This window comes from Leopardus geoffroyi, chromosome C2 (assembly GCF_018350155.1).
Source record: "Leopardus geoffroyi isolate Oge1 chromosome C2, O.geoffroyi_Oge1_pat1.0, whole genome shotgun sequence".
Classification (NCBI taxonomy): Eukaryota; Metazoa; Chordata; class Mammalia; order Carnivora; family Felidae; genus Leopardus; species Leopardus geoffroyi.
Window position 1 is genome coordinate 128,669,897 of NC_059333.1, and position 70,482 is coordinate 128,740,378.

Genomic DNA, 70,482 nt, shown 5'->3' on the forward strand with positions numbered 1-70,482 from the left:
AATAAAAATTAACTCAAAATGGATCATAATCCTTAACATAAGAGCCAAAACTACACAACTCTCAGAAAACACAGGAGTAAATTTTCATGACTTTGTGTTAATCATTGTACCTAGCAGCTTTGTTTATAATAGTCAAAAGTGAGGAGCCTGGGTGACTCAGTTGGTTGAACTTCTGACTCTTGGTTTCAATTCAGGTCATAATCCCAGAGTTGTGGGATTGAGCCCCACATTGGGCTCTGCACTGAACATGGAATCTGCTTGGGATTCTCTCTCTCTCTCTCTCTCTCTCTCTCTCTCTCCCTCTCTCTCTCAAAATAAATAAATAAACTTTAAAAAACAAAAAATATAATAGCCAAAAGCTGGGGGGAAAAAATCAACTGCCCATCAAAAGATGAACAGATGAACAAATTATGGTACATCCATACAATGGAATACTACCTAGAATAAAAGCAAATGAACTATTGACACACACAACAGCATGGATGAATCTCAGAGGAACTATGTTGAGTGAAAGAAGCCAGATAAAAGGAATACCTACTGGATGATTCCATTTCTATAAAAGTTTAGAAAAGGCAAACTCATCTATAGGAACAGAAAGCCAATCAGTGGTTATCTGGGGAGGGGGAGGGGGAGGGGGAGGGGTGAAGAGAGGGGCTATAAAGGGGCACAGGAAACTCTGGAGGTGATGGGCATCTTCATTACCTTGATCCTGGTGACAGTTTTATGGGTGCATATATTAAGTCAAAATTTAACACATTGTTCAGTGTAGTTTATTATATGCCAATGATAACTCAATAAAATTTTTTTTTGATATCCACAAGCATGGTAGGGGGTCAGCAGAGAAGCCCTTGCCAGGTGGCTAGAGCTCAAGAGCAGAGCTCACTCCACCGCCACAGGCTGCCCCCAGATGGCCAAAGTCTGTTGGCAGGAGCTCTGTGTGTGAAAACTACAGCTGGAATAGCTGGAATTCTTCATATAAATTCCAGGAAATCCAGGGACTTCTGGGCACCATATGAAAACATAAGAGGGAAAAAATGGCTCATTTTCTGAGAAAAATGAAGCATATTTTATGGGGTCATGGAGCCTCTGAAACACCACCAACAACCCTTTTTCCTGGTGCCTATTGGGGCTGGGAGTGGATATGGAGGAGAGAAAAGCCCAGTCCTGCCTGCCCTTCCCAGCCAGGGTCTCACACAGAGGCAGTCTGGCACCCATGGAGGCTGGCAGAAGGGGAGGGAGAAGATGGAACTCCTATAGGCATCCAGGGGGGATAGAGGCAGGCTGGTGCAGGAGCCCTGAACTCGGAGGCAGGGGGAGTTGAGGTGTTCCGGTGAGTCAAAGCAGGGGCATCAGTGTGACCCTGAGGGAGGCTGTGTCACCTGTGGCTTTCCCTGGTGTCCAGACTGAGGTGGAGGCTGTTCCCAGCAAGGACGAGCTCTTCTCTGCAGGTAAAGGTGCACACATATACGGACGCAGGGGCCCTGACTGTGGGCAAAGCAGCAAATCTATTATCCCGGCTTCCTAACCAGATGGAGCTCTTTATAAGCACGGTTTATCACTTTGTAACAAGGCCTCTTCCATTCAATAGACACTGGGTGTTTTCCCATGCGCCCAGCACTCACCTGGAAATCCCGGCCCTCGTGGAGCTTATATTGCAGTGGGAAAAACAGGCCATATGCAAGACAAATAAGTAAATACACAAAGTGCCAGACAGCTATAAAGGCAGTGCACAGAAATTAAGCAGAGAATGGGGACAAGGAGAATGGAAGGGGATGTGGGTGGAACTAGACGAGGAAGGGGGGGAGTCACAAGAAGTTCTAGTGGGACCCTACCTTATCTCTCTGTGGTGGATTTTTTCCCTGAGAGCAGACCACAAAGAATCCAGGTGAACTTTGTTGATCCCCTGGCAGCTGTCACCAAGACCCACTTGTGTTCCTCAGCAGCTCTGACATGAGGAAGGCGTGATGACGGCCCCACCACCGATCGTTCCTGGGGGCTATTCAGCCCTGGGTCCAGTGATGAGCCAACTACCCCCCGAACTTTAGTACTTTCCTCGTTTCCCTTCCAAGACTACTCTCACTAACCCCACCTCCTAAACTCAGGAAGCTCCTGCCCCTCAGACTCTCATCATTTTCTTAGTTGTCACCATGTACATACACCTTCCATTTATTCAGCCCTATTTGTCTGCCCATGGTCATACTGCACCAATTCCCACTTCTGAGCCTTTTTCCTATGCTGCTCCTTGCCTAGAATGCCCTCCTATTCAAACACTTTTCATACTCAAAGGTGAAGCTCTAACCAACCTATTTCCAGAACCTCTCCCTGCCTGTGTCAGCCCTATGAATCCCCTCTTCTTGATCTCCAGCAGCACACCACATTGAGGCAATGTTGTCCCTTTGTCTCACTGTCATCTCCCTAAGGCTAGCTTGGTCCCTGCAGCCACCTTGGGTGTTCCTCTTGTGTCTTTACTTCTTCTCTAGGCCTGAGATGCAAGATCATGCTGAGCACACAAAAGGTATGCCACAGATATAACTCATTTCTCCCTCAAAAATAAGCCTTTGCTTTGTCCAAATTTCCTCCTCTCCATCTGAGAAATGGAAATGGTTTGGAAAATTCCAGTATGGGAGTGTTCAGTCTTATTTGAGTTGTGCAAGTGGGAAAAAATGTGCTTTTCCCCGAATTAACAAATTCCCCAGCCTTTCCTCTGAAAGCAACTTACAAACCTCTGAGCCCAATGTGTAAGCTTGCCAACATCTTCACCTCTCTGAAGACTGAATTGTCCTCCTGTCTGTATGTCTCATGCACATGTGCATTTCTGGGTGAATGAGGAGGCTGGAATCAGAGTAGAAGTTAACCAATCTTGAAAATAAAGCATGTGACAAGTAGAAAGAGGCAAGCCTTTTGATGCCCATGTCCCTTGGCTTTCCAGCATACTGAGGAAACAATTTCTTAACAGCAGTATGCCCCTACCTGTCTCTATTCTCCCTCTCTGCTTGTATCCAAATTCACCCATCCATCCATTTAACAAACACTAATTGAAAGTCAAATGTGGTTGGCAGTTTTAAAATGGTCCCATGTTCCCATTTCCTGGTGCTCATATTCTTGTGTAATCCCCTTCCCTTCAGTAGGCACTGGACCTAATAACTTGCTTCTAATGACTAGAATACAGTCAAAGTGATGGGACCTCAAAGTCAACATTAGTTTATAAAAGACGGTAACTTCCGTCTTGGTCACAGTCTCTTTGTCGTTCTTGTTTACTCACTATGATGAGGTCAGCTGCCACGTGGTGAGACGCTCTACGAGGAGCTAGAGTGCCAGGAAATGGAGGGCAGACCTTGGCCAACAGCCTGGTGAGGAACTGAGGTCAGTCAGCAGATTGCAAGACACTGAAGGCTGTCAACAATGCTGTGGGCTTGAAGCCGGTCCTTGCTACTGAGTCTTCAGAGGATAGCACAACCATAGCGGTCTTGTGATGGAGGCTGAGTGGGGGATCCAGCCACCTGCATCCATGTTCCTGACCCACGGTCACTGCAAGATAATAAATGCTGTTGTTGCAAGCTTCTGCATTTTGGACTAATTTGTTATGAGGCAATAAATAATTCATACACCAACTATGTGCCAAGCACTCTTTTTGGCCCTGGAGCATAGGAAAGGGCAAAACATCTTTGCCCTCATGTAGGTGACAGTCTAGTGAGGGGAGGCAGATGATAAATAAAGTATGGTGACAGAAAAAGCTAAAGCAGTGAAGAGGAATGGTTTTCAGGTGGCTGGTGAGGTGGGGGTGTCAGTGGTTGTAGCCTTTTACGTGGGTGTTTGGAGAGGTCTGAGAAGGTGGCATTTGAGCAGAGACCTGTGGTGAGAGCATGAGCCCTGGGCATCCAGGGGAAAAGTGTTCCAGACAGAGGAACAGTCTAGAATGAGTTTTTGTTTTGCTCGGCAAAATAAAATTTAGAGAAGGAGAAACCTTCAGCTTCTCTTTTTAGCCTGCAGAAAAATGTCTAAACATAGGCAGCCCACCCGAAATGCATTCCAACTTTCTTCCTGCTCCAGAGAGAGAGAACTCAGAGTCCAGACAGAAGTAAGCTGTGTTTCTGTTTTGTTTGTTTCCTACGTCCTTGATAGAGGCAGTTACTCAGCTTGGCAGGTGGGACTTTGTGATTTTGAGGGGAGGAAGGAGACCGTGTCATGCCTCTCTGCCCTGTCCTCCCCTCTGTGTGGCTTTCCTGCTTGGTGTGGAGTATAGGATGTGGGGGCTGGGCAGCCGAGACCCCAACCCAGAGGGATACCCTCTGGAGAAGACTTGAATTGCCCAATTCACTCTGGGCTCCCTGGGGCCATCAATTCACCTTGGGCCTGAACCTCTCAAGGTCTAAGAAATCCAGCCAGAGCCACTCTTGCTGCCGAGAGTTGGTGGGAGCCAGGGGCACTGAAGACCACTCTCTTGCATCTGCACAGGACTCAGGCTTATCTGAGGAATGTATGGGGAGAGCAGTTTACAAAATGTTTTTTGAGCTGCCCTATGAAGAAAGTAGTCCTGATAAAGTTCTTCTGTTTGCGGGAAAGTGGAGGTTTGGGTAGACTCAGCGGCTCTCCTTCCCCCACCGCCTGCTCAGAGGGAGGCTGGACACTGAAGCCTTGGCACCAAGCTGCCTGATGGACAGCGCTGATTTGTCAGAGGGGATGCCAAGAGCAGTTCTCCTTCCAAAATCTGATCAGGTCCAGATCTGATCCTCTGGCCCAAGTCAGGATTGAATGAATGACTGCCTCTGACTTCTGTCAAATTCTGGCTTTACTTGATCACTTTCACACCCACGAAATGGGGTGTGAACTTTCCACCCGGCCCATGTTATCCAAAAGGACAGCCTGGCTTTACATGGGCCTTCCCTGGGCAGCCAACAGTGCTCTGCTTCTCCAGACACAGAGGAAAGATGGCGTAAAGACATTTCTAACCAATAAAAATGGGAAGCTCTTGTTACCGGCAAACCCTCATTCAGGGAACACTTCTAGAGCAAGAGGAAAATGATCCCACGTGGATGCATGGAGATGAGGAAAGGAATGGAGAGCAATGAAAAGGGTAAAGCTATGGGCAAAACTAAATGAATATCGATGACATATAAGAAAATAATAATAATGTCTTGTGAGGTTTAAAATATACGTGGAATTAAAATTCAGGACAACAAGAGCACAAAGATGGGAGGGGAGTCATGGAGTTAACGTGTTCTAAAATCTTTGCATTGTCCTGGAAGTGGTAAAAGTAGTAATTTATATTAAACTTTAATAAGTCAGGAGGACATTTTGTAATCTCTAGGGTGACCACTGAAAACAATAATAAAAGATTATATAACTAATAAGCTAAATGGAATGGAAGAATAACAAGTACTTATAAAGTAAGAAAGGAAAAAGGGAATATAAAGCAAGTGAAACAAATAAAAGACAAACAGTGACATGATGGATTTAAACCCAAATATGTTAGTAATTTCATTAAATATACATAGGTTAAATGTTCCAATTAAAATCAAAGGATGTCAGCCTGGATTCGTTTCAAGGAAGGCTGACTGACTCAGGCGGCATGCACCCTCTTGCCTGCTCCTCTTAATCTTAACCCTCTTAATAGTTGGGAGATTGACTTGATAGCTGGAGCCGCAGTGGTCATCCTGCAACCATGAGGCTGAGCCCAGAAGCCGTGGCCAAAGGATGAAGGAGCAGAAAGATTAAAAGGAGCCTGGGACACAGAAGATGCTGGGAGCTACCATACCAGCCCTAGGTGACCCACCTCCAGATTTCATGCTTTGTGAAAGAAAAGTAAATCCCTAACTTCTCCCATTCAGTACATTGTCTTTGCATTTTGTCAATGGTTTCCTTTGCTGTGCAAACCCCCTTACTTGGGTGTAGTTCCAAAAGTTTATTTTTGCTCTTGTTTCCCTTGCCTAAGGACACATACCTAGAAAAAATACTGCTAAGGCCAATATCCAAGAAATTGCTACCTATGTTTTTTTCCAAAAGTTTTATGGTTTCAGGTCTCATATTTAGGTATTTAATCCATTTTGAGTTTATTTTTGTGTATGGCATAAGATAGTGGTCCCATTTCATTCTTTTGCATGTGGTTGTCCAGTTTTCCTAACACCATTTGTTGAATAAACTGTATTTTTTCCATTGCATATTCTTGCCTCCCTTGCATTAGATTAATTGACCATATATGCATGAGTCTATTTCTGGAGTCTCTATTCTGTTCAATTGATCAATATATCTATTTCTATGCAGGAAAGGGAACCCTCATGCACTCTTTGTTGGTGGGAATGTAAATTGGCACAGTCACTGTGGAAAACAGTAGAGAGGTTCCTCAAAAAAATGAAAAGTACCATGGGATCCAGTAATTTCGCCATTGACTATTTCCCTAAAGAAAACGAAAACACTAATTTGAAAAGATATTATGCACCCCTATGTTTATTGCAGCATTATTAACAATAGCCAAGTTGTAGAAGCATCCCAAGTATCCATCCATAGTTGAATGGATAAAGATATCACACACACACACACACACACACACACACACACACACACACACACTGGAATATTACACAGCCATAAGAAAGAATAAGATCTTGTCATTTGTGACAACATGGACAGACCTAGAGGGTATTATGCTAAGTGAAATAAGCCAGACAGAGAAAGACAAATACCATATGATTCTACTTACATGTGGGATCTAAACAAACAAACAAGCAAAAAACAGAAACAAAATCATAAAACAGACCAGTGGTTGCCAAAGGGGAACAGGTTGGAGGGACAGGTGAAATAGGTGAAGGGGATTAAGAGGTACAAACCTCCAGTTATAAAATAAATAAGCCACATGGATGAAAAGCACAGCATAGGGAATAAAATCAATAATATTGTAATAATGTTGTGTGGCGACACATGGTGACTACACTTGCCATGGTGAGCACAGAACTGTCATATCACTGAGTGCCATATACCTGAAATCAGTGTAACACTGTATTTTAACTATACTTCAATAAAAATAAAATAAAATAAACTTAACTTTAAGTCACTCTGTGTTGTGTCTAATACTCATGCTTAAGCACAATCTTTGATACACAAGTTTTAGGACATTACATCTGCCAAACTCACTCAGTGTCAGATACTAACCTTAAACCAATTAAACCCACTGGATCGTGCTCCATGTAAAACCTCTAAAGAGCACAGTGTGACTCACTCTAAGAGCAGAGCCCACTTAGACCAATTAGACCTCAGGGGGGTTTAATGGATTGGGACCAGTCACACAAATACCCCTAAGTGCCCATCTCACAACCAAAAGGATATTGCTATAATACTTTATAAACAACTTAAATGGGTTGGGAGGGGGGTTTCTTGTAGGCAGCCAACAATTATAAAACAATATGGGTCTTGCCATGGCAAGAACAAGTGTCCATGAGTTTATTCTATTCAGTCAACAATAGTTATACAGCACCCACTATGCACCGAACATTGCTCTAGCCGTTAGGGAGACAGCAAGAAACAAAACACAGAACTCCCCTGCCTAGCACAGTTTACGTGCTAGTGAGGGAGACAAAAAATAAGCAAATACATAAGTGAGACAAATTGCATGTAGAATGGTAAAAAGTTGATGGAGGAAAAAAGTGGAAAGAAGAGAACAGAGAATGGGGTAGATTGCAATTTAAATAATGATTATTCAGTATGATCAGGGGAGGTCATACTGGAAGATGATATTTGATAAAGACCTCAAAGGAGTGGGTAGGCAATAAATGACAAGGCAAAATGTTTCAATCAGCTCTTGCCAAGGTAAGAGGAAGGAGTTGGGAAGGATATAACTTGTCCTCATGAATGGCTTTGGCCAAGGGTGTCGCTTGCTGAAGAACTGCCTTTGAGTCTTAGCAAGGGGGAACCTGGCTTGTGGGAGGTCCCACTGCTGAGTGGTGTAAGGTGAGAATTTAGAGACTGCTCAGCAGAGAGGATAATTATCGTGCACGTCCTGGATGCCATTAGAAGGAAGGTTCCATTCATGCTCCCAACAGCACTCTGTATGAAGTGGGTTCTGTTATGATGCTCATTTTACACACAAGGAGAGGTAAGCTTATCTTTCTGCCCAAGGTAGTAAAGCCAGTGGGTATGGAGGGAGGCTTCTTGAGCTGCTGCCATCAGCACCTCACAGGCCCACCCTTCCATCTCCAGGAAATGCCCATCAGGGTGACATGCAGGAAGATCAGGGCTTGAAGATAGTGTGGAAGCAAAGGAAGGAGATAGTGTGGAAGACTTGCCTCCCCCTTCCACCTTGAAGGGCCTGGCTGAGCCTGTCCTTCGTCCTCTTCACTGTGGCATTGACAGGGGTTTCATGGGTCCTGGGGGTAGGGGCAGCATAGGTGCATGCAAGGGACCGTTGGCCAAGTCTCAGCATTAGGGCTTCACAGCTGCAGAGACAAAGGGCTCTGCCTTTACCTCCACCATATTGGGAAGCACCACCCCTCCACCCCATTCCCCCATCCCTACCACTACCCTGACCTTCCCCCTTTGGCCAGTTGTTCCTCATGGAGATGAAGTGGATTTCTTGGCAGCACTTTTACAGGACCCTTGACCCAAAGGGAAGGGTCTGAAATGTACAGGGTACATAGCTCTCTTAGGGAGAATTTATGGGAGGTCTCTGCCTCTCTCTCTTCCTACCCTTTCCTCCCTGCAGCCAACGTACCAATGTTTCCTCTGACCTCAGAGGAAACTCCTCTTGTGCATCTCTAGGGTCACTCCTTTGTCTCAGTGCTGGATTTCATGTCTTTTCCAGCACCAGTCACATTGGATCTGGGATGGGGTTGGGAAGAGTTTGTCAAACAGAATCTGAAAAAGCAGGCCAGGTGGTCAAGACCCACTGGGCTTCCAACAGACTTTCGGCAAGGGCTCCCCTAAATGTGGGATGCATTGTCTCAATCTCCAACTCTGGAGCTCTCAGATTCTCCATTAGGACGTTAGACTCTACACTGTGATTTGCCCATACCTGATACCTCCTGAGATCAGTCTACTTTCTTTCAGCCTGTCTTCACTTATGTGGGTGCCTTAAACAAAATATACAGTTTCTTTCCTGCAGGGAATTTTAGACTCTTCATATAGGTTGACACCGTTGTGAACCTCTAAGAAAGGAACACTGTTTATGGAGTCTCTCTAGCATATCTGACCTCAGGTTTTGAGGAACACTTCACAAGGCCAGCACACAGCATACCCTGAGAGCCTCTGCACAAAATAAGTCAGACATTATGATGTCTCCCAAGTGACTCTAGTATCCTGCCCAGTCAAACAACACAACAGTTCAATGGTGCTGAAAGGCCAAGCACTCTGCCCTTAGGAGGCAGTCAAGGTGGGCCTGGCAGCAGCAGTGTTCTCCCAGCCATCCTCTCCTATGAATGCACCTAGAGGAAATGGGCGAGAGTGGAAGCAGGTGGGGTGCCTGGGTGGCTCATTCGGTTAAGCAACTGACTTTGGCTCAGGTCATGATCTCACCCTTGGTGAGTCTGAGCCCTGCATCAGGCTCTGTGTTGACAGCTCAGACCCTGGAGCCTGCTTTGGATTCTGTGTCTCCCTCTCTCTGCCCCTCCCTTGCTCACTCTCTCTATCTCTCTGTCTCTCAAAAATAAATAAACATTAAAAAATTTTTTCTTAAAGTGGAAGCAAGGACAACTGTGGGCCAGCCTTCTCCTGGATACTGGGTTTGGTGAAGGCAAGGTGGCAACTAATTTTTTTTAAGTTTATTTATTTATTTTGAGAGAGAGTGAGAGAGAGAGAGCCAGCTGGGGAGGGGCAGAGAGAGAGGGAGACACAAAATCCCAAGCAGGCTCCATACCGTAAGAACAGAGCCCAACGTACTGCAAGAACAGAGGTCAAACTCACAAACTGTGAGATCATGACATGAGCCAAGATCAAGAGTCGGACACTTAACCAGCTGAGCCACCCAGGCACCCCCAAGCAAGATGACATCTACAGGGAGTACCACATGCCTCCTGGAACCCCAGCTCAGCCTCTGGGCCTCTAAGTCCCCTCAAGTTTAAAAAGCCTCAAGTCACCCTTTGCCAAGTCTTGGTGGCAGCCCTGTGGTACCAAGGTAGCAGAGTCCCACGTGTCATCCAAGCTGTCACAGAAGCACCCCTATCCCTGGCTTATCCTTGGTGGATGTTTGGGAACCCAGTGCACAGCAGGCCCTGGAGTCATAGAACCAGCCAAACAACACTGACCTTGCCAGCTTCCTGCCCCAAGTGCCCGCACCAGTCCTGACAAGGTCTGGAATGAGCCACCTCAGTGAGAAAAATCAAGAGGAGGCTGAGTCCAACCAAATGGGGAGGGGAGAGCAGTACCATTATCCTGCTTCTGCCCCAAATCTGCCTACTGGGTGGGAAAGAGATGAAAGGAAAAAACCTAACCCCTCAGCAAAAGAAATCAGGAGAGGAGAGCGCAAGCAGGAGAGGGATCTCAACAAAATTCTGGAAAATGGAATGCAGACAGATGAGGTTATAGCTTTCTCCCCACAGCCGAGTGTCTGGGAGGGGGAAGAAGCAACCTCAACAGAGCCTCAAACAATCTTAGCAAATGAAGCCACTGGACACACAAGACAGGGGCAAGGGTGAGGCTGAAACCAGGTGAGCTGTCTGACAGCTTTATGAAGAAGAGATCCCCTCCTTTGCCACATGAGAAGATCAGCACCTCATTCTGTACCACTCTCCTCCCTCCACCCCTGCTGCCAGAGTGGAGAGACTGAGAGGGGAGGGGTCTGGCATAGCCCACTTTTCCCAACCCCCTTTGCTTCCTGTCCCGCTGTCCAAACACTGGCTGCCAGGCTTTCAGCCTCCAGGCAGGAGATTTGGAGGGTCCTTCACTGGGAAGCTGACTGGCCCAAGGGAAATGATCTACATATTCTACTATTTGGGGGTCCCCATCATCACAGCCAGAACCTTATCCCATCGTTTCTCTGTGAGACCCTCCAAAAGCCCAGCTCTGCATCCACATGGGGCTTCCATCAGCTGTTAAATGCCTCCTTCTTAAATAGGACCAGACAGCCAAGAATCAAAGTCATTTGGGGAAGCCTTAACTACGAAAAACAGAGACCAAAACAAACAAACAGAAAAAATGAACTCCAAGGAAACAGAGATAATGTGGAGATTGGAATAAGAAAACAATTTTCATTGTAATTACTACTCCCAGGGGGGATACAAGAAGATAATTCATGAAACAAGAAGATGATGTTATAAAAGGGAACACTGGATTAAAACCAGCTCTTGAAAATTAAAACTGATAACAAAAATATAGAAGGGTTGAAATTTCCCAGAAAAATAAAAGGTAACGGCAGTGGTGGGGGGAGGGGGGTTGTTTAAAATTTAGAGAATCATTTTGGGAGCTCTAACATCCAAATAACTGGAGTTTCGGAAAAGAGAACAGTTAAATTGGAGAAGAGTTAACAACAGAAGCGTATGGGAAACTTCTCAGCACTTAGGGACATGAAGTGCCAGACCAATGGGTCCATAAAGCACGCAAAACAAAGGACAAAATCATATCAAGGCACAACACTGGGAGATTTCAGAACATCAGACGTGTCGAAAAAATCCTCAAAGCTTTAATCCTCAAAGAAAGAAACAGAAAACATTTTAAATCCAGGGATCGGCAATCAGAATCACATCATTGTTTTCCACGGCAACAATGGAAGTAAGAAGGCAATGAGGCAACCTTTTCAAATACAGAAGAAAATTATTAAATTATTTGTAACCTAGGGTTTTATACCCAGCCAAGTATCAGTCCTGCAGAAGAGTACAATGAAGAGATATTAAGACATGAAAGATTTTTTGCCTCCCACAGATCCATTCCTAGGAAGCTACCAGAAGACAAAGACAAGGAATCTGGGAAACAGGGAAGCAAAGTGGGGGAAGGACCATCAATGGAGCCAAAGGGAGGTCTCAAGATGAAAGCTGTTTGGTGCGACCAGACAACAACCCATCCCAACTCCCCCGAAGGGATGCCACAGATCAAACTGGACCTGAGAGCACACCAGTGGGCCTATGACACGCACGGAATGCAATTTTAGGATTCTGTCTGTCTGTTTGGGTACAAGTTAATGCTAAATATACAGCACACCTAGAAGATGAAAAATGAGGTAGACATTTAACTGCAATAAAAACAAAAGTTAAATAAGAAACATGGTAGTATATGATTCAGCTATTAATACCATATACATAGTCATAATAATATAAACACTGAATAGTAATTTAACCAAAACGTGGCAGGTAGACACATCAAGAGAATGAGGGAAGAGAAGTGTGTGTGTGTGTGTGTGTGTGTGTGTGTGTGGTGTATAAGAGAGCTATATCCTAACCTTGAGTGGTACATAAGAGAGCTATATCCTAACCTTTTGTAGTAGGAAATAGGTAGATAATACCTAAAACAGAAACACCAGGAAATAAAGAAATCCATTTTTTTTTAATTTAAGTTTAAATGATAGAACATGTAAGACTTAAAAGTGGTTGCAGGGTCCTTGTAGAAGGACCCTCTTGTCTCTTGGGAATGGAACTTGAGGAAAAAGTGGAACAGGGCACTATTTTTACATTATAGTGCTATCTGACTTTTTAATTTTTTTTCTTTCTTATTGAGGTATAGTTACAATAACAAACTACTCTTATTTAAAGTACACAATCTAGGGACACCTGGGTGGCTCAGTTGGTTAAGTGTCTGACTCTTGGTTTCCACTCCAGTCATGATCTCACAGTTTGTGAGTTTGAGTCCACATCGGGCTCTGCACCGACAGTGCACCATCTGCTTGGGATTCTCTCTCACTGCCCCTCCCCACCTCTCCCTCTCAAAATAAATAAATAAACTTAAAAAAATAAAGTACATAATTTGATGTTTTCGCATGTACATATATCATATATATATAATACATATCATATATATATATATATATATATATATATATATATATATACACACACACACACCACAAAGTGTCCCTTTATAATCCCTCCCTCTCAGGATTACTCCTGGAGAAGGACATATGGGTGGCTGGAGGTCAGTGGCTTAACGTTTTCTGCTTCTGTTTTAGTGAACCAAGGAGTCTGTGCTTCTAGTGCAGGTTCCTCATATGCCAGCATGGGGAAGACACCTCACAGTCCATCTTGGCCTTCAGCTTGAGAAGCACCTCCTCCAGGATGCCTACCATGACACCCTCCCTGTGTGCATACTCCCTTCTTTAAAGATGGAACTCTCCACTCTCTAGTGTACTACCCTCTTTCTCCCCTGCACTCAGTGACCTGTGAGTCTGCAAGGTTGGACACCTTCCATTCGAGGGCCTGGCTCAGAGCAGGTGCTCAGAAAATATTTGTTCAGATACAAAAAGAAATGCATGGATCGTGAATAGGTGAGTAAATGCCAAGTCTTTTCCCATTGTCAATTATTTTAAGGTTGTTTGTGTTAAAGATGATATCTCTTTAAAGTCTGTGTGAAAGCCCAGTAGAGGCTGAAATAGGAGGAAAGCTCAGAAACACAACTGAGCCATTAATCCATTCGAGGAGCCTGAGAGACATCTGTCCCTTGTATGAAACCCTGTCCCAAACACGCCCCCCTCAACCCTCCTCAGGGATCCAAGACTCCTCTCTGGAGCCCTGGGAGTAGCTAACTCAAGCAGTTGGGGATGAGGATCACTAGGGGGCACTCTTTCATCATATTGGCCCTGCCCCAATGGCCACAGAAGCCTACCTTGGGGTCTTCTACAAGGACCCTGCAAACCGAGGGGCCGGCCTCTTCACATGCTCTGCAGCCTCTTGCCAATAACAGAGAGGGTCTTTCCAAGGAGCAGTGGCACATCCACTAAAACAGTATCCACTCAGTACAAGGTAGCTTTGCAGAAAAGGCAGGTATTTGGGGGCACATTGATATTTCAGAATGACCTTCCTTTCTTTACTGCCTTGAGTGTGTCAGTTCTTAGATCCCCAGTCCCAGCCTGACAGCTGCCCAGGTAAGAATAAACTGAAGGGTACACTCCTGCAATTTACCTATTTACTCACCTATATCCACTAGACACATTTTCCTTGAAGGACTGGGGACTGGGAGGTTCTGGGCCATTATAGTCCCCAACGTAGGGGGAAGAAATGGGAGCTTACGGCCTGCACAAATCATCCCAGCCTTGGGCCCGCACGAACCTCAGAAGTGGCACAGAGGAAGGCTAGGGGCCCAAGTGGTATGTGTAGTCTGGAAAGTCAGGGCTCCTTCATTTTTTAGGACAGCACTCTCTTAACCTCAACCATTGTGGGACTTAATTTCAAAGATACTCCCTCTCTGGAGGAATTAACCACCCAAACACAAAGACTCTGTAAGGCACCCCTGCCTGATGGAGATTCTGGACCTGGAGTGGAAGGGAAGTGAGTGGTAGGAGAGGATTGGGGGGAAAACCTGGATGGAGGAGGACACGGAGAAGGGGGAATGCAGAACAAAGAGAAGAAGGCCCTTAGCTTGGCTCTTGGAACTGGAGCATTGGAACTTCCATTCCAACATCTAGGTTCTTCCTGTGAATTTACTATCTGCTCCAGATTCTGGTGGGCTTCCTGTTTCCCATAACCTGTCAAAGGAAGTGTTCAGGGGAGTGTTCAGGGGAGGCTGGAAGGGAGAATTTCACAACTAACAGAGCCTTCCTTTGATGTTGCCACCAGGGCCCTGGAGCCCCGCCTCTACCAATCAACCATTTGGGCAATGAGGAGACCATTCTCTTCCCCTCATGTTCCCATTTGGTACAGTGGGACACAATGCCAGATTGAGGACATATCACAGGCACAGACCCAGCCCCAAGTCCAGGTCTAGGCTAAGGAGGATCCCTTGCTAAGCTCTGTCCACACCTATGATGCAGCCACACCCCTAGGAGCTGAACTTTCCAGAGCAAAGGCATCAAAACTGACTTACTATGAGAATTGGGTCACCTCTGCATCTTTCCTGGGCAGGATTCCAGACCCAGCCAGCCATGCTGTCACCTGAGAAGAATCATTACCTGCAGGGGGAGAGGGTAAGAGAGAAGGGGAAAAGATGGGTGGAGACGGACAAAGATGGGAGGAAGAAAGCACTGGCTCGCTCACTAGAAGAGCCTCTCCTCCCCTCCCATATGGGAAGATTTATGTACCAGCAACCTAGCCAACCCAGTGCCCACCTATGCACACCTGCCCCTGGTACATCTTTCACCCAACTACCCTGCACAGCCAGTGTGGCGACCAGCTCAGGCAGGCTTCACTGAGGCCTCTGGCTCTGCCTTGCCTGAGAGGCCCTGCCCTCCAACCTTCTTACAGAGAGGAGGAGAGAGGAGAAGAAGAGGAAGAGGAAAAGAAAGAAGAAATGTGTGTACATTTCAGCCCCCTTCAGGTTTTGGGATCCCTCCCCCTTCCTGTTGCTCTGGGACACAGAGGTGAGGAGTCACAGGGGCCCATTTAGGTCTACAGCAGGTTTATCCACTCCAAGATGTACTTGCTTGACTCTAGCGGCCTTGAGCGGGCCCCTTTCTGTAACCATCTCAAGAATGTTTGTCAAGCATTTTGTCAGGTACCCCTCCCCAAAACGTCCCTGAAAGATAGGACTCTACCATATGACCTTTCCCCTGATTTTGCAATCCCAGAGGGCACATGCCTACTCTCATACCTCCACCAAGTGTCTCCAAGAAGAATTCCATCCATGGGGTAAGACCACCTGGGACCTCTTCTTCTCCCTTCCTTTTTAGTTCTAAAATTTTTACCAAGTGTATCTAGTTGGGACAGTGACATATTGGCCTTAGCTTCTCTTTGTGAGATGGTCTTTGGATGGCCAAATATCCCTTAGCTTGGCACAAAAGACTTATGTTCTCATTTGTCTCAGAGCCGATCATTATTTGTAACGCAATATTTGGCTTCTGAGTAAATCACACACACAGACACACATCTTTGGGGAGGACTTCATTAAAAATTAACAATGTCCCTGGCTAGTAAATAGCTCTTTGAACTTAAAACATTTTCTCGTCCCTGGTCTCTCCAGCAGATCTGGGGCTTGCAAACTCCATGGTGAGGGGAGGAAAGGACCTTACTGGGGGTAGGACTCAGCCTTCACTCTCCCAGGGGATAGGGTCCTGAGTCCCCCACAGATGTTGGGAGGCCCAGTGTGGTCAGGGCTCAGGAGTGGCACACAGAACTGTGGGAGTAGAGGAGAAAGGCAGCTGGGGAGAGGGTAAGGACAGGTGGGTAGGGTGTGTCTGAAGAAGAGGTGTAGGCCAGCACAGATGGACCAGCCTAGAGGAAAAGTGGGGGAGGGAGCGTCCTAGGGGCAGAGGAAAGAACTTCATCCAGGTCAAGAATAGCAGGACCAAGATGGGTGGACACCAGGGAAGGCCCTGACTGACAGGGGTATAGGAGGGAATGAAGCTGAGACTGAAACAGAGCAGATGGAGAGAGGAGGGCTCCCAGAGTCTGTCTTGGACCTCTAGGGAGTCCGGGTTCCGGTGGCAACGGAAGGGTTTTGAGAAAGAAAAACTGAGCAGCCCAGAGGTTGCCTGGCTTCATCACTCACGCTCTCTGTGACCCTGGGGCAAGCTAATTAACCTCCCTGAGCCTTGGTTTCCTCACTTATGACACAGGGATGATAACAGAACTCCCCGGGAGGATGATTGGGAGGGCTGACCGGGATGACGAGGCGAAAAGCGGGTGGTGGCACACCGCGCGCACTGCGTAAATTTAGGGGTGCTGATTACTACCTTTTTTCCGGAAGAGTTGGACAGAGCGCCTGGCGGCGGGTGATTCAGTTGGTTAGGTGGATCAAATTAACCAGAAGATTTTCAACTCAGATTCACACTTCCTGTGGAGACAGGCCCTAAAAGAGCTGGCGAAGGTGTTTGTAAACAATAACAGGGCAATTCAAAGGTTGCCGCTGGCGGTGAAAGCAGTGGGGGGTTAGGGAAGAGGCTCCAGGGGAAGCAGTCTTCTCTTCGCCGGGGGAGGAGGGGCTGGCAGGATCCGAGACAGGCAGGTGTGGACACCTATGCGGTCTTCCTTCCCTTGAATACACACATACAGACACACGCACGCGCGCGCGCGCATCACCCCCCAGCTCTCTCCTGCAGCAACACCCAGAACCCCTCAGCGACACACGATTGTCCATCTCCCGGCGTTGTCCCGCCGACAGGGAAGAAGGAGTGAGTGGAAGGCCGGAGTGAGTGGAAGGCCGGACGCATTTGGGGGGCGGTAATGGCCGAGGGGATTAATTTTTCTCCCGCAGCCCTGAAGGCAAAGCGTGGCTGTGGCGTGGTGAGAGGCGCAGTGCGTCCTGGAGGGCCCTGGGCCGCGCGGGAACGGAGCTCTGGGGCCGGGCGCCTGGCCCGCAGCGCCGCCTCCCGGGAGGAAGGCGGGGGCCGGGAGGAGGGAGCCGGAGGAGGCGGAGGGCGGAGGAGGGCGGCGCGCTGAGAGGTTATTTGTGGTTCGCTTTGATCCCGAGGGGGAACCTGAAACTCTCACATTCCTGGCATAGCAGCCGCCTCCGGCGCGGGCCGACCCTGGGGCTGCGCGCTGGGGCCCGAGCGGCCAGAGCGTCGGCGCCACCGCCTAGTGCACACCTCCGCCGCCGAGCTGAGCTGAGCGGAGCTGGGCCGGGTCGTCGGGTCTGACTGCGCCAAGCACCCGGGGGCCGCAGCGGTAAGGAAGGCCGCTCGGCGCTTCGGGGAGCGCTCGGGTCGGGAGAGACGCGTCCAGCCGAAGCCAGAGCCCCGGCGCAGCCCGCTCTTTTCTGGGAGCGGGAGCCCGGCGCTCTAAGCGTCCTCGGGATGCAGTGCGCCCTTTCCAGGAAGCCGCGGGGGCGACCCGGGACCACTCCTCGCTGAGGGCGCTCCGCAGTGCGCCTGGGTGGGGGGCTGTAGCTGGCGCGGTGTCCCCTGGGGCTGGGGGAGGGGGCAGCTTCTGGGGAGAGCGGTGTCATGTGTTTTGGGCCGTGGGTTGGAGAGAGCGGCGCAGAAAAGGGCAGGAGACGCCGCTTAGAGTTCAAGTTGCAGGGCCCTGGGGCTGATCTGGTTGGTTAGGTGGGGATTACAGGTGGCTTTGCCCCCAACTAGTCCAAGAATTCCTCTTTGTCTTCCTTGGAAAATCCTCTCTGGAGCCACTGACTGGCTCTCACTTAGAAAGAATGCAGCCGGCCGTCCAGCCCGGTGACGTCAGCGTTGGAGCATTTGGAAAACAAAGAGGGCTCGGGAGGCTGGGAGGGAGGCGGACCCGCGACGCTTAAAGAACTCCGTGGGCCTCCGGCTACCCGCCCCTGCCCGCTCTAGGTGCACCGGCGGCCTCCAGGTGTTCGTGGTCGGCTTGGAGTCTGGGTAGGGCGGGATCCCTGGCTGGGGTACAATCTGACTTAGGGACCGTCGCTTGGGTTCCTTAGGCGAGCGTGAGCCCCGGCGAGAGCCGGAGTTACGTGCTTACTTAGGAAGGGGGTGGGGGTTCAGAGAACCAGGAGCGCTGGTGCAGCAAAGGTGCACGGCCCGGGTCGTGGTCGCAGATTTTAGTAAGGCCTCAGCTGAAGGGATGTGCATCTGAGGCGTCTGACGGGGACAGATTCGGATGAGAGGCCGCGGAGGTGTTCCCTGCTCCCAGGCACACCGTTGGCGGAGAGGAGACCAGGAATCTGTCCAGAGAGCTCTGCATTCCCCGGTCTTTCTCAGCAGGTTTCAGCCCAGACTGATTACTTTAGGAAATGCCCCGCAGATGAAACCTTGGGGCGAATTGATTCCAGTTTGTTTTGCCTGTGGTAACTCTGGAGTCTTGCATCTCCAGCCTCCTGTGTGTAGGGAGAAGGGGCCGCATGGTGGGGTGCCAAGAAGGATGGGTACAGAGATGCCTTCTAGACTCCACTCCCTCTCCTCATTTCTGGGCAGCCAGGAGGAAGGAGCGGATTGGGAATGGCTGCTCTGCCAACCGACCAAGCCCAAATAGCAGCAGGGCACTGGGGCTAGTTCTGTGGCGGAGGCGGGGCCACGTTCTGCCTGCTCCCCTCCCCCCATACACGAGGACCTATGGAGATGTGGTTGTTTGGTTTTCCCTGAGTCTAGTTTGGAGGTTTGTGTTGGAGGAGGCTGTGGGAAGGAAGCCAGGTGAGGTGGGCGGTCTTCCAGGACATGAGCCACTGAGAGCCCAAGATCAGAAGAGAATACCTTCCTCAGGAGATAGGATCTCCCTGCACTTGAGGCTTCCAGGCCCCAGCCCCAGGTCCCTGCAACCAAGAGCCTCTCCCTTGCTCGCTTACGTCTCCAATTGGCTCAAATGGGTGTTACTGGTATCAAAATGCTGAGTGCCCATCCCCTATGTGGCATAGGACCGTTGAGGTCTTTTCCGATGTAGCAAGTGCGTGTGTCTGTGTGTAAGGGGGACGGTCATAAAATCAAAGACAGGGTGCTACCCTTTCTTTTTCCTGGAGCATCCATGCGGTTGCTGTCAGCACACAGACTGTGTGACTTACCCGCACACCTGGATGAGTGGCACCTTTTTGCCTCAGTTCACAAAACCATGGTCCTACTGTAGCTTCTCTTCTTTCATCCCATATTCAGCAAACCAGCATTTTTTCCTTTCTCCTGTTCACCTTGCAGAGTAACTGCCGAGGTCATCCCATGACAGGGAGGGCTCAGCATGGTAAAGGGTGGTGAGTTAACTGCTAAGACTAGGGCTTAGGCATGCAGCATTCTAGAGGGAGCTAGGGGCAGTTTGCCCAAGGCTTTTACTAGGCTGGACTCGTTCTTTACCACCTGGCAATAAACTGGGCCTCTGTCCATCCCTAGACTGGCCTGCTCAGTGGTTATGGCTGAACTACCCCTGCTCTGGAGTCTCTCATCAGCCTTTTCAATGGGAAGCAGACTGCAGGAGGCTGGGGTTCCTGGGTGATTGATTACCCACTAGGTTACTGTGTCTTTTTCTTTAGACATAGTAAAGATGCAGCTATGCCTCCATACTAAGTGTGAATATGATGGTATGGCAACCCTTTGCTAAGGATTCACAGTGCACCAGGAGCTCAGCAGCCATTGCCTCATTTAATTTTCAACTCCATGAGCAGGCATTATTCCTTACATTTTTCTGATGGAGAAACGGAGGCTCAGAGGTTAGGCAACTTGCCTTAATCAGTAGGCAGCAGCATTGGCAGTTGAACCCAGCCTTGCGTGACCCTCCATAGCCTTGCTCTTTGCCATTCTGCTTTGGACCAGAGTGTAATGGAAAGTCCTCCTGTTCCTCTCCCAGGTACTCCCACTGATTGCTCTTCTTTCTCTTCTCTTGGGTGCCCTAGGGCCAGGTGCCACCGGCCACTGTTCGGGCAGGGGTGTGCAAGCCAAGGAAGCATGAGGACTCTGGAAGACTCCTCGGGGACAGTCCTGCACCGCCTCATCCAGGAGCAGCTGCGCTATGGCAACCTGACTGAGACACGCACACTGCTGGCCATCCAACAGCAGGCCCTGCGGGGTGGGGCTGGGGCTGGGAGCACAGGGAGCCCCCAGGCCTCCGTGGAGCTCTTGGCACCCGAGGACACTCAGGTGCTACAGCAGGCCACAAGGCAGGAGCCCCAGGGCCAGGAGCACCAGGGCGGTGAGACCCACCTGGCAGAGAACACCCTCTACCGGCTGTGCGCACAGCCCAGCAAGGGTGAGGAGCTACCCACCTATGAAGAAGCTAAAGCCCATTCGCAGTACTATGCGGCCCAGCAGGCAGGGCCCCGGCCACACGTAGGGGACCGGGATCCCCGAGGGGCCTCCGGAGGCAATCGGAGCCAGGATGAGGCGCTGCGGGAGCTGAGGCATGGGCACGTGCGCTCCCTGAGTGAACGGCTCCTGCAGCTGTCCCTGGAGAGGAACGGTGCCCGGGCCCCCAGCCACATGAGCTCCTCCCACAGCTTCCCACAGCTGGCCCGCAATCAGCAGGGGCCCCCACCCAGAGGCCCTCCTGCCGAGGGCCCAGAGCCCCGTGGACCTCCGCCTCAGTACCCACACGTTGTGCTGGCTCATGAGACTGCCACTGCTGTCACCGACCCACGGTACCGCACCCGCGGGAGCCCGCACTTCCAGCATGCTGAAGTCAGGTAACTGCCCACCCTGCTCTTTCAAGCTCTTGACCTTCTTCCAGTGTAGTTCTCCCCAGGGCTGAGAGCCTCCAGACAGCAGCACCTTGTGTCCGGGCTGGCCAGCCCCAGAGGAAGGCTGTTGATACCTGCCTCCTTTCCAAGGAGGGGCTGATGCCTGGAGGAAAGTAGGACTTAGCCAAGGTCACATGAGAACTTAGTGGCATCTTTTGCTTTAATTCGGAGATGGATACCATTGTGTAATTAGCTGTAGCGGTCAAATAACTAAGGTTCCCAGAGGGTACAAGTTACAGCAGGGGGTTAAAAGTTAGGTTTTCAAAAGAACTTGCTAAAGACAAGGGTTGGGAATCATCGCCAAACTGTTTCCAAGCTAAGTGGCAAGAAAGTGGGACCTCCTTCTCTGGAGACTCGTAAGACCAAGTGGACAGTTTGCTTTCTGTGATTAATGGAGGGCATTCCTAACTGGAGGCAGGAAGGACCAGATGGCCTCCTTAAAGACCTCTCTGTGTCCTACACCAGGGCAGGAGCTGCCCTGTCACTACCATTCATTTCCTTTCATGTTTTCCCACATGCTCCAGGTGGCTGGAGCCTGTAGCAGGAGAGGACATGGGGTCCGGGCAAGCCCCTTTCTGTGGAGCCTTGGAAAGGGCTGCTGGGGGATGTAGAACTTGATTCTGAAGCCTTTAGAGGATGTGATTTGGCTTATTTCTTTAAGAAGGCCCCTCAGGCTGCATGTAGGGAATGGATTCTAAGGGGCAAGAATGGAAGCAGGAGACCAGGAGGAGGCAGAAAGCCCAGCTTGCAGAAATACTGGTTCCTAGAAATGAGGCTCTGCCCCAGGCTTCTGACTTGGCCCAGCACCTTCTGAGAAGCTGACACACACCATTCGTGTCACACACTCTGCATCTCCCCCGCCGATGGTGGTCCAGGAAACCCCTGAATCTGCAGACTCCTTTCCTCTGGAGCCTCAAGGTCGAAGTCTTGTTCTCTTCATTCTTGCTGAGTCTTCATTTAGTCACCCACTTTCCCACCGCTTGGTCTTTTCCTGGGATAGATGCCTTTCCTTGCTCTCGAGAAATGAGTGACGCCATGGTATTGGTATGGGGGAAGTAGAGGACGGAACCCTATGGGTTTTCTCCAGCCTCCACCTCTCGCGTCCCCATCTTATCTCCTTTCTCAGGGCTTGGTCAGGGAGAGTTTCGGAAGCTGAGTCGTGGGTTTCTAGTTTTGGAGCAGCCTTATTGAGCCCTGTCAGGAAAAGATAATATCGTGGAAAGGAAGTAGACCGCAGGAGAACAAAAAAGGGAGGGAGGGGGAGGGGCAACACAAGGAGGGGGGGCCGGAGAGCAAGTGTGAAGGGAAAGGAGACTATTCTTCCTCAGAGCTAAGTCATCCTCAAAGAATGCCAGTTGTGTCTGCCTAGCCCAGTGCAGGGGGAAGAAAGTTTGTGAAGCAACCCTGAGAATGCCACATTTAGCAGTGCAGGGAGAGTTTGGACATTCCAGTGGAGACCCTCTGCTCAGCTCTCACTAGGAGCTCTAGCTTAGGCAGTAAGAGAAGCAGATCTACCCGTCCTTTCGTTTCAGCTGATCAGAGAAGGCTTAATCGTTGGGAACTAGGGGCAGGGACTTCTCTTTCAGCCTAGGGTCCTAAGGGGAGCCGGGGAGGAAGGGCATGAGTGCTGAGGGGATGGACCCAGAAGTGGAATTCAGCTCTCATGTAGCTTCTCGGGCCTGGAAAATTCCTGGTGTAACTGAGGAAGTCTGTTCTTTTATACCTGGAGTCACAAGGCCCCAGCAAGTCTCTGTGACCAGCTTCCACCCCCACCTCCACGGGGTTCTGAGGAGAATGCTGCACCATTGCTAGAGGCCAGTAGAACATTGTCCCTAAACTCAGGGTATTGCGGTAGTCCAGAGGTGGCCCCATCTAGCGCGTGGGTCACATTTACTCTACGAAGACAATAGGCTGCAGTTGTCAGTAGGAGAGGTAGAGGATGCGCCACCATTGTGGATCATGTGCTGTAGGCCCAGCACTTGCCAGGCTTTGTGTTGCCTGGTGAGCCCCGTGAGGCTGGAGATCCTCACCCTCATGATTTAATAGAAGCATGCTGGCACCCTGGGGATTTGAATGCCTGTTTTGTCAGACTTTGGAGCTCAGACTCTTACCCTGACATCTATCTCACCACTCTGCCCTTAGCCACAGTATTCTAAAAATGTTTCTGTGAAGGGTGATGGGACCCAAAATAGGAGGGAGAAAACGTGGATGTGCTACACTGGCAGGTGCTAGTGTAAGAGGCTTATAACAGACAGAGGGGTAGCTGCTGAGGCTCAGCCACCAAGTGGCCCAGGGGCCTGGAAGACTGTGTGCTCAAGTCATGATTGACGTGGCCTCCAGACCCAAAAAGAACCTTGTATGGATTAGAAAGGTCAAGTGTGCCTTATTTAAGATGCCTTATTTAAGTACTGGTTGCTTACAAGGACCAGGACTACTCAGGCTGATCCCCAGGGCCTTGGCCACAGTAAGGCTGGGCATGAAATAAGCATCCTGATGTTAACCCCCTCTAGCCCCATTCCCTTGGCCCTTGAGGGTCTTAGGTAGACACTGTGGAAAAGGCCTCCTCCATTATGCCAGGAGGGCTGGGCCCGCTCAGGGTTGCTCAGCGGTGGGAACCATGGGGGTCTATACAGTCTCTGAACACTGTCTCTTCTGTTCCCCAGGATCCTGCAGGCCCAGGTGCCCCCTGTGTTCCTCCAGCAACAACAGCAGTACCAGTACCTACAGCCGGCCCAGGAGCACCCCCTGCCACCACATCCAGCTGCTCTCAGCCATGGCACCCTAGGCTCCCTCAGTCCACCTGAAGTGGAGGGGCCAGCAAGCAGCCAGGCGTCCTCAGCCACCTCAGGCAGCGCCCACCTGGCCCAGATGGAGACTGTGCTGAGGGAGAATGCCAGGCTGCAGAGGGACAACGAGAGGCTGCAGAGGGAGCTGGAGAGCTCAGCAGAGAAGGCTGGCCGCATTGAGAAGGTAGGCCTTGCTGGGGCCTCAGAGGGGCGAGGGGGAGCTGGCACCCACCCCCTCATGCTTCGTATGCCCTCCCTCGCCAACTCTAGACAGCTGGGGAGCAGCCGCAAGGCTGGCAGAGCAGGCCTGGAGTGTGAGCAGTTGCTGGCCAGTAGTGATTAGAAAGAGCCCATTCACCAGCTCCCTGCACACCCTTCCCCTGCACACACCCCCTCCTGCGGACACCTCCCACAGAGAGCCCTTTGTGTCCCCCACACAACAGTAAGTCTGTTCTAGGCTGGCCCTGGCCAAAAAGAAAGCCCCTCCTTTTGGAAAAAACGAGCTACTTATTAGAATCACAGGCCAGCTCGGAGCACGTGCAGAACCTGCCAGCAGCCAAGTGGGAGGGGCAGTGGGGGTAGGCTGGCCCTCTGCAGTGGATGGTGATGGCTAGAGGAGGAAATACTCCCAGGCAGAGGAAGTTCAGGCTGGGGTCTGGTGCCCTGTTCCTCAGTGAAGGTTTACCAGCTGTGCATTCAGCTTTGACAGGTGGCCTCAGGCCTCCTGTGACTGTCCTGTGGTGTCCGAGCTAGCTCAAACCCCGGGACATGGCTGGAGTCTTTTTGTGCCCCCTCCTGGTCCACTGTGCTCAGATTCTCAGTAGGAACTGGACAAAAGTAAAATGCATCTTTCTGGATGTTGGGTGCAGGAAAGCTGTGTTAAGTCACTTGAGGCAGCCACTTCCAGAATACCTGGCCCTGGGTTCACTCAGCATCTGGACCTTGGCACAATTGATGGGACCCTCGCTTGCTGGTTCTAGTAGTCTGATTCATATCTGGAGGCCACGAGCTTCTGACCATCCCACTATAGCCACCTGGAATTTTTGCTGTTGCTTTTTATTCTCTCCTCTCTCACCCTTCTTGATGGAGAGTAGCAGAGCAGCCTGGGCCTGTGGAGGGGACCTTGATTGCTACCTACTTGCAGGGATCTCTCCCCTTCCTTCAGCTCTTCTGTCTGCCTCTTTCTTGCAGCTGGAAAGTGAAATCCAGCGGCTCTCTGAGGCCCACGAGAGCCTGACCAGAGCCTCTTCCAAGCGGGAGGCCCTGGAGAAGACCATGCGGAACAAAATGGACAGTGAAATGAGGAGGCTGCAGGACTTCAACAGGGATCTCAGAGGTGAGGGAGGTCACCCAGGTAGAGGGGGTGGGGAGCGTCTCTGGAGGGCTTGATCCCTCTGTTCCAGGGAGACATTCAGAATCTCTGCTGTCTGCAAAAATAAGTGTAAATTGGCTTGGAGGGAAACAGGCTGCAACTCATAGGGGGCCACCTGGACAGAAGGATGCTTGTCTCTCTTCTATGCCTTGGAGCCTCTTGTGGGGCCCCCATCTATGTGGCTCAGTGCTCTCTCCTCATTAGGCCCTCAGCACGCCTGGGGGCTTCCCTATCAGCCCATCCCCGGTTTGGACAGCGCAGCCCCACAGACAGGACCCCAAGGGACACCCGGGCAGGTAGTTTCACCTGATACTCAAACATCTTTCCTGAAAATGTTTTTTCCTTCATTTGAAACAGAGAGATTGGAATCTGCAAACCGCCGCCTGGTGACCAAGACACAGGAGGCCCAGGCAGGCAGTCAGGACATGGTGGCCAAGCTGCTTGCTCAAAGTGAGTAGGGGTCACATGCAGATGCCTGGACAGATGTGTGGGTGGCGAGACCACAGCAGTGACTGTGGACAGGGAGGATTGGCCCTCCTGCTTATGAAAGCAATGCTTTGAGCATAGGATTACTATGCACCCAGTACTGGACTGGACTGGCTGGGAGGGGTGGCCTCCAAATAATAAGATCTGGTTCCATATTTATTGGAGAGATCAGTGGATACAAGAGGGACAGCTGGGGTGCAGTGATTTGCTGAGCTGTGGTGCTGTGTCAGTACAGTACAGTATCCTGCAGGATTGAAGGTGTAGGGAGCAGTGGGGGAGGCAGATCGCCCTGGAGGCAAGTAAGAAGAGAGAGAAGGAATGTGAGTTTCCCCAGGAAGTTCCAGACAGCAGAAAGGTTGGGGGTGCCTGGTTGGAATGTGAGAAGCTGGGGTGCATGATACAACTGGGCCATAACAAGGTGTCCAAGTGGAGGTACCTGCAGATGACCAAAAATGGGTTCCTCGAGCTTAACCAACAGGTGCAGTCTAAGGAAGGGGTTTGGGAAGCTACTCTAATGGGTGGTGGAAGGCTTCTTGAAGAGAGTGGATGAGTTCACCATTGACTAGCCTATTCAATCAGTGATTTATTTGTTCCTTAGGAGAACCATGCTAAGCACCTATCATGTATCTGGCAGAGGGTGGGAGCAGGCCCTGGAAGGTACAGCGGCAGGAAAGTCAAGAGAGAGGGGTTGAGCTTGAGAAAGGAGCAGGGCCTTCTAACCACAGATTCAAGGGAACAAGGGTGTCCGTGGCCCTGGAGATTAGTGACTGAGAAGTCTCCACTGGCCTGAGAGAGAGGCTCTGGGAATGGCACGGGAACGGCTCAGGTGGAGGTGCCTGGAGTGAGAGAGACAAAGGAAGCCCTGAACACCTGGAAGAAGCTCTAGCAATCCAAAGTTCCTATTGTGCTGTTGTGCATTTGCAGAGAAATGGAATGGGGGTGGCTGGTGTCCCAGGTGAGGGTGGCTTTGAGGAAGCCTACTGTGTGTGTGAATGGCCTGGATAGTAGGGGGTGTCCAGAAATGGAGAAATGGCTTGAGGACTGAGCTCTGGCTGGCAGCACCTCCCTCCTCAAGGAGGGCTCAGAGCCCTGGCCGGGGCTGCCCTGGACAGCGAATGGGAGAACACGACACTGACCGGATTGGGGGGTGGGGGTGGGCAGGAAGTAGGATAGGCTGTACTGAGCAGATTGAGGTGGCAATGGAGGTGATGATGCTGGGGGAGGGCGGGAAAGGAGCAGCCCTTCGTGTAGCCCTTGGGAGCTTGGGCGGAGGGGTTGCTGGCTGTTGGCAGAATGGGGGCCTCCTGCATGAGGGCAGTCTTTGGGGGCGCGGCGCCACAGAAAGGAAGTAGCAAGGCAGATTTCTGGGAGCCGGCAGAAGAGGGGCGGGGGGAGGCGGGGAGGCCGGCCTGGGGGCGTTTCCGCTCCCCAGAGAGCAAGCGCCAGGCTGTTCTTGGCTCCTCGCTGGAGCCATTAATCTCGCAGCCGCGGGTGACCTGGATGCCTGGCATTCCAGAGCCGGGCTGTTCCGCTCTGGGCCCGCCCCCCGCCGCCGCTCCCTCTGGGACAAAGGGAGAAGGCCTGAGCCGGTGGGGGCCAAGCCCGAAGCTTTCTCCCGGGCTGAAGGCGCAACTCACCCCCCCCCCCCCCCCCCACCTCGCACCACCACCACCGCGCAGCTCGCTCTGCCTTCCTGCGCGCCCTTGGCACCCTCCCATTCTCCCGGCTCCTCTTCCACCCAGGCCCAGGGGCTCTCCTCCCCAAACAGTTTCATCCTGGTGGCTGAGGATGGCCAAGGCTGAGGCCTCTTCAGCCCCTGCCAGGGCCTTAGAGGTTGTGCAAGGCAGCAGGAAGCTGCCAGAAACAGAAGACTAGGTCCCCCCACTCCACCCCAAGGGCTGAGGAAAGCCAAGCAGCTTTTCCTTGTTCCTTGATACCTATGGAGAAAACACAAAACTCCAGGGAAAATGTCTCTAGTTGACCTTTTTTTCTGGGGTCAGTCAACAACTAGGAGGAAAGCGTGATTATTGTCACCAATGCCACCCGCTTTTCATACAGACAGATCTGGCTGCTCTGGTCTGTGTCTCCCTGGGGATCTGGCTTTGAGTCCTGAGGCCTCACTTTCCGAGCTCTGTCCCTGTTAGACATTTGCTTCTTGCTGGAGACTCGGGTTCTGGGGTTCTAAGATGGGGCAGCCATGGTCAGACTGGGATGAGAGGCTGCTGCCCATAAGCTCTGTGAGCTGTAGGCTCTGTGAACACATGCAGAGGGGGTCATTGTTTCTAGGCCCAAATCCCCAGTCTCCTCTCTCTGCCAGCCCCTCCACCACACTCATGAGATGCCAAGTCAACAGTCAACCCACTGTGGATGCCTCCACTTCAGTATTATTGAGTTTCCTCATCTTTTTTCTCCACACCAAAGAGTGAGGCCAGCCTGGGCCTAGCCTTCAAAAATCCGGAGTGAGTCAGAGCTGACCTGGGTTGACTATGCCCTTCTCCTGCTTCAGGGCCCTGAGTAAATGAATCCTCCCTCTGCCTACCCAGGTCCCCAGCCTTAACTCTTCTACTCCAGAACCTGTATTGTCCGTTGTGATAGGTATTTAGCCACATGTGGCCCAAAGATTAGAATTAATTCAGATTGAATTAAAAGAAGAATTTCAGTTCCTTCCCCACACTTCAAGTGCTCAATAGCCATGAGTATCTAGTGATGACTCTACAGGTCAGCACAGTATAGAACAGGTTTATTACAGCAGAAAATTCCACTGTACTGTGACAGTGCTGCTCTAGGGACAGTGCCTTTGAGTTCATCAGGCAGGCCCTGGAGCCCACCCCCTTCTACTCTCCAGTAAGGCAGGCAGCCCACACACTCTCTGGGGGGCTAGCCTGGACTCCCAACGGGCAGGTGCATGGAAGGTAGACTTAAGCCTAGAGTATCAGCTGGAAGACTGCGTGGTCTGGTTTGGGCCTTGCTTGGCCCTGCAATGCGGTGTGGGTCTCTGAGCAGAGTTCTCTTGGGGAAGGAACAAAGATGATTTAAAAGTCAGCTTAGCTAGGACTTCAGCCACAAATCTTTGGACCATAGTCATTTTTATTGTGCCACAAAGGTTGCATTTCTTTATAAGCCTGGTCACCTACCCTCTCAGTGGTCCCCCAGACCAGGGAAGGAAATGCAGCACTATTCTGGGGAGCCCTGGGTCCGCAGAATGTGTCCTGGAGCTCACTCTGGGAGGCCTGCGGATATGAGGGGCACCCCACCACAGCCAGAGCAGCCTGGTCCTTTGGAGGCCAGGTTGACTTGGGTCCCCGCCTTAGCAGCACCATTCACCTGTGTTTCTTCCCCAATATGTTGGGGGTCACACATCCTACCTCGAGGGACCATTATCAAAGGCTATTATACAAAGATGTGTAAGTAAGTGCGTGGCTCATGGTGCAACCAGTGATGCTTCTTCTCTTCCCTGTTCCTTCATTCTTTCACTTGAATGATGGCCATGTCACAGTCCACCTGAGCCTTCTCATCTGGAAATAGGCATCACACTTCCTATCTGGCCAGTCTCTAGCATCATTGTGCAAAATTGTGAATGTGGTTTGGAAATGGTGACACCTGGCACAAGTGGACAGTGTTTGGGGCTGCCCATATCCCAGTAGAGAGGCAGCACAGCCCAGTTATTACTGCAAGGGCCCTGGTCCAGTGCTGTCATTTATTTGTGACTTAACCTGTTCCTCCTGCATAAAATGGTAATGGAAATACTGGTACCTAACTCCTAGGGTCGTTGAGGCCCAGCATGTGGTAGGCGCCCAGTGGGACGAGCTAGGGCGGTTGCCATCACAGACTGAGCCCCACACCTCCCTGCAGGCTATGAGCAGCAGCAGGAGCAGGAGAAGCTGGAGCGGGAGATGGCCCTGCTGCGCGGTGCCATCGAGGACCAGCGGCGGCGCGCAGAGCTGCTGGAGCAGGCTCTGAGCAACGCGCAGGGCCGGGCCGCACGAGCCGAGGAGGAGCTGCGCAAGAAGCAGGCCTACGTGGAGAAGGTGGAGCGGCTGCAGCAGGCCCTGGGGCAGCTGCAGGCGGCCTGTGAGAAGCGGGAGCTGCTGGAGCTACGTCTGCGGACGCGCCTAGAGCAGGAACTCAAGGCCCTGCGTGCGCAGCAGGTGAGCTTAGAGACCTGTGGTGGCGGCAGAGGGAGGGCAGTATCTGAGGAGGCCGGTTCTTTAAGGCCCAGGAGCCCCTGCTGAGATCCAGGTGGAGGCCTCCTTGGAAAGCGGGGGTGATCTGTGTTCCTTGCCCCAGCTCCTGCCAGCCACCTTAGCAGAGGCTTTACCTCTTGGCCAGGTGCTGGTCTTGGGGCCTCAAGACCTGGGCTTCTGTGCTCCACAGCAGCAGGGGTTGGCATCCTTGGTCTCTAGAGAAAGTAGCTCAGGAGCCTTGATGTGGAAGACTAGCCGGCTCTTACAGGTCTCCCCAAGATGAAGAGGGCAGATGGTGACCCAGATCCTGAGTCTTTATGCTCGCTTTGGGCTGTGTTACTAACCCTGGTGTTTACAAACCAGATAGAGTTCTGTCTCCACTCCCAACCTTACCCTTCACACAGAGGTAGGGTGACCAAATGTCCAGGACTGCCCAGGTGGGTCCTAATTTACGCCAGTTGTCGCAGTGTAATTATTAAGAGTATCCGTTTCCAGTTTGGAGGATACTTTCCGTGGTCCCCTATGCAAGGCAGGCCTGATCTTTCCTATACCCTTGGCCACAGGGGTGTGGGGAATCGTAGCACCTGCTTCATCTTTGGTGGCTGCAGGGTGCCGGGGTGGGTGTGCCGGGAAGGGCAGAACAAACCCGTGCATAGGTGAGAGTCCTCCTGTGGGCGAGGACCAGTGGCTGCCACGCCCCAGCCTCTGCCCTTGACCACAGTGCTCCCTTCTCCGCAGAGACAGGCAGGCACCCCCACAGGTGGCAATGGCAGTGGTGGGTCCCCGGAGCTCAGCGCCCGGCGGCTGTCGGAGCAACTGCGGGAGAAAGAGGAGCAGATCCTGGCACTGGAGGCTGATATGACCAAGTGGGAGCAGAAGTATTTGGAGGAGCGCGCCATGAGGCAGTTTGCCATGGACGCGGCTGCCACAGCTGCCGCCCAGCGTGACACCACTCTCATCCGACACTCCCCCCAGCCTTCGCCCAGCAGCAGCTTCAACGAGGGCCTGCTCACCGGCGGCCACAGGCATCAGGAGATGGAAAGCAGGTTGGGTCTTGCAGGCCACTGGGGGTGGGGGTGGGGGTGGCCCTGTCCAACCCCTGCCATGCCCTTAATCCCTGATAAACACTCCTCTCCCCATGAATGAGGCTCAGCAGTCTCTCATGCTTCTGGGCTGATTCCTGTGTGTTTGGCTCACCAGGCATCACACACATGTTCTCTCCCAGAGAGACTCCTTGGTCTGCCCGGGAGACCTTGGCTATGGAGGTACTCGATGCCATCGAAGGCCCTGGCCTATATCTGCTCCCCCCTCCCCCAGGAAATCAGAGAATAAGACTTTCCAAGTGAATCCGCACCATGTACCACCCCAGAAGGAATGTGGACTGGGTCCCTGCCTTGGGGAAAGCTAGTATTTTCTCTCCAAAAAAGATCTCAGAGGCCCTACAAGATTTCTGTTCAACCTATGTCTGGCTCAAAAGCACAAGCACATCAACTGAGCCCATTTGATGGTCAGCAGCTCTGGGGTATTGCCCCACGGGAGAGGGATTGTGCCATTGCTATCATCAGATGAATCCAACCCACCGCTTGACCTGCCTTTGCTGGCATAGGAAGGGCCCAGTGTCTCATGTGCTGGAGGTTTTCAGGGCTTCAGATTTCAGAACTGTGATGGCATTTCTAAACCCCACCCCCCACCCCTGGTCCCTATTACAGGGACAAGAGAATACATCCTGGCTCCTCAGTGGGGAGGGCTTTTTGTCCAACTTTTATGAGGTGGAGGCCGCTGGATCTGTAGGTCTGACCATGTGAACATGGCCTCTCACCCCTCAGGTTGAAGGTGCTCCATGCCCAGATCCTGGAGAAGGATGCAGTGATCAAGGTCCTTCAGCAGCGCTCCAGGAAAGACCCTGGAAAGGCTACCCAGGGCTCCCTGAGGCCCGCCAAGTCCGTGCCATCTGTCTTCGTGGCTGCAGCAGCAGGGAACCAGGCCTGGCAAGGTCTCTCTTCTAGTGAGCGGCAAGTGGATGCCCCTGCCCGGCTGGCTACAGGTGAGACGAAGCAGGTGGGGAGCACAGGTAGAAGAGTAGGTTGCTTTCAGGCCTTTGCTCCCAGAACTGAGGCTCAGAGGAGCCAGGGTTTCCTGACCCCTTGCCCAGGGGAGCCAGCTTACCGTCTGGCTCCAGTAACCACAGCTATGGCCACAGCTATCCTGCTGGTGTGAAGAGGCATGCTGTAGTCCCCATCCCCATAAATTCCATCACTGTGGATCCTGGCCACTTGCCATCTAAGCAAAAATAGGGCTTCCTGTGCAGATGTACCTTCCAGACCAGCTCTTCCACTTCTTCATCTGAGCAGATGCCACAGAAATTCAAGAGTCCCTGATGCTTCTAAGATTTCATCTGCAAAGAAGGGTTCTGCTACTTAAAATGTTTGGAAACCAATGCAACCGATAGTTACCCCATTTGGAAACGGGAGCATTTAATCTTAATCGAAGTTCTTACAAATCAAGAGCAACCCATACCACCTCGCGCCCCCAGAACACTTCAGGTGTTCTTCATGGGGCTACAACTCATGGGCAAGGCAGTAACTCTCAACCTCCTTCCTCTCCAGCAGACAGGGCCCCTGAGGAGGAGCCAGTAGCCGCAGCTCCCCTCCCTGCCCATGCCAAACACGGGAGCAGAGATGGGAGTACCCAGACCGATGGTCCCCCAGACAGTGCTGCCGCTTGCCTGGAGCCCGACAGCCTCCTGGGGTACAGCGGTGGCCAGAGGACAGCCTCACTGGGTAAGTCCCTCTTCCCTGGGCTTCTGTGCCAGGCAGGGCTGAGGGCGCACTGGGGTGTGAACTGGAGCACGAGGCCCTTTTTTTCCAGACCCCTCGGGCTCGTGGCCTGCTCTGCAGAGGGAGCAGTGCACAATGATAGGCCGGCAGGGTGAATGTGAGGGCTGGTTGGATGTGTGAATAGAGGAACTGAAAAACCCTGATCACAGACAGATCCTGAGTTCAGAAAGAAAGCGCCTGTGTGGGGGGCACTTTGCTTCCTCTTTCGTAGTCTTCCTTACATATTTCATTACCAATCTAAATATCTAAGGTCATGGAGCTTGGCGAGTTACCTGACAATAATCTCAGGGTAGAAGAGTTTATTTAAAAGAGTCCAAGACAGAGACATTTGAGAAGATGCCTTTTCAATTTTTTGCTTCCCTTTCACATTAGCCCTTGCATGCTTGCCTGTGCCTTGCCATCTCAGAAAACCACAGGCACAAAAAGAATGCTGCAGCCTCCTTCCCTGGGCCCCCCTCCCTCCGAGCCTCCAGGCAGTTTAAAGTTAGAAACAAATGTCATTGGACACTGATAGTCTGGATGGAGAGCTGGTGTGGGGGGTGGGGGCTGAGTCTTGTGCTTGGTTGGCCAAGTTAGAAGCACCTGGGCAGTTGAGGGGGGGAAAGTTGGTGAAGAAAGATCCTATCTTAAAAATGGGCGAGGATTTAGTGGTGCCTGGATGGCTCAGTCGGTTAAGCATCTGACTTGGTTTCAGCTCAGATCATGATCTTACGGTTTGTGAGTTTGAGCCCCACATCGGGCTCTGTGCTAACAGTGGAGCCTGCTTGGGATACTGTGTCTCCTTCTCTATTTGCCCCTCCCTGGCTCTGTCTGAAAATAAATAAAATTAAATTAAAATGAATGAACGAATGAATAAAGAAATAAATAATTTTAAAAATGGGTCAGGATTTAAAAGAACAATCTTGTAACGCTCGCTGGCGTTTGCCTGTGCTCTTGTCTCTCTCCAGACTCTGTCGCTACATCCAGAGTCCAGGACTTGTCGGACATGGTGGAGATACTGATCTGAAGGAGGTCGTGCTTGGGGACTCCGAACCATTCCCTGTCTCCTGCCCTCTGCCGCTGTCAGCCATTCCAGCAGCCCCTCCAACTGCTGCTGCCCCACTTTCCCCAACCAGGCACTCATTCCCATTGACCGTCTGGTGCCCAGGGCTTAGGAAGGATACTGTAGGGGTGAGGGGAGCTGTGAGAGCACCTGCACCCAGAAGACCCTGCTTCTCAGCCCCACATCCCTCCTGGGCCCACGCAGAATGAGGATTCCCAGGCTTACTGTTGGGGTAGCAACTGGAAGCCCAGAAGGGAGCTGAGCCCTCTCTGGACCCCCAGTTGGCACTCAGGCAGGGAGGGAGGGGATATCTTGGTGTGAGGGGCTGGTTGCCCCTGGACACCAGTAATAGGTCAGCTCTGCTATTCCCCTGTTGCTGACTGTGGTCCCTGCCAACCTCATCTGCTCCTCAGCTCCTCATTGCCTCCTTGAAATCACGGAGACTTGGCATCTTTTGGGGACTATTGAGGGTGTTAATCCTGCAGAAGCTACAGCCTTGCCCCCTCACTCAGAGTGGGGAGGGGCCGTTTAAGTGGACTGGGATAAGCTGTGCAGATTGTATATATTCCCCTTTCTTGTGGAACAGAAGATTGAAGTGTGCCGCTTCAGATCTGTCCCCTCTCTGTTCCCCTGTTCCCTGCTGCCACGGTTCCTGTAATTGCCAACCAGCCTCCCAGCTCTCTCCCCTTCTCAAGTTCTTGGCCCATGGATTTTGATACTGGTTGATCCACATGATATTGCTGTCTTTTCTTCCACCTTAAGCCCTGTTTTAAATGCCCATGGACCCCTGTCACCAGCCTCTTGAAATGGCTCCACAGCTCCTGTCCCTGGGACGTCCTGTCATTTTGGTTATGAACCCTGAGCCAGATGAAATGAGCCGTGGGGGCCTTCCCAGCTCTAATTCTCTTGATGGAAACTGGAGAAGTTGCCTTGTTCTCATCAGTCTTTGTTCCCACCTGGAGGGATTGCGAGTGGGAGTATGCTGGTGAAAACTAGTCAGTGAGCTACAAGATGCGACTCACATCGTCTTCTGAATGGAGCCCCCGTCACAAAATGGCAGTCGTGAGGCTGGCTCCTCAAGCTACCGGTGAGCAGTGCCCTGAAAAGCAGGGCCAATGCTTTGGAATTAGAGCAAAGCATCCACATAACAGCCTGCCAGCAGCAGTGACTTTGACTTCTGGTCTTACAGAGTCCCCTAGCTCAGCCCCAGGACTCATTGGTGGGTTTTAGTAGTTTGTCTTGACTGTTTTTAGTTCTCCTTGAATCTCTGTTTTTTTCCTTTACTGTTTTTAGGTTCGGTATGTGTCCTTTCATTCCCATGATTCCTCAAGTTTCCTTTTTAAACATTTGCATTTGCTGGACAATTGCATATTTTTTTACATCCCCCTACCCTTCTTTAAAGCTGAAAAATACATTTGGTTCATGTGCATTGTTTACAAAGCAAAAAGAAAAAAAGAGAAAAAAAGGCAAAAAAATATTGTGAAAGAAAAAAAAACAACTTAATATATTTTGGATTAATATTTGGTATTTCTTTTAAAGTATTTTTTGTGCTGTGAACATTTTCTGCCAAAGACCATGATGTGTGTCTGTATGTTTAAGTTATCGTAAATATTTAAAATGTAAACATGGCTGTTTTGTTATGCCACCCTGTACCAGGATTGCTGCTGCATTCCACTGGGTATAACAGTATTTTAATAAAAAAAAATAATAATAATTAAAAGTGGTGTCTTAGCCCAAGTGAGAGGCTACATCGGGACGGAAAAAGGGAAAGGAAAGGGTTGAGGATTTGGTGGGCCACCCATGAACTCTTGGCACTGAACAGAACCCCCACTGCTACTCCCCCTCCCCATATTCCTGAGGGTCTTGGTTCTTAAATATTTGACCATGTCCACAAATGGCAGCTCAAGCTTGTTGTTGTTTCTCGAACACAAGGAGTGATGGGTAGTTTGCATTTTCAGACTGGGATATCAGTGGACAAGGCAGGTCCATCCTTTTTTTGCAAGGCTAGGATGATCCCTAGTATCTCGTCAAGGATCCATGACAAGTCCTGGGAATTTTGTGAGGCTGCTTTAAGGAGAGAGTTGGAATGAGGACATGGTTGGTTTCCTTTCCACTTGTACAGAGAATGCTTCAGGCTGGGAGGGTCTGGTAGATGGGCAGCCTCCCCATGGGTAGCTTTGTCCTAGCTAGTTTTGTTGAGCCACATGCTGTGGTTACTCCACAATAGGATTGGGTATCCAAAGGTGGCTTAATCCTTCTGCCAGCTCCACCCAGCACAAGGAGTCCCAGAACCATCCAAGAGACCAGGAGCCATGCTTGCCCTCTGCCTGGACACAAGCAGAGGGTGTTTGTGTGTGTGGCACATTCTGGGGCCCTGCCTCCCTCCCTTAGTGTGGTATCACCACCCTTTCCCTGTGCCCAAGAAAGCTTATTACTGAATCCGTAAAATAGAAAACCATCTTCAGTCTCAGATGTTATATCAGAAACAAAGTGCCCGTCTCCATGGGCCAGTCAGCATAACAGGTCCCCAATCAGGATGTGAGGAGCAGTCAGGCTGACCACGAGGCAGCAGGCAACCATACAGGTTGTGGACACTTGAAGAGAACAGTTAGCCGCCATGGCTGTGGGTGAAGTATTTTCAGGGCAGGTGTAGGGACTCAGCAGCCATATTGAGTAACCCAGTAGTATCCTAGAGAACATGTCTTCCTGAGTCAGCCTGCCTGCCTACAAGAAAGGGAGCCAAACAAGTGGAAGGATTGGGAATATCCAAGGACTGTTCCCAGCAACTTTGCATCCCCAACTCTGATGGGCCCCAGCAGGGGGGAGCGCTCCATGAAGGATCCCCCACCCAACATAATGCCTATGTAACCGTCCCCACCCTGTGGCCACATACCCACCACAGTGCTCTCCAGCCTGCCTCCCACCACCTGGGCAGCATCAATGCCTGTCTTCCTCCTACCAGGCCCCGGCTTAGGGTTTGCTGTGTGGATAGGTTCCTCTCTGAGGATGCAGGCCACAGAGCTCCTATTCCCACAATTCTTCCCTCAACCGCATCAGCCCACAGCTACATTTGCTAAGATGTGGTGTCCAAACAAAATGGCGGTGCCATTGGTAAGGGCATTCCAAAGAATACCCTTGAAAAAATTCCTGTTCACCTCCACCTGACCCCAAAATAGCTCTGTGAGGGCACCCCAGACCTGAGGTCAATAACCCCTGACAAGAGTGCCATGCCATCCCCAGCAACTTTGGCCAGGGACTCTCAAAGCACCTGTGCCTTTTGTGGGAGCTAGTCTGGGAAGAGTCATTTTAATATTTTCTTGACACAGACCAGGAGGGATGAAGAAACCATCCCTCATGCCCAGCATATGTGCATGCATGTGTATTTGTGTATGTGTCTGTGCACATGTGTGCCTGAGTATGTGTTACAGAAAAAGATGTGAAGGGCACCAATATATTTTGGCTTGTGCCCTTGCAGGGCAATGGGGTCCTCTAGCCACAGGCTCACCAGTGGGTCTAGGGAGACATTTCCTCTCAGAAAAAGGGTTGAGTAAGCTTCTCAGTGCACTTTGAATTCAGCCTAACAAAGTTCTGGAACTGGTGGAGCTGCAGGCTGTGCTGGGGTTGGGCAGACCCTTGGGGACAGGAGTGTTTGCCCATGTGCCCAGACACCTGCACTGAGGGGGCCTGGGTCCCACAGGGGGCTTTGCCAGGACTTTTGGAAGCCAGGTTCCTCTTCGAAGGACAGAGAAAGTTCCTCTGCTCTGCCTGCCCTGCCCCTACTCAGTGCCTCCACTAACAGGGCTGAGGGTGTGGCTCAGATGGGCCCCATTCTGCCTGCCCTTGAGGGCTGGAAGGCCACCTGTCTCAGCCATCTCTTAGCTCCTGGTTAATCGTTAACTCTTCCCCTGGCCCCAGGCATGTGTCAGGCTCAGAGGGCTTGGCAAAACGTGCCAAGATAGGGGCAGTAAATTGGGGCCCAGTCACCCAGAAATGGAGGAAGCCAGTCCACTGCCCGCAGGGACCCCAGCTGGTCAGGAAACTTGTTTGCAGCGCCACCATTTTGTTTTGTATTCAGCAAGGATGCAGCCAGGACACAGCCGAAGTCCCTGAACAGCCCTTGCTGTGTGTGACTGACACCTCGGGAGGCAGCCCAGAAACCTTGGCACCAAGTAGTGCCTTGACACATCCACCATGCCTGGATCCAACATCAAAGAAAAGCACCATGGCAACGAGGGGCACCAGGCTCCCCAGATCCTTCTTTGTCTTTCTTTCTTTCTTTCTTTCTTTCTTTCTTTCTTTCTTTCTTTCTTTCTTTCTTTCTTTCTTTCTTTTCTTTCTTTCTTTCTTTCTTTCTTTTGAGATACAATTCACATATCATAAAATCCACCTCTTTATTTTTTTATTATTTTTTTAAGTTTATTTATTATGAGAGAGAGAGAGAGAGAGCGCACATGCACTCGAGCAGGGGAGGAGCTGAGAGAGAGGGAGAGAGAAAATCCTAAGCAGGCTCCAAGCTGTCAGCACAGAACCCAACACAGGGCTCAATCCCATGAACCAAAAGATCATGACCTAAGTTGAAATCAAGAGTCAGACTCTGAGGGCACTTGGGTGGCTCAGTAGGTTAAGTGTCTGACTCTTGATTTTGAATCAGGTCATTATCTCACAGTTTGTGGGTTTGAGCACCAAGTCAGGCTCTGTGATGACAGCATAGAGCCTGCTTGGGATTCTCTCTCTCCTCTCTCTCTCTCTCTTTCTCTCTCCCTCAAAAATAAATAAACTTTTTTTTGAGAGAGAGAGAGGGTGCAAGTGAGCAAGGAGCAGAGAGAGAGGGAGAGAAAGAGAGAACCCCATGAGGCACAGAGAGAGGGAGAGGGAGAGAATCCCAAACAAGGAGTCCGAAGCAGGGCTCAACAAGCTTGCCTGATGCAGGGCCTGAACTCATGAACCCCAAGATCATGACCTGAGCCAAAGTCAGATACTTAACTGACTGAGCCACCCAGGCGCTCCAAATAAATAAACATTACAAAAAATTTTTTTAAAGAGTCAGACGTTCAACCGACTGAGCCACCCAGGCGCCCCTAAAATCCACCCTTTTAAAGTGTACAATTCTGTGGTATTTTATATCACAGCATTCATTTTAAGCCAGCAGTCAAACATGGATCGTCAGCAAATGCCCCACCAGTGGGCCATATGGACAGAATTAGAAGTGCTATTTGATCTGGCACACTCACACTTGTCGTCTCCTATTTCTCAGGATGACACTTTGACCTTTCTATAGCTGACAATCTGCTTCCACCTGGCCCAGCTCAGCAGCTCCAGCTCAGCCCTCTGGGCCACAGAGAGGACACCGTCTGCTCTGCACTAGAGCCCTCCACCATCTTACCCCCCGGCTGCCAGGCTGGAGGTCCTGGCCAGAAACGTGGGAAGGAGGCCTGTGAGGCCTGTGAGTCCTGACCCCTCAGACACTCACTGGCTACTCAATATTTTCCAGAGGCAAGGAGCACTAGCAAGGATGGGTTCAGTTTTGTGAGACCTGAACCTTATGTGATTTGGGAACCCTTTTTAAGAAGATGCATGCAAACTGGCAAATGCAAAATTAGGTCCAGTGTCATGGAAGGGGCTTTTTCAAGCAAGCATCTCAAGACTTAAGCTCCATTGATTTCAAAGTACATCTGCATCCAGGCACGGGCATTATGTCTCCCCCAAGGAAAAATTCTCTGCAAGGCACCCATGACCGACTCAACCTTGTCTCTCACTGATGAGGCTCGGGGCCAGAGATCAATGAAGCTGCAGTTTTTCCCCACCTGGGACAGATGGACTGGTGCTTCTAGGCACCCACCTTAACCTAACCCTGTTCCCAGGGGCAGCAGTGCCCACACAAGGTGGCCTGGAGTCCGGCAGGGAGGTATCACCACAGAGGCTGGATAATAGGGCTAATCATCTTGCCAAGGGCCAGAGCTGTGGCTGGCCCATTTCTGTACCCTGCCCTCACCAGCCACACAATCTCCAGCCCCTAGCCAGAGTTTGGCAGGGTGGAGACACCTGTCAGTCAGCTCTCTGGGTGCCTGGGGAGCCATGCCACTCAATGGTGGCCCTGACATTTTCTACACATTCCCTATTCTGAGGGCCTGCCAGCTTTCGATGCTGACCTGCCAAATGTCACAAACTGTCCTCAGATAAATGCCTCTTGCAAATCCAAAGGTTCCTACCTGGGGCCACATTCCAGGTGGTTGGGCAACTACGTGGACACCACCCTACGCAGGTTTGCCTCTTCTTGCATTAATTTGGCTTCTTCTCTAGCTCCAGGAGGCCCTGCCCAGTCTCTCCTCTGCAGCCCTTACTTGCTCAACAAAATGCGCTGTGGAAATCATCTCAGCATGTTGCGTCAGTGGCAAAAATGCCAAAATCTCAACCAGAGAATGACTAACTGCACAAGCCACAGCTGAGGTTTGCCTTGAAAACTACAGCAAGTTTATTTCATTGAACATGAAGGAAAAACAGCCCTCCTTCCCAGAGTCTTGTCTCTAAGGTTTGGGTTCTCTGCCTCAGCAAGACTGACTCCTCCTTTTTTTTTTTTTTTTTTTTTTTTAGTTTTTTTAATGTTTATTTATTTTTTTAGACAGAGTGAGACAGAGTGTGAGTGGGGGAGGGGCAGAGAGAAGAGGGAGACACAGAATCGGAAGCAGGCTCCAGGCTCTGGGCTGTTAGCACAGAGCCTGACACTGGGCTTGAACTCAAAAACAGCAAGATCGTGACCTGACCCGAAGTCAGACACTTAACTGACTGAGCCACCCAGCCGCTCCAAGACTGACTCCTCTTTACTCCATCCTCTTTCTCTATAAGTAGGTGCCATGGCTTCATTCATTCATTCACTCATTCATCCATTCTTTGCTGTCAGAGATGTTTATTGAGTGCCCACCATGTTCACAGCACTGCAGCAGACACAGCAGTATGGTGGTGGTTAAAGCAAATTGTGTGTCCAAACAACTTTATGTTCCTACCATCTGTTTTATCTTTATACCCCATGTGAACCAAGCACAGGGGTGCTCATAAGTGTTGGCTAGAAGAATATTCTGGACAAGAACCGGCTCCTGTCTACTTTTCTGGCACTGATTCCATCACCATCTTGTGTGCACCCAGCCATGCAAATGGTGGAAAAATGGCTCTGTGTGCACTGTTGTCTGCCTTACCTCCAGGCTTTTGCCCATGACACCCCTTTTCTCTGGAAAGGCTATCTCATCTCTCATCTCCTCTCTTGGTCTGTTTAACTTAAAACTCATCCATCAAAATCCAGCTTGAGCATCACTTCCTCCTGGCAGCCACCCCTCCCAAATTCCTTTATGTTCCCCAGGCCCATGAGGGGGAGGAGAGGGGAGAATTGCTGACTGAGCAGACGTTAGTCTGTGGCTCTGCTTGCTTGTCAGGGAGCAGATGAGAAGATGTAACTGACCTTTTTGATTATACAGATGTTACCCCTTGTCCCTGTGCCAGGGTCACAAGTGGCCCCGAACACTGCCTGGACAGCAGCCCCTTAGTATGTTTTGGCTGGAGGGCCCACTCCCCTCCTTCTTGGCCAAACCCACACCATTCATTGGAGGTAGGGGAGGATGAAAGGGCCTCTGTGGGTGGAGTATTGGGGTCAGAGAAGGAGAAGCTGAGCCCGAGGGCTTGGGCCAAGGTGGAAAGGAGGGGCTGAGCAGGCAGCTGTAGGTGTGTGAGACCAAAACCGGCCCTGCAGGATGGCTGGCCCATGAGGAATGTCCCAGCGCTGCCAACCACGTGGGCCCCAGGCAGCCCCAGCCGTGGGAACGGCTGGTGGAACCAAACTCCCTCTACCTCCAAGAGATCCGCTCCTGCCCAGCTCTGCCAGCTCTGGTCTCCCTCTGGAACAGGCCAGGGGCAGAAGTAGAGGCAGAGTGGAACACTTTTTATCAGGACACTATTCCCAGGCATGCCTTATAGCACTTGAGTCCCAGGGTTCAGAGCAAGAGCACTGTGCTCACAGTCCGGTTAGGATGGGGACAGGGAACATTCACTACCTTCCTACCCCATGTCCAGCTGATGGAACACCTCTTCTTCATTTGCTAATTCAACAAATGTCCAGTAAGCACCCACTGTGTGCCAGACACTGTTCAAGGTGCTGAGGAGATCATAAAGCAAACAGAATCTCTGTCCTTTGGAACCTGCATTCAAACAGTAGTTGGCGGGGGTGGGGGGGGGCAGCAGGGGGAGGGGTGGGGGGAAGACAACCAGGAAACAGAATACATTTTACAGACTGTGTTAGAACAGTGGTTCTTAAACCCATTGTGGCACAAAAACAGTTTATTTTTTTCTAATCTACATTTGGATTTCCGGGCAATGCAAATTGCTATAGGTTCTATAGTATTTCTAGATACCTCAGTACAGAAGTCTCTGAATGCTTGCTCTCAATGTCTGTGTTCACATCCTCCTACCATGTTGGTGCCCACTGTGTGAGAAGGTGACAAGAGCTTTGGGGGATAGCAGTGGAGGGCAGAAGAAATGAGGAGTTTAAAGCAAGGTGGCAGAGCTAGGAGGAGAGTTGCAATTTTAAGGGGTGGTTATTGAGAAGGTGACGTTTGAGCAAAAGATCTGAAGATAAGGGAGAATGCTACATGTGAGTCTGAAGAAGGCACATTCCAAGGGTTAATAAAAAGTAGAGCTTTATAAGTGTGGATTTTGACTAGTTGAAGCCTTACTTATAGGCAAGGGGCAGGAAGTGAAGGAGCATTGTAAGGGGAGGGCTGAAATGGGGATCCATTGGCAGGGGTGTCCCCAAGGACAACCTCCCTGAATTCTGCAGAAGCTGAAGCTCCCTAAGGTGGCTTCCGTGCCCAGGGTGGGCCTCGAGTGATCCACAAACCCACAGAGATCCACAAGGCCTCTCAGGCCCAGGCAGGGCCTCCGTGGAGCCACTGTGATCCTGAATGGGCACACAGTTTCCCTGAACCTGGTTTCTTCCCTCCTTTCAGAACCTTCTTCTTTCATGACCCAGCTCTCAATGCCTAATACAAGGGTCACCCAGAATACCAGACACAGGCCATTTAAAAAAGACATTTTTTGCCAATCTCAATGCATCTACCTCCAGCTTTGAACAGAAGAGGCGCGTCTAGCCCAGGAGGGGTTTGAGCCCTGTTCCTGTGTCCTCATAGTAGGAACAGGATCAAGACTGTAGGGAAAGTTCCATCCATCTGATTTGTTTCTGTATCTCATCCCAGGGCATGTGGCACATGTAGAGATTCCTTTCTCTTGTTGAACACACTTTCACACCCGTAAATGTATACCTAGTCATATATACACATTTCCATACCAAACACACACCCAGATTCAAAATATACTCACAGGCTTGGCCATATGACACCTTCCCACAAACATCCATCATAAACCTTCAGGTACACTAAAGTGGCCATGCACACATACACACACACAGACACACACACACTCCCGTGGGCCCACACCCACACCCACCAAACACAAAATCCCAGAAATGTGCACATGCTCCCCACACATTAAGACACCCCCTCCAAGTGAGTTTCTACTTAGAACAAACACACAGCATCCACAGTGAGTGACAGATGGATGGGACAAAATTCACTTATGCATCCAGGTGGCCCTGCCAACACAGCCATGAAGGAGCAAGCAGCAGGCTTGGCCCCTCACTGCTAGGCCTTTGGGAGGGCAAGGCTGGGGTGGGGTCAGATTTGGGCAGGAGACGGGCAGAGCTCCTGGCTGCTGACTCAAGGCGGGGAGCAGACAGCCTTGTGCATTCCCGACAAGTAGGTCACCATGATGAGAAGTGCTGGCCTACGTGTCAGACCTAAGGTCAATTGGAAAAGGCTTGGTGAAAACCCAGTACTTGCGAGGCAGCAGGTGTTAAATGGGTGCTGCCTTTCATTGCAGGTCTTCAGTTAGGTCTATGCAGCAATGGGGAACAGGTGTCCAGGGCAAGCGCTCTTGCTGGGTGCAACGTATATGGAGGGAAAGTGGACAACGGTTTCAGAGGGGCTGCAATATGGGACGGAAGGGGGAGGCAGGTGGACATATCCCTAATGTTGTTACATTGACTGCTACTGTGTGCGAGGCACTGTGTGGGTGTTCTCGTGGATTATTTTGCAAGATACAGACCTGTACATTAGATATTATTGCCTCCGTTTCACAGATGAGGACACTAAGGCTCAGAGAGCTTAAATAAATGACTCCAGATCCCCAGCCAAAAAGGGAAGAACTAGGATTTGAGTCAAGGTCTGACTCCAAAGCTCAGATTCTTTCTACATCTCCATGGTGAAGTCAAGATTTGCACTTTAAATGGTCACAAGCAAGAGGAGCCTCAGGAGACATGATAACTAAATGTATTATGGTATCTTATATGGGAGCCTGGAACAGAAAAAGAACTCCAGGGAAAAACTGATGACTTTAGTTCATGATAATGTAACAATGTTGGTTCATCAATTGTAACAAACATCCCCTGCTAACTGGGATGTTAAAAAACAGAGAAAACTGGGTGCAAGTACACAGGAATTCTTTGTATTTTCTTCATAATAATTCTGTAAATTTAAAACTGCCCTAAAATAAAAAGTTGATTACAAAAGAAAAACATTTTTTTTTTTTACTTGCCAGAAGCAGGAGGCCACAGATAACTTACCTTCCAAGGTGCAGCCTGTGCCCGAGGCCTAAAAGAAGCAGGGCCTCCAGAAAGTGTTTTGACCCCCTTGTCTCTCTTTCCAGTAAAAGGCCATGTTGGACTTTGTAACACTGAGTTCCCATCACCTGCACCACCTGAAAAACAGACATTAATTGCAGGGCTGTTATGGCCAAGGCCACCTGGATCCCCTTCCTAAATGGGACAATAGGGCATTGCAGGCAGGCAGAGCTAGGCAGAAGGGCACAGAACTCTGGGGCTCTGCAAACCGGCAGGAATCACTGAGGCTGATGCAGGGAGGTCTTGCTGAGTCTGCCTGCTCCTCCCTTGCAGTGTGGCCTGGCCAAGCCCATGTCCTCATTTTCTCAACCGTTCCATTGGCATATAGCTTTCGAGGTATACATCTTGCACTTTAATGGTTAAATGTATTTGTAGACATTTTATTCTTTTTGATACTATTGTAAATGTAATTGTTTTCTTGATTTTATTTTAGGGCTGTTTATTGTTAGCATACAGAAATAAAACTGATTGCTATATGTTGATTTTGTGTCTTGCCACCTTGCTGAACTTGTTCATTAGTCCTAATAGTTTTTTTAGTGGGTTCCTTAGGATTTTCTGTATACGAGACTTTGCCATCTACAAATATAGTTTTACTCTTCCTTTCCAATCTAGATGCCTTGTATTTAATTTTCTTGCCTAATTGCTCTGGCTACAACTCAAGTACATATGTTGAATGGAAGTGGTAAGAGCAGATATCCTTGTCTTGGTCCCGATCTTAGGGAGAAAGCATCCAGGTTTTCACCATTAAGTATGAGGTTGGCTGTGGGGTTTTTGTAGGTACTCTTTATCAGGTTGAGAAAGTTCCCTTCTACCCCTGGTTTGTTGGCTGTTTTCACATCATGAAAGAGTCCTGGATTTTATCAAATGCTTTTTCTGCGAATATCAAAATGATCATGTGGTTTTTGTCATTAAATTTATTAAAATGGAGAGTTACATTGATTTGTAGGTGCTGAACTATTTTTGCATTCCTAGGATAAATCGCACTTGCTCATGGTATAAAATCTTTTTTATATGGATTCATTCTCCTAGTACTTCATTGAAGATTTTCCCACAAGAATATGAGCCCAGGAAGGCTAGGGCCATGTCTATCCTGCTCACTGCATGCTTCTTAGTCCCTGTGGAAGCACCGGGTGCAGTGAGTACTCAGTAAGCCCTAACAAATGAATGGAAAAGCAAATCTGTAAAACGCAGGCTCTCAATAGCTTCCAAAGAGCTCACATTTACAAATAGTGACCATTACATTATCACAAATGTCTCAGTGTGCTGATCCTTGTACACCACAGAGGCAGAGGAGATTATGAAAAATCCAAACTTAGAATGAAGCCCTTCCCAGGTGAGGGGACATTGGGCAGCTTGGTCCACAGTCCAGGGTATCTTGCCTGGGGCCCAGATTCCAGAGGGAGAAGCTTATGGGGACTTGGAGTCTTCCTTCCACATGCAGTTCCCCCCAGGCTGGGAAACACTGCAAGGTCTCAGGGTGGTGACATGTGCTCTAGGGATCCTGAGAGCAAACACGAGACAGATAAGTGCATGTGTCATAGACAGCAAGGTCTTGACTCCTGTGGTCCAGGGGGTGGGGGTGGGGGCAGATTTCTGGACACTGTGGCAGCCAAGCCTGTCCCCACTGATAGGCCTGCCATTCATACATCTTCTGAGTAGGTTTTTAAGCTCATCCTGAAACCAGGGCTATTAATCTGAACCCATGGGAGTTGGCATGAGGGTTAAATGAGATAATGTATGAAGAGCCTCACCCATGTTGGGTGTAAAGATTATTTAGATAGCTAGTTTCTATTTTGAGAGCAAGACAGAGCACTAGCCACAAGCAGGGGAGAGGGGCAGAGGGAGAGAGAATTTTAAGCAGGCTCCATGCTCAGTGTCAAGCCTGACTCTGGGATCACAACCTGAGCAGTAATCAAGAGTCAGACGTTTAACCGACTGAGCCACCCAGGCTTCCTCATTTAAAGGGAGCAAGCAGCTGCTTCTTACTCTGGCCAGAGTTTTACCGAGTGGACGTGAGGGCCTAGAATTTCCAGGGTTTCTGGTGCTCAAGAGAAGCTGGACATTTGGATTTTTTTCTCCCATAAAATCTCTTCATCTTTTTAATGTTGGCAAATAATCTCATTCTCCTTTAAAGTCAAACAAAACCTGTGAGCCCCAATATGGGGCGCCTGGGTGGCTCAGTCAGTTGAGCGTCCAACTCTTCATTTCGGCTCAGGTCCTGATCCCAGAGTTGTGGGATCAAGCCACATGGCGGGCTCCGTATTGAGTGTGGAGCCTGCTTAAAATTCTGTCTCTCACTCTGTCCCTCTACCCTGCTTGCGTACTCTCTCTCTCTTTCTCAAAAAAAAAGTATTTAAACTTATTCTAGTAGGAAGTCCGCTGCCAGCCAGATTCTCTTACAGCATCATTTTATTCATAACTTTAAAAATCTCAATAGGTGCCACTTGAACAAATCCAAGACCCAGAGAACATGAGGTAACCAGCACCCCCACGCCAGGAGCAGCCATCAAGGCTCCACCTTCACCTCCCACCTAGACACAGGTGAGGGCTTCTTCGGGGGAAGCAGAAACATTTCCCCTTGTCTCCCTGGGTAGGAGCTTCAGGAGTAAGGAAAGCTGCCCTTCCTTTTGCCCCCTTTACCCCCACCACCATATGTCATGCTGGCTTTTGACTCCCACCATAAGAACAGTCCAGTCACAACACAAAAGCAGTAGCACAAGAGGGCACCATTGGAAGAAAGCTGGGCATGACCAGAGAGCTGGGGCATAGCCCCTGCCTGCCCGCTCTAAGAGTGGATTTCAGATTCTTCCTTCTCCATGTGGTGGGAATTCTTCTCTGGATTCTGGCATCAGGCCTGAGCTGCTTATCTGCTCCATACTGGCCTTATCAGAGCAATTCAGTGAATCTACCAAGAATGTATTTGCTGCCCTTTTGGCAAGCAGAGTGCTTGCAGAGCCCGCCTCGGGCCATTCTTTTCCAGGAAGCAGATCAGCCGAGAAAGCTGGGCTAGGGATCTGGCTGAAATGCCCCCAAGAAGGACCACCTGTGTCCCCTCAACCTGGGTGAGAACAGTTGAATACCTTCTGTGGCACTGCATTCCAGCCCACCTCACAAACTCTACTAATGGTGTGGGTTGCAGTGTGGTTTTGGCCAGAGTTCACTGAGACTTTGAAGGAAATGGAAAATGAACAGTAGGAAAAATAGAGGTAGAACTGAGGCATCAGGGGACATGAGGCATGGAGGGTGATGGAGAGAGGGGCCACTAGTGACTATTTGGAGCAAACTTTTGTGGCTAGAGAAGGTGTCAAGGTTGTGTGTACAAGAATGTTCTTTACAGCATTGTTTAGAACACTGAATACTTGAAAATAAGTTCAAGGTTCAGCCACAGGAGATAGATAAATAAATATGATTCAGCCATGCACAGGTGAAAAACTGACAGCTGGGGGTTAGAGGCAAGGGAGGAAGGGAGGGACCCATTGGCAGAATACATAGGATGTTCAGGGCGGTGAAACTACTCTGTATGATACTGTAATGGTAGATATGTGTCATTATGCATTTATCAAAACCCACAGAATATACACCAAGACTGAACACTAATGTAAACTTAGGGTGTTTGTGATGTGTTAATATATGTTCGCCAATTATAACCTATGTACCCCTGTAGAGGGGGATTATGCAGGGGGTGGGGCCAGGAGGTTTACGGGAAACCTCTACACTTTCTTCTCAATTTTGCTATGAACCCAAGACATCTCTAAAATAATAAAGTCTTAAAAAAAAAATCCCTGACAGCTCACAGGTTTTGTTTGGCTTTAAAGGAGAATGGGATTATTTGCCAACATTAAAAAGATGGAGAGATTTTGGGGTGCCTGGGTGGCTCAGTCGGTTGGGTGTCCAACTTCAGCTTGGGTCACAATCTCACAGTTTGTGTGTTTGAGCCCCATGTCGGGCTCTGTGCTGACAGCTCAGAGCCTGGAGCCTGCTTCAGATTCTGTATCTCCCTCTCTCTCTCTCTCTGCCCTTCCTTTGCTAGTGCTCTGTCTCTCTCTCTGTCACTCAAAACTAAATAAACATTAAAACATTTTTTTTGTAAATGATGGAGAGATTTTATGGGGAAAAAACCAAACCCAGATGTTCAGCTTCTCTTGAGCACCAGAAACCCTGGCAATTCTAGGCCCTCACGTCCACTTGGTAAAACTCTGGCCAGAGTAAGAAGCAGCTGCTCGCTCCCTTTAAATGAGGAAGCCCTGCAGGTGGTTAAGTTTCTACCTGTAGAAAGCCAACTGTGCAGTTTCATACAGTCTCTCTCGGATTTGGGTGTAGATCACTTGTTCATGCTATTCTCTATACCTGAAACATTCTCCCCATAACCCTAACCCTTTGCCAGGCTAATTGGTTTTAATCCTGCAGGAATGATGTTAAATGTCACTTCTTCAGGGAAGACTTCCCGGACTACCCCAGACTGGGTTAGGGGACTCTGTTTTATGTTGTCAGTTCATCCTTATAAAACTCTTCACTGATGTCACAGAAGTAGTTGTGCCTACTCTCCCCTACAGAAGAATTCCACTTAATAAATTTAGACGTAATGAGGAAATACAAAATGACCATTAGAACAGCAGATCTCTGCAGACAAGACCCACCCATAGATATTAAACTTAGTGGGCAAAAGTTTAAAAGGAAACATGAGCTTTGCACAGTCTCAAAGTATTCTCCCCAAAACAAATTTTTATTAATGACAAAAGGGAAAATAGTAACTTTAGAATAGCAAAATCTGGCAGATTTCATCTTAGGCTATGTGACCAAGATTAACACCTGCAGTAACAGAACATATTGGCATCACGTGTTTCCTGATATCATGCACTGAGAAGGGCATGCCATCTCTGTGGCATCCTTTCTGATAATGCATAACCTCAAACTAATTGTGAGAAAATATCAGACAAGCCCAAATTAGGGGATCTTCTGTAAGGTAACTGACCAGGAGTCTTAAAAAAATCTCAAGGTCTGGGGCACCTGGGAGGATTAGTCAGTTAAGTGTCCAACTTGATTTCAGCTCAGGTCATGATCTCGTGGTTTGTGAGATCAAGTCCCCTGTCAGGCTCTGCACTGATAGCAGGAAGCCTGCTTGGGATTCTCTCTCTCCCTCTCTCTCTGCTCCTCCCCCTTGCTCCCCTTGCACATGCATTGGTGCATGCTCTCTCTCTCTCTCTCTCTCTCAAAATAAATAAATAAATAAATTTAAATTAAAAAAAAAACTCAAGGTCATGAAAGACTGATAAACTGTCACAGATTGGAGGAGACTAGGGAAACATGACAACTACATGTAATATGAGACACTAGATTATATCTTGGAACAGAAAAAAATATGTATACAAGTGGAAAAGGAAGTCCGTCCTGAGTAGTATTGCACCAATGTTAATTTCTTGATTTTTAGGATGGTAATACAGTTGTGGGAGATGTTAATGTCTGGGGGAGCTGGGTGAAGGGTATATGAGAACTCTGTGTCATTTTTGCAACTCCTCAGTAAGTCTAAGATGGTTGCAAAATAGAAAATCAAAAAAGTGCTTGTGCAATTATTTGCTTGATGCCTGTGTCCCTTGCTAGGCTATAAACTTCACAGGGACAGGGAATGTGACTGCACTATCTTTTCATCACTGCATCCGGGGCTCTGTAAAATGTCTGGCACACAATGAGTATTCAGTAAACACGTACTGAGTAAAGAGACCCGTAGTTATTGACATAGAAAAGTCCAATGTATAATTTCTGAGTGGAAAACACAGGGCACAAAACAGTACATATAGTTATGTCAACATTCATATACATGAAGAGGCTAGTGAGTTACAAACCAATGTTGACTGTAGTTGTATCCAGAAGATAAAGTTATGGGTGATGTTTCTTTTCTTCTTTTCACTTAGTTATATTTTCTAAGTATATTTAAAGGTTCACAAACTACTTTCATGTGCAGAAAAAAAAATGTGTGTGTGCACATACATAACAACCACATCTGCATTTCAAAGAAAGCCCTGAGCATCATGCCTGGCAGCCCTGGAGCCAGACCTCAAGATCTGGGCAGAAGATGCACAAATCTGAGCACGGGATGGGGCAGGCAGTGCCGAGGATGTGCAAGAAGGTGGGCTAACTCCCCTCTGCTTCTCAGTGTCTCCATCCTTCCAGCCCACCCTCTCTGAGCAAAACTTCTGAACTGGTGTATTAATTTCCTAGGGCTGCTGTAATAAATTGCCACAAACCGGGTGGCTTACAACCATGGACATTTACTCTCTCGTTCTGGAGGCTGGAAATGTGAAATTAAGGTGTCGACACACCCTGCTCCCTCCAAAGGCAGAAGAGGAAAATCCTTCTTTTGCTTCTTCTTAGCATCTGGTGGCTCCTGGCAATCCTTGCCATTCCTTGGTTTAGAGCTGTATCACTCCCCACCCCCAATCTCTGCCCCTGTCATCACATGGCCTTCTTCCCTGTGTCTCTATATCCAGATGTCCCTCTTCTTTCTCTTATTAAGACATCAGCCACTGGATTTGGGGCCCACTCTAACCCAGGATGACCTCACCTTAACTTGATTGTATCAGCAAAGACCCTATTTCCAAATAAGGTCACATTCACAGGATGGGGGAATTAAGACTTGAACATATCTTTTTGTGACACATAATTCAACTAGGAACTTCCCTGTGCCCATTATCTATTAGTGTGCAACACACTACCTCAAAACTCAGCCACTTAAAACAGCAACAATTTCATCAGGTCACAGTTCTGAGGGTCACCAATTTAGGCGAGGCTCAGCGGGGAGATTCTTCCGCTAGTTGCACCTGAGTCATTGGTGTGACTACAGTCTTCTAGTGGGTCTGCTGGGGCTGGAAGGTCCAAGATGACCTTATTCATGGCTGGCTTTTGGTGCTGGCAGTAGTCTAATGAACCCCAAGGGGGATGGCACTTATCTATCCACGTGGTCTCTCGTGCTCTGGCAGACTAGACTGAGTATGTTCACACGCAGCTTGGCAGATTCTAAGAGGACAAGATGAAAAGCTGCAGGACCTCTTGAGGTCTAGGCTGCTGCATCCTAGTGGTCAAAGCACATCATAGGCAAGCCCAGGTTCAGGGGTGGGGAAATAAACTTCACCTCTTTGTGGAAGAAGCAGCAGAGTCGCACTGCAAAGGGGCATGCATAGAGAGACAGGAGGAGCTACTGAACCCATTTTTCAAAAAGCCTACCGCAGGCGCCAAGTTCTGGGAAGAAAAGGTGAACAGATTCAGGCCTTGCCCTTAAGAAACAAGTGTAACCCTGATGAGAATGCACTGGAGAAAGTCCCTGTGTTAGAACAAAGGCAGAGCATCCCCTGATGCATGTGCAGGGAGGGAGTAGGAGGTGAAAACCGAGCAGCCCTCTTGCCCTCCAAATCCCAGGCCAAGGGCCTCTCACCTTCTCCTGCTTCTGAACAGTGACCCCTACGCCCTGGATCCTATGGCTCATCACAACCTCAGATGATCAGTCCTGGGAATCATAGTCTAACCCTACCTCAAGGCATGATCTCAGATCCCCAAAGCAGCAGCTATATGTCCTTATGTGCGATGCTGACAAGAGGCCAGAGAAGAGTGTCCAGCAAGAGAGGTGGTGCAGAAATGGGCCTGGAGTCGAGCCTTGGCAGAGTCGTCTCTTCCCTCCCTCACAGGCAAACACTTGCCCTTTTCTCCAGAGACTGCCCAGGAGAGGACTAGCTGCCCACATTTATGGGGGAGGAAAGCCTCCAGGGGCACACATATCATATGCCATATGCAGGTGGAATCCTGGCTGCTTTTATTTACCGAGTGGCTTTGAGCCTCTTTCCTCATCTGTGAAATGTGGTGTATGGGCAATAAGGGTTTTGTAAGAATGGATAAGAATGATTTACAAATATCTCAGAAGTTGTACATCATCTACAAGGACATGTGTTGCTCTTGCCTCACTCGTTTCTTCATTCATTCACTCATGCAATATTTAACTTTGTTTCGTTTGCTCAGAGAGGCCCCTCCTCCTAGGATCTGCTCTTCACTTTTCTTCAACCATGTGTTCTGAATGTGCATCTTCCTAGATGCTCTTCTCCTAGAGGATGGTTCATGGATTGGTGACTGTCTCAAGCTGACCTATTCAGCATTCTTCCCTGGTGGGGGGGGGGGGTGGTTAATGTGAGAAGGTAGAGGTGGCCTAGTTTCCCCAAAAGTTTGGAGTCAGAAAGTTCTGGAGTCATTGCTGGGCATGTCCCTCATCACAGGGAAGAAGTACAAGAGGGACAGGAAATGAAGCAAATCCTGGAACTGTGTCCATTGTTGGTTTCTAGTTCTCTCTGAGGCCCACCTACACCCTTCTCTTCCTACAGTTATGAGAATTTTCCCGAAAAGATTTCTTTTTGTCTAAGCTTGTAACCAAAAGAATCTTGATTAAGACAGTTAATTTGTCCAATGTTTATTGAGCAATTCCATTTGTCAAGCCCTGGAGATATAACAGAGAAAACCTGGACCCTCTCCTCTGGGAGATCACAGTCTGGGAGTTGGGGGATACAGGAGACAATACGCTGTGTGATGGGGGCTGCCACAGAGCAGGCCTGATCCATTTTGCTTGGAGGAGATGCCTACCCTGGGCCTTAGGCCTGTGGGTGAGTCTCCCTGGTGATGACTCCCTGTGGGTGAGGAGGGTGAAGTGAATATAGGGGACAGTTTAGACAAAGCCTTAACAGTATGTATAAAGACACAGGAAGTGGATCAACACAACCCCACCCCCCCCCACCCCCCCACCCCCGACATACACACACTGGGAGACAGAGGTGTTTCCTGGGACTGGGGCTCAGGTAGAGAAGGAAGCAGGGTTAGATGAGAAGGGCCTGGTGGACCAGGCTTGAGAGCATGACAGGAGTGGGCAGTTGCTGAGGAACTGGGTGCCTCCAGGGTCATCCTTAGCTGATGTGAGATGTAACAGGTGAGGTCAGGGGCTGGCAGGACTATGCACAAGGTCTAAGAGTGGTTGCCCACTTTCCACTTACAGCCTCCACCTTGCAGCCTGGAGGTGGCCAGGAGGTGAGAATGGAGTTCAGCTGTGCAGACAAGCTCAGCCTCCTCTAGCACTCTCATGCCTGGCCCTGTTGCCAGGATGACCCAGGCCAGTCCCTCTGTACATGCTTACCCCACACAGCAGCAGGCATTGACCAGCAGTCACATCACGGTGGGCTAGCTTTGCTGTAGGTACCATGCCCTCTGCTCCCACAGAAGCCTAGAGCACACTGCCTGGTAACAAACATATCTGCTCAACCTCAACCACAATAAGTGAGCCCTTTGGTTCACATGGAAGGGAGGCAGAGAATCTAGAGGGAAGGACCTTTCTGGAGGAGCCCCTGCTGCACAGGACCAGAGGGGTGGTCTTCTTCTGGGGACCAGAGCCTTTCCTTGCCCAAGAAGTCATTAAGTGCAACTCAGCATATCAAGCAAAAAAGCCTTCACTCCAGGGGCATCCAGGAGGTCAGCCCATGTGGAGCCTATGATGGTGTCACAAGAATAGGTGGTCAGCTCAATGCAATGGGACTGTCCGGACACGTGCACCCAAAGTTGTCATCAAAGACCAGTGAACATCATCAGGAGGACATAATATGGGCAGGTGGAGCTCATAGATCAAATGGCCAGAGCCTGCGAGGACTCACACATCCTCTGACCCTCTGCCACACCAAACCCCGTTTGGCCACCCAGCTCCCGCAGCACTCCATTCAGCATCCTGCAGTAACACGTATGTCTGATTCTGTAAGTTGTTGCCCAGCAGGAGGCCCTGAGGACAGGCCTGTTGTTCATATTGCAGCCCCGGCTCTCACCTAGCTAGGTTTGGCATGGGGCAGAGGCGGAGAGCGGGAGTTCTGAATGAATAAGGGATGCCTCGGAAGCTCTCGCAAGAAACTTAGAACTAGCAGCAGGTGCTGGGCCAGCACAGCCCCAGAGACTGGAGGGCAGGTTCTCAGACAAGAGAGACAGAACATGCAGTGGATTCAGACCCGAAGAGGTTGATGGGGACTAGCTCTGGGAGGGGGAAAGTATTGAGCAAGGCCAGGATGAAGCCCAGCAGTGTCCCATCAGAAGACATCCAGAGAAGGGAGGACAGGGATGCAGGGAGGTGATCCTGTGGGATGAAGCCCTGCCAGGGCAGAGGGGATCCACAGGTGAGGGGGCTCAGGGCAGAAAATAGGGACCCAGGGGCCTGGGCCCCCATAGAAGAGCCCTAATGTGACAACATGAAAGATGTCAGTCCTGGCTGGGACTAACATCCCATGTTGGGATGTTAGGGATCCCAACATCCCATGTTACGGATCTCCCTAACATCCATGATGATCAAGGCCCCACATCTGTGCTAAGCAAAGCCCAGGAGCAGGGGTGGCTGGAACCCATACTTACAGAGGCCAGGGAAATCATTGACTCCTTGACTCCTTATCAAGTCAGGTGGCCCTGATGCTCAGACAGGTGAGCATGCTGCGGGAGCCTGCAGGCTGACAAGGGAGTTGGTGGGGAGGGGCTGTTACCATGGGATCTTCAGTGACCTGGTTAAGAGTGTGACGTCTTTGGGGTGCCTGGGTGGCTCAGTCAGTTGAGCGTCCAACTTTGGCCCAGGTCATGATCTCACTTTGTGAGTTCAAGCCTCACATTGGGTTCTCTGCTGTCAGTGCAGAGCCCACTTCAGATCCTCTGTCCACCTTTCTCTGCCCCCCCCCACTTGTTCTGTCCCTCTCTCTCTCTCTCTTTCTCTCAAATGAACATTAAAAAAAAAAAAACCAGTGTGACGTCTGAGCCCACTCAGCAGTGCCCTGAGCTGGTGGGGGGAGGGGGAGGCAGGAGGGTGGGGCTGCGAGAAGGAACTAGATGAGAAACCCCTGCTCCTGGAGCAGCAAGTGGAGGATGAGCAGGACTTACTAGGTGCTGGGTGGCCTCCAAGTACCAAGCACTGGAGCAGATAGAAACAGAAAGTGATTCACCAGAATGGAAGAGTGAGAGGGAGGCTGGAGAAAGGGGATTGGGACCAAATCCCAGAGGGCCTCCCAGGCCAAGGCCAGAGACCAATGCTGTCCTGCTCTCCTGGAGAGCACCAAGGAAGGACTGGAAGCAGGCATGGCAAGGGCAGTTGTGCATTTTAGAAGGAGCTGGAGACCCAGCCTATTAGCCCCCCACAGCACTATACACCATGGTACTTCTCAGGCAGTCTGGCCTCAACCTCCCAACAGTGACCTAGGGGAGGGCAGAGGGTGGTAGCCATGGCCTGGGAAGGCAAGTCACCCATGGGAAGCTCCACCCCTGGGGGCACCCACCCCAGCAGATGGTGGGATCAGGCCCAGGCTCACCCAGAGTCTGGGGCATGGGAGGAAGCATGACCATCAGGCCATGGGCCTCACCCAGAATGGAGTCCCCTTTAGCAGCCCATTGGCTTCTTGAGGCACTGGACCTGGTCTGCAAGCCATCCCCATGGTGCCTGGCCCTCCCAGCCCTGGTTTCCCATTGGGCTGGGCTGGCTAAGCTAGAAGGCCCCAGGGCCCCATTTTGGGCCCTGCCCTCACCTGTACCTGCGTTAGTACTGCTGCCTGCCTTCTACCTCAGGCTTAAGAAGGGGACACCTGGGCCTTGAATTACCCACCAGCTACCCAGGGTTCCCTGACCCCATCACCTGTCAAGCAATGTGGGCTGTGCTGTGCTACTGAGCTCTATTCTCCCCCATCTCTGCCACTGCTCAGCATCTGCCGGGAATGCCAGGTTCCCAGGACCCAACTCAGCTGAGGGCCATACCACTGCCCCTTTGCACAGTCCCAGCTGACAGAAACCAAGAAGACGCTCGGGGCAGTGTTGGAGGGATCCCCAGCTTCTCCCCCTTGCACAGACACCCACCCCACCCCCACCCCACTTGCTCCCTATGACAGGGCAGAGCCATAGTCTGAGGCATTTCCTCCATGCTCCTAGGAAGGGGATTTTCACCATGTGGGGCTGACGTGGGAACAGGTGATTCATCACTTTCAACAGCAGAAGGATGACATAGTCTACAGCTCCCTGCAGGAGGATGGGAGGAAGGGAGGAATGGAGGGGAAAGAGCCTGGAGGGAGTGAGAGGGAACAGGGAATCACACAGCCAAGCATCATTTTTGGTACATCCTCCAATACTGAGCTGGGCACAGATGGTGTGGCTGGAAACAGATGATAAAAAAACTCACAGTATGTGGAACAGGTGTTTCTGAAGTAGGAAGAGGAGGTTCTGAAGTAGGAAGAGCAGGGACCCCTGACCTGGGAGGAGCCAGAAAACCTCCCAGAGGAAAAGCATCTCAGCTTAGGCCTGCAGATTGGACTGGCCAGTTAAAGAAGGGGAGTGAAAATGGAAGGTGGATTGCCAGGGTGAAGGCAGGGAAAGGAAGGCACAGGGAAGGATCTAGACATTCCATGTGCTAGAGAGTGAAGGGCCAAGGGGTACAAGATGGGCCTGGAGAGAGAAAAGCTAGAACAGCATGAACCCCAGGAAATGCCTATTGCCTGGAAGGGGGCTCTTTGGTCACATGGCCATTAGATGGTTTGGGGAGGGTCTGGTTTCTGCTAGGGCTCTTAGCCGTGCTCCCCAGGATCATGCCCTTCAGAGTATTCACTCCTGCTTCTGTCCATGAGCCTGACACCATAACTCCAAGGCTAATACCACAGGAGCCTCCTGTTACGTCTTCCTGGGACCCCCAGCCAAATCTGCATTTGCTTTTCTGGACCACATAAGGGACTAATTTTGCAAACAGGCCCCTGAGGTTCAGAAAATCCAAGGAACTTGCCTGACATTACAGGGCACATCAGGCATTGAGGCATTCCAAGCCTGTCCAATGCCAGAGCTGCGGGTGTCACATTCATGTCACATACATACACAACAGGTTCCCTGGTCATGTAAACTTGGGAAGCTGGGTTAAACTCAAACAAGGACTTTCCTACAGGACTTTTCAGGGTCTTTAATGTACTAACCAGTAATAGGAGATGTACAGCATGGAGAGATTTCCAAATGCATTTGGCCATGGAATCCTTCTGTCCCTGATGGAGCTGCTGTCTCCAAGGATCCCACCAAGAAGCCTGCTGGTCTGGATGGTAGAGTCAGAGACAACTCTGGAAGCCTCCCTACTTATACTGCTTACACTTTGTGTACACTCACATAGTGCGGTCCTTGCATTTGGGAGGGTTGATTCACTTAGGGTTTTACATGAGCTTGGGTAGAGCAGAATGGGGAGGCCAGGCTCCCAGACCCCAGCCTTCACAGGAGCCCTCTCCACTCTTTGCACGTTGGCTGTGGCCTTGGATAACCCGCCCATGGCTCAGGAAGGGACAATCTCAGGCAAAAGAGCCATTCCAGGTCACCAAGGGCGCCAGCATGTTTGGGGAATGCTTCCAGGAAGTGGTGACATTTTATCCATGAGGGGTGAGTGGGAAAAGAGCAAAGGCACAAGGGAAGAAGTCACAAGGGCAGCACCAGGGCCACTGGGAACAAGGCTGGGAGAGGCCAGGAAAGGGTGCTAGTGCTGGTGGTAGAGTCTTTGAAAGCTATCCAAAAGGGATTTGGACTTGAACCTAAAAGTATCAGAACCACAGAAGGTACTTGAAAGAGGAGTGAGTTGATCAATCCACAAATAATTGCAGTCTGGAATTATTCCCAATCATTTCTTCCTCCCTGTGAGCTCCCAGGACCTGCCTCCCACCCTCCCCATCACATGACCTCAGTCACTGCCTGTGAGCTCCCAACTCACGCCTGCTGGAGTGTGCCAGCTCTGATCCAGCCCATGCCACTTCTTACCTCGTCCTCCTTCCCTGCTGTCTCCTTGGTCTGGTATCTCCCCTTGGTTCCCTGCAGATGGCCTCGCATTGCCCTAACAGAGAACCTTGCACCAGGCTGCTCCCAAGATTCTTCCCTTCAGTGCAGCCTCCTCAGGGGAACCATCTGCAACCACCATCTCTTGACTCAGTAGACACTGCCCCCCAACACATTTCAAGAAGGACAGTGATTCTGGGGTACCAAGCAATGTCTAGGCATTAAGAAAATGCTGGTGATGGCCCCCCTGCTCCAGACAATACAGGATGGCACTCTCTCCTCGGCCCAGCCTGATCTCCATCTCAGCTTTCCTGGAGCCTGTCTCTGGTTGTCTGGAAAAGGGGCACATCAACCAGGCCAAAGACTTGCCCTTGTGGTCAGCTTGTTCAGGATTCTGGACACTTGCAATTGGCAGATGTCAAAAGCCATCTGGGGGATGAGGGTGGAGATAGAAGAGAGGGGTCTGATTGGGGGCATCAGACTGCAGTGACCGGCTGCCCCTCCCCATCCTTAGGATGGTTAAGGGTCTGGATAGTTAGCTAAGGCTGATGTCCCCTCTGCCCTCAGGGCAGGACTGGGACAGGGCTGGCTGACTCCAGGGCTCTGACTGACACATCTTTTCTTCCATGGGTTACTCCTTTGATGTAGTGTCCTTCTATCTCAGGGAGGTGGCTTTTCCAGTCTCTACTAGGATCCTGGGGACAGAATCACTGGCATCAACCCCTTTTACACAAGTCATGCTCACACACACACACACACACACACACACACACACCCAATACCTGATGCCTTGGAGCACTCTTTCCTTGGGATTCTCTTTCTCTTGGCTCCCATGAAGTTTCAGAAGCCTTAGAATCTCTTGAATCTGCTGGCATGTTAGGTATTTTTACAATTGTTCTAAAATCCCATTATCTCAGCCTTTTGAACAGGCTCAGTGACTCATCCTGGTTGAATACATGACTGGTCACCAACAGGTCCCCTGCTGCCCTCACTCACAGGTGTGACAGAGAGCCCGAGGGCAATGGAAGAGATTTCTGGGTCTTCCACATACTCTCCCCTCCTGAGGCCCTGGCCATGGGAAAAACACAATGATAACAAAACTAGAAAGGAACGGTCTTGACCACGTAGGATAATTGTAAACACTGAATGGTGTTTCAAAGAAAAACAAAAGTAAAATTAGAGGGTTGACGAGCTGGGAGGAGCCCAGAGCTAATCTTGCTCATTCTCTCAAGCCAGCACTTACCACATTAGTAATTTTACACTTATCTGTGTTATTATTTGCTTAATTCACTCAACAAATATTTACTGAGCACTCACTACATTCCAGGCACTATTCTAGATACACTTGGGCTACATCAGTGACAAAGCAAAGACGCTGCCCTCTGGGTGCCTATACTCCAGGGGAAGAGAGGGAGAGACAGACAACAGTCAGTGATATTAATATTAAATAAAATGACAGAAAATATCAGAAGGTGTAAGTGCTGGGGAAAACAGATGCAGAAGAGCAGGGTAAGCAGTGCTGGGCTGGGAGCAAATCGTAGCTTTCAACAGAATTAGCAGAAAGGGCCTCTGGGGGAGCACAGCTGTAGAAGGGGGAGCTAGGTTGAGGACCATGGAAGGAAGAGGCAGGAGGCCAGTTGGCTAGAGCAGAGGGGCAGGGGGGAGGGGTGTGGACATCAGGTCGGGGAGGTACTGGGGAAGGGATCATGTACAGCCTGGTTCACTATATGGACTTTGGTTTGTTGTTGTTGTGTGTGTGTGTGTGTGTGTGTGTGTGTGTGTGTGTGTTTATTTATTTTTGAGAGAGAGACAGAGAGAGAGAGCAGGGGAGGGGCACAGAGAGAGGGAAAGAGAGAATCTCAAGCAGGCTTCACCCTGCCAGTTCAGAGCCCACTGTGGGGCTCGAACCCACAAATGGTGAGATCATGACCTGAGCCAAAATCAAGAGTCAGACCCTTAACCGACTGAGCCATCCAGGCGCCCTAGCACTTTGGTTTTTATGAGGATAAAATGCAGAGCACTATAGAGGAGGGTAGTGCATGATGGGACTTTACACCTCTAAGAGCCCCAGGAAGGCAGGGTCAGTCTGCACTCCATGCCTGGGGCAGGGCACGGTACCTGATAAGGGCCCAATAAGTACTAAATATCAATGGAATGAATGAATGAATGAATGAATGAATGAATCCAAGACAGAGATTATGTCCACACCTTCCCAGAGAGATAGTACTGAGAATACTTCTAGAAAAATATGTTTCCAATCTGGTCATTGTATTTGGACTAGAGATTCATGTCCATATGCTTCAGGGAGTTTTTCAAAGTTTTTCCCCAAAATCCTGATTCCCAGGTTGGGTGGGGCCCAGCATGAGTATGTGATTCTCACAAAAACCCACCCCTAAGTGAGAAACATCAATGTAGACATTCCCAGATACTTCCAAATACTCAGCACCTGGCATCATATCCAGCCCCAGGGCACACATTAAATGAATGAATAAATTTCTGTTGACTGAATTCATGGATGTCTAAGTGCATGAAGAGAGCTAATTAATTGCCCTTTTCCATTTTCAACTCAGATGTTTGGAATCATGTAAATAAATAGCTTTCCATAGAAGGAGAAGCCAAAGGCCGTTGCTGTCTGCTGTTCCCCCACCAGCCCCCAAAACGTGCCGTACTGCTACTTCTTATCTGGGTCTCTTCCCCTTCATTGGCTTCCACTTGATCTGCCCTAACATCCCGAGAGCGTGGCTGGCCCTATCCTTAGAGGATCGCAGGGATTCTGAAAGCAGATTGACTTTCATAACCCAAAGTGTTTTTGCAGAGCTTGGAGCGGGTGGGGTCTCTCCTTTACCGAGAGGGCTGCTGAGCAATGAAACTTTACTAGACAGCCCCGTGCTCTCAAAGGAAAAGTGTGCTGAGCCTGGGGAGCAGAGTGTAGGGCCTGGCAGAGGCTTGGGGAGAGGCAGACATTCACTTCCCTTTCCACATATGAAGGGTCCACCCACATTCCAGGGACAGGCACAGATTCTTCCTGCAGGAAATGCTGGGGCTATGAGGACAGTCCTGTCCGCCCCTTCCCTTCTTGCTTCTCCCCATCGTGGTCAGCTGCCTCCCCCTGGAGCCTGGGGCCTCATCTCAGGGCGTCTGGGCCTCACAGATTCCTGGCCTCTTGCTTGCAGGTGTCAGCTGCCAGAGATTTTTGCATGTAAACAGTAAAGAGCCCCTTATTATCTTGACATACTTGAAATAAGTATGGCCATTTTTTTTTTCTCTTCCCAGAATTCAAAAAAGGCCAGAAATTCCACAAGGCTCTGACTCAACTCTATTTTCTCCTTCCTCTTGCTTTCTCGCCCCTACCCTCGACCTTGAAAGAGCAGCTCCAGGAGGTCTGAGGCTGCTGCCACACCTGGTGGCCAGAAGCCATCCCCTAACCCAAGCACCCAGTTTGCCCCACTGAGGCAGCAATTCTGACCTACAGAAGAGTGGGTAGTGGTTAGCTAAGGGCCTAGCACAAAAGTCAGGCAGCCTGGCTTTGAATCCTGACCCCACTACTTATCAGCTGTGCAGCAAATGAGTTATGTCTCAACACCCTAGTTTCCTTGTGTCTAAGATGGGTATGTCAATAGTTTCTTTCTCTTAGGCAGACTGCAAGGATTAAGTGAGATAATACACAGATAATAATTCACAAACAATAGCTATAACTACTGTATTTTCACTAGCATTGAGCACAGACGTCTGTCTATTCAACAGACGAAGGGGAAAGGACATCAAATGTAGAGGAGACAGCACATCCCAAGACTCAGAGGCCCAGCCAGCAAGCTGGGTTTGAAGGCCAGGGTATAGGAGTCTAAAGGGGAAAGAGGACAAGGGTGACAGGGAAGTTCTCAAGACAGCAGAGTCCTATTCTAGAAGGCCTTGGAAGCCTTGCAAGGAGAGGTCTGGACTCTTCTCCAAGGGCACTGCCCTAGAGTGAAAGGTTTCCTCTTAGGAAACTCTCTGGCTGTAGCGAGAGGAGTCAAGGGGCAGACACAGGAAGAGACAGAGGCTGGGTCAGAGCTGGCAGATGGATGCAAGAGGGTAGGGCAGTGGCCCCCAAGCTTCAGTCATTTCCAGCCCCAACTATTATTTATGGAATACTTCCTTTCATGTTAGCTCATTCTTTAACTCTTTATGTCTCTTCTGTTGTGCCATTATAGCTACTGCTTCATCTTTTTCCCCAACCTATATGTAAGTGATACACTCTTAAGATGAAAAATGTGCATCTACTTGCCACTGGAAATTACCTCTTTGCCCACCAGGGGCACCCGCCTCGGGCTTTGATAGCCATCATTGCTGCTCGAGATCCTGCTAGAGGTAAGAGGACCTGAGGCTAGGCCGTGCTTCCCACGTGGCTTCCCCCTGAGCCAGGCTGGCTTCCCAAACTTCTGCTTTAACCTTTATGACCTTCGCAACTTTGCTTGGCGGCTGGAGGGCACACACCATGGTTGCTGCTCTGAAAACAAAGACCAGACAAGCCTCCCCTGTCTGTGGTAGCCCGTGGACTATGGTCATTAGCGCCCCTCCTCGTTCACTCATGTGGGCTCCAGCTCAATTCGGAGCACAAACTGGCAAAGGGGTTTCCCTGAGAGTGAGAGAGATTTAAGCAGACCTAAGGATTATTCAGTTGTGGAATCCTTTGTGGGCAACTGCTTTGTGCCGTATTCGTGAAAAATATGCAGGAGGAGGGAGAGAGAGGAGGAAGACAGGAAGGCAAGAAGGAATGCATCATCTGATTTATCCTTACAAGAATCTTGTAAGACAGGAATCGTTGTACCCATTTTATAGATGAGGAACCAATCTCAGAGACATTAAGCTACCTGCCAAGATCATTTCTAGTAAGAAATACAACTAAGCTACTAGTCCAGATCTGTCTGATTTTAAAGCCACCGCTTTCTTTTAAAAGGATAAGGTCCAGAATCAAATCACTGTAGCATAGCAACTGTTATTTTTCAAAATCCCTATTCAGTCTTCTCTTGTTCATGTGCAAAACTATGCATACTTTCTTTTGTTCACCTGGCACTATATCATAAACAGTTGTAATGTTGCTAAATAGTCTTTACAATAATCACTTTTACATACTATTCCACCCAATGCACATATCATGATTCATTAAGCCATCACTGAATATTTAGGTAGTTTCTACATCTCAGGATTATAAATCCTCCCCACCCCCACCCTTCCCAAGTCAGGCTCCCCTGGGATGAGTCAGGGCTCCCTCCTGCCCTATGTCTGGAAGGTTATGTAGGTCACTGGGGCCTGATCATACCTGCAGTGGCACAGCAAAGCATTCTATTGTCTCTCAGAAGGTGAGATCTTAGAAAGTTGTGTCCTTTGCCCACCCTTGACACTTTGCCAAGCCTGGTGTGGCTTTGCCACCCACTCAAGTGACTGAGTGAGAGGTGGTGTGGACTAAGGGGGAGGGCAGAGGCTGATTAGAGTAAATTATTGCTACCGGTGAAGGCAGCCCCATGCCCAGACATCTCAGGAGCCAAAAGGCACCCCAAAGACCCCAGAATGGCCAGCAATGATCTTAGCACTGGGATAGGAGCCAGACTCCTGCTAAGGGCCTGGGGTATTGCTTGGTCCCCGTTCCCTTGAGATGTTCCTTCCAGAGAGTTCTCTGCTCTCTGCCTCTCAGGGAACACAGCCACATCCCAAGCTAGCTTCCCAGCAGTTCTAAGATAGATTCCAGAAGCAGAAACACTCTTACAAGCAGACATGCACAACTGCCTAAGGTGAATGGCCGAAGATCACATTTTCAGGATGCTTCTCTGCTTTATCTGTTTGTAAAGCAGATATTTGGGGAGGTTGGGCTCAGTATTGCTTTGTGGTTGCCAGTCCCAGGGGAAATGGCTGGAATTCTTAGCATAGTTGGAGGGCTGTGAGGCAACAGAGAGGACTGCTCAGAGGCCTCTCCCGACCCAGGAAGATGAGCCATCGCCTCGGTATCTTCTCTCCTTGGACGGGTTCTGGTGTGGGACACACTGGACGTTCCTTCCAAGAAGGCAGGGTGGTGGGAAGTCTCTAGGGGGGGCTCTTTGGGGGAGAATCATCACATTACTTATGCAAACCCAGGACTGAGAGTGCTTCCAGAGGTCATGTTCTCTATGCCCCTGCCCAGCTCAGCATGCCCAGTGCCTGCAGAATTGGCCTTAGGAGATGTTCACAAAGTGTTAGTGAGAGTGGCTTCCTTAAGCCATTGGAATTTAAGTTTCTTCTGAGTATGTTGCTGTTTGCATTTTTTTAATGTTTATTTTGAGAGAGTGAGTGAGAGAGCAAGCAAGAATGAGCAGGGGAGGGATGGAGAGAGAGGGGGATAGAGGATCTGAAGCAGGCTGTGCACTGACAGCACAGAGCCCAATGCGGGGTTCAAACCCATGAACCCATGAACCATGAGATCATGACCTGAGCCAAAGTCAGATGCTTAACCAACTGAGCCACTCAGGCGCCCCACTGTTTGCATTTTTTTTTCCTTTTAATAAAGAACATGTATAATTTTACAGTTTATTTATTTATTCTGCAACAGAGAATGGGAGCTGGAGTGGAGGGCAGAAAGAGAGAGAGAGAGAGAAAGAATCCAAAGCAGTCTCCTCACTGCCAGCATGAAGCCCGATGCAGGGTTCAAACCCATCAACCAGGTGATTGTGACCTGAGCCAAAATCAAGAGTCAGAAGCTCCACTGACCAAGCCACCCACGTGCCGCAGAACATGTATCATTTTAAAACAGAATCGATAAAGCTATTTTTAAATAAATAAATAAGTTAATTAATTAATTAATTAATTTTTTAAAAGGCCTCAGAGTCAGGGCATTTCATCTCTTGTCTTGATTGTAAGCCCCATGGTGTAGTAATCTTTCTTGTCAGAAAACCACCCCTATCTACCCTCTCCTGCTGTTTGGGCACCCTGCCATGCTGCAGAAGGGAGGCAGAGGTAGTAGGCTCCTTGGGTCAAACCTGTGGCTGGTGCACACTCCTCACTGGGTACTCTGGCCATGGGCCAACAGCCACACCTACAGAATTCTCTGAGAGGAGGAACAGCATTTCTGAGACCACTCAATGGGGACGGCCTCAAAGGCAAACTGGACTTTATTCAGGCGCTGCTCCCTGCCAGGAAACGCAGGCTTCCGGCACCACCTCTTCAGTGGCCTGCTCGCAGGTCCCCGCCCAGCTAGTATGTAGATGTGTCCTCAGGAAGCTCGGCCCAAGGCCCACTACAAATGGCGCTATCCTGGTTTATGGGCCCTTTGAATGGCCACGACTTTCACTGCTTCCTTCAGAGCTTTGGGAAAACACCAGAAGAGAGGCATTGATGGTAGAGGGAAGGTCAAGCAGTGTGTGGCCTGGTTTGACCACCCTGTGACTGCTTGACATGAGCCTGGCAGAGAAATCGTCCTGGGAGCCTGATGCCAAGTGTGTGGGTGGGATTTAAGAGAGGCCGGGGGCCCCTCCCTGGAGTGGCCACTGTCCAAGAGGAGAGAATGAAAGGCATGCCTCAGAAGTGTCAGAGCCCAACAGGTGTGTGTGCCTGAGGGCTGACAGGCTGAACGCTCTCACGCTGCCTGCACTTCCCGTAAAGCAGAGCCTCTCAGCCCTGGCCACATGTCACATATCACCTGGAGACCTTTTTAAATCCCCAGTGCCCAGGCTGTATTCCAGACTATGTCAATCAAACTTTTTGGAGGTAGGACTCAGGTATCAGTATTTTTTTTTTTAAGCTTCTGGGTTAACTAAAATATTCAGCCAGGGTCAAGAACCAGTGCTTGAAAGAGATGTCTCATGCATCCCAGGCTCATCAAACTAAACAGGGCCCCTCCTGAGTGATTCATCTAGCCGCCTTCTCCCTAGAGGCCCTCCTCAGTTTCTAGTCTCTCGAATTGCTGCCATTCTTCAATACCCACCCCAGTCCCCACCTCCTGAGGCAAGTCCTTCTGGCCATGGCAGCTGCAGTGAGCACATCCTCTGAGGTCCCCTGTCCCTAGGAACTTCTGTCACTTACCATGCATAGCCATTGGTTGACCAGGATTTGCCTTGTTTACAAATTAGGTAACCTGTGCCCATGGGGGCAGGTACTCTGTTGCATGTTATGCTTCCTTGTAACCCACTGACCTATCACCTACCACCACTCATTGCCCGTATTAGATGTTTAATACATATTTTCAGCCTGATTTCCATTCTATTGCATTTCAACATTTCAGGAAATTTTGGAGAGAATTGCAAGAATGTCTGATACAAATTAGTGGTTTTAATGTTGATCAGCGATGGTGGCCATGGAGGTAAGTATGGTGGGCAGCAGGGGGTGGGAATGGCTGCAGGAAGAAGGGCCAAAAAATGCCTGTTCGGCTGTCTTCCAGGAATGTACGTGTAACCCATATTATCCAACCCTTACGTGGCCCAGTCTCTGCACTGAGCATCTTCAAAGACACTGCAGTTCCATAGGGTGGTGGGCCGGGACAGAATGCTTTCTAATTAAGAGCACTTTGAATATTTACTGTGGTTTCTTAAGGAAATTTGAAGTGGCAAACTTAACCTACACTTTCACATCTCCTCTCTGCCTCTCTTCCCCTGTATATCACATCTGAGGAACTGACATACCATCTAAGCCTTGAGGAGTAGAGAGAAATAGGAAGTGTGTTCCAGCCAGACAGATGAGCAGAGGATACAGTGCCTACTGGGTTCTCAGAATGGCCAGTGGTCCTGTGAGTGTGGAAGGAAGACAGTAAAGGGTGAGAGTGGATAAAAAGAGGCTGAAAAGGAGGACCAGGGCCAAGGAATAAAGGGCCTTAATCACAGGCTAGGGGAGTGGACTCCAGGATCTACCACTCAAAGCATAAGACCGAGAGGTGGTATGATGGGGTCACTCTGGTAACACGTAAGGGTGGAGATCAGTCAGGGCATGACAGCAGATGACTGGGCCGAAGGGAGGCTGTGGGCAAGGGCTCAGTCAGGTCCCCGTGTGGCTGCCAGCAGAGATCTTTCTGAGCCCCATGCACTGAGATGGGGTTGGGGCCAGTGCCAGAGGTGGTCCCACATACCATACCCTTCCAGAGGTCCTGGCTTGCCAGGCCAATCACCCTCAGACTCACACTGGCCACCCCACATGGCTCCTCCCACCTCTGAGCAGAGATCAGAATTCCCCCAGATGTTGGTAGGGCCACGCTCAGCTGCCTTCACTCCCAGGCCAACATTTCTACATATGTCCAAGACCAAGAGCATTTATAGTTACCACTAAATAGAAAACAAACAAGCATATCCTTAGTTGGACTCAAACAATAAGAAATATATTTCAGTGAATTTTTAAAACAGAGGAATTGTAGGGGCGCCTGGGTGGCTAAGTCAGTTAAACATCTGACTTCGGCTCAGGTCACGATCTCATGGTTTGTGAGTTCGGTCCCCATGTCAGGCTCTGCGTGGACAGCTCAGAGCCTGAAGCCTGCTTCGGATTCTGTGTCTCCCTATGCCCCTCCCCCACTCATGCTCTGCTTCTGTCAAAAATAAATAAACATTAAAAAAAATTAAAACAGAGGAATGGTTCCTTAATGTCAATTTTTACCAAAAGACTTTAGGAGTCTGGGCTGTTTGAGTTTTCCAGGATGCTGGTGTTGAGATGGTGTTAGGAATTCAAGTTAACTTATGGCGGCAGGAAGTAACCCCTGCTAAAGAAGAAGGGAAAAACAGAACTGGGTTGGAGTCTAGAGACTGCAATGAAGCCTGATTTCTCTGCCAGTCCACCAGGGACTGCTAGAGGAGTCAGTGTGGGGTGGAAATGTGGAAACAGCTGGGCCTTTGCTCAGCCATTGGCTAATACCACCCCAAGAAGAGCATAAACTGTCTGAAAATTAAGTGGAGCCTGCAGGACCCAACAGCTGTAGGCTATAAGCTAACCATGGTCTTGCAGTTGGGCAGTCCTTGCTTAGAGAGAAATCTTCCTGTCTGCCATGGAGCCCCACCTCTCCCAGCCTCCAGTCTGAGTGGCCCGTACCTGGTGTGTTTGAACCCTGCGCCTCAAGTCCATAAGGGGTCCCCTTCACTCTCTCCATCCATCGCCTTCCTTTCCTCCTTACTCACTGGACAAATGGCACCTCTCTCCAGGGATCCAGTCCGTCTTCTCCCTCCCTATACTTCCCAACACTGAAGCCTTTCCCTTCATTTATCTCCTCACAGTACTCTGTCCCAAACTCACCGCTACCTGGGAAAAGATCTGTATAACTTGAATCTCCAAGACTCATCTTCCTAAGATAGGAAAAGCTTGACATAAGTCACAGATGTAACCAAACAGAAAAATGAGCAAATGGTATGAATGGATGGTTTATGGAACAGGAAATATGAATGGCCCTTAGGTGAAGGGATGCTCAACCTGACTCATTGTAAAAGAAATTCAAGTTAAGACTACACAGAGATACCATTTTTCACCTATCAGATTGGCAAATATCAAAAAGTTTGATTCAGCACAGTTGGCGGGGAAACAAGCACACTCACAGATGGGAATGTGGATTGGAAAAGCTGGATGGAAGGCAACTTAGCGATATCCCTCTCAGTTACAAATTCCCATGACCTTCAAAAGGCAGTAGAAGGTAATGGTTAAGGGAACAGACTGGAGCCAAAGCACCATGGTCCAAATCCCAGCTTTCCAGGTCATGTAACGTCTCCATGTCTCAGTTTTTCTCATCTATAATGTGGGATAATAGTACCTACCTCTGGCAATTCTTTCGAGGATTAAAATACATTAATTATTGTGAAGCACTTATGGCAGTTCCCACCTCTTAGTAAATGCCATGCAAATGTTAATTATAATTATTATTAATTGACCCAGCAATGCCACTGCCAGGAATTTATCCTACAGATACACTTCCACAGGTGCTAAACGAGTGTACCATATTATTCATCACAGCATTGATGCAAGTGGGGAGAAAACCGGAAATAATCCAAATATCCATACACAGGCTAAATTCATTATGGTTCATATGGATAATGCAATACTATGTGGATGCAAAAAAATAACCAAAACACTCTTTAGTACTGATCCAGTGTGTACAGAATACAACTATAAGTTTTTAAATAAGGAATAGTATAAACATAAGTCCACATTACCTTATCCACAATTACGAAATTCAAAAATCACTAAAAAAAACAGAAGTGATTCTTTTTTAAATGAATTTGGCACAAACACACCTGGTAGCAAAACCTGAATTGAACCGAACTCACTTGAGACTGATTATGGCTTTATTTAACCTACCTGGTGCAGAAATATTAGCATGTTTTATTACAGACTCTGCTGGGGTTTGACCTAATATACACACGCACTACCTTTGTACATTCCTTGACTTCTCAATTCCCCAGAACAACTGCCCCCAAGGGCATACTAAGGAAGTATGGACCTTTATTCATCTTTTTTTTTTCCCCATTAAAGTATCTTTAGTGTCAGTTGCCTCTAATAAAAGGAGCTGCCTGGTTGTGTCACAGGAATGTGAGCGTCAATTTCACTGTATTTGAATCTAAGAGTCTGGATATCTTACTTATTCAACAAATAACTAAATACCAGGAAGACCTCTTCAGCCCAGGCTGCCAGGTCATCTTAAAGCCTGAACACCCTCTTATTGGCATCTCTGTGGCAGGCTGCCTGGGAATTTGGACCTGGGAACCAGGGCTTGAGGGTGGGAGCAGGTGGGATCAGAGCCTCCTCTCTGACTCACAGTGCTGCCCTGGGCACAGTGGCAAGGTCTCCTCCCTACAAAAGTGGAGATAATGAGAGTGACTCAGTGATGGGCACTCTGATGGGCCGACTGGCAGGGAAGCCAGGTCCTCTCACCGGTATCTTCCTGCATACCTTTCCTTTAGGAAGGGAGGGAGGCACCCTCCAGACTCTTCCCCGGGCACACCTCCCAGCAGAGATCCCATGTGAGGGTGTCGGATCCCGCTAGGAGTGGCAGAGTCCGCATGGATTGAGGGTCAGGGTGGTGAGCAGGGTGCATGAAATGTCAGTCCCTTGGAGGACGCACAAGAAGTTCCCAGCAACCCTGTTTGCAAGGGTGAAAACTCAGAACAAGCCCAGGTCAGAGTGATAGGAGAATAGTGAAATAAG

The 70,482-nt window shown here is 49.9% G+C and overlaps 1 protein-coding gene and 1 long non-coding RNA gene across 6 annotated transcripts; one reads left to right on the plus strand and one right to left on the minus strand.

Annotated features, from left to right (window-relative positions):
- Positions 1-754: 754 nt before the first annotated feature.
- On the minus strand, positions 755-15,487 carry LOC123611542. Of its 2 annotated transcripts, XR_006718716.1 has the most exons (3): positions 14,929-15,439; positions 1,833-3,528; positions 755-1,485 (listed from the first exon to the last, which is right to left on the minus strand). It is a non-coding gene; the product is annotated as an uncharacterized LOC123611542 (long non-coding RNA). The 2 variants fall into 2 exon arrangements; XR_006718715.1 differs by having other exon boundaries at positions 755-3,528; positions 14,929-15,487.
- Positions 15,488-17,610: 2,123 nt separating this feature from the next.
- AMOTL2 (angiomotin like 2) lies at positions 17,611-35,556 on the plus strand. Of its 4 annotated transcripts, none has more exons than XM_045503586.1 (10): positions 17,611-17,666; positions 20,290-21,075; positions 23,793-24,099; positions 25,107-25,251; positions 25,645-25,737; positions 29,626-29,921; positions 30,696-31,003; positions 31,784-32,001; positions 32,564-32,737; positions 33,742-35,556. In XM_045503586.1, exons 2-10 carry the CDS (start codon positions 20,342-20,344, stop codon positions 33,798-33,800), a joined length of 2,334 nt encoding a protein of 777 aa, XP_045359542.1. In that variant the 5' UTR covers positions 17,611-17,666; positions 20,290-20,341; the 3' UTR covers positions 33,801-35,556. The 4 variants fall into 4 exon arrangements, with proteins under 4 accessions (XP_045359542.1, XP_045359544.1, XP_045359540.1 ...); XM_045503588.1 differs by having other exon boundaries at positions 32,567-32,737; XM_045503584.1 differs by lacking the exon at positions 17,611-17,666 and adding an exon at positions 18,232-18,337.
- Positions 35,557-70,482: the final 34,926 nt, after the last annotated feature.

Bases quoted from the DNA above. Each gene is read 5' to 3' on its own strand.
- AMOTL2 (XM_045503586.1), top strand. From the start codon at position 20,342: ATGAGGACTCTGGAAGACTCCTCGGGGACAGTCCTGCACCGCCTCATC. The intron at 29,922-30,695 runs GTGAGCTTAGAG...CCTTCTCCGCAG, and splicing joins AGGCCCTGCGTGCGCAGCAG to AGACAGGCAGGCACCCCCAC. The intron at 31,004-31,783 runs GTTGGGTCTTGC...CTCACCCCTCAG, and splicing joins CATCAGGAGATGGAAAGCAG to GTTGAAGGTGCTCCATGCCC.